The sequence below is a fragment of the Salvelinus namaycush genome, chromosome 2, assembly GCF_016432855.1.
Source record: "Salvelinus namaycush isolate Seneca chromosome 2, SaNama_1.0, whole genome shotgun sequence".
Lineage (NCBI taxonomy): Eukaryota > Metazoa > Chordata > Actinopteri > Salmoniformes > Salmonidae > Salvelinus > Salvelinus namaycush.
Window position 1 is genome coordinate 52,920,369 of NC_052308.1, and position 50,779 is coordinate 52,971,147.

General features: G+C 40.4%; 1 protein-coding gene across 1 annotated transcript; it reads right to left on the reverse strand.

The window, feature by feature from the left end:
* Positions 1-15,868: 15,868 nt before the first annotated feature.
* LOC120026625 (vesicle-associated membrane protein-associated protein B-like) lies at positions 15,869-49,499 on the reverse strand. The gene is made up of 6 exons (XM_038971416.1): positions 49,256-49,499; positions 41,983-42,135; positions 19,567-19,670; positions 18,356-18,436; positions 17,251-17,433; positions 15,869-16,687 (listed from the first exon to the last, which is right to left on the reverse strand). The coding sequence occupies exons 1-6, from the start codon at positions 49,311-49,313 to the stop codon at positions 16,532-16,534; spliced, it is 735 nt and encodes a 244-aa protein (XP_038827344.1). The 5' UTR covers positions 49,314-49,499; the 3' UTR covers positions 15,869-16,531.
* Positions 49,500-50,779: the final 1,280 nt, after the last annotated feature.

Consider the following 50,779-nt stretch of genomic DNA (forward strand, 5'->3'; position numbering starts at 1 on the left):
ACTGCTGCTCTCTCATTTAACTATTGGCTCCGTACGGATTGTGGTTGTTGTGGATGGCTGTTCACAAATCTAAATGTGTATTTGAACCCAATAATGGTTGAATTCAAGAAGTTTAAGCTGCCCATCAATCATTGTTTTTGAAACCAGTGGACAGCCAGTGACAAATGCGCTCTTGCAACAGCTGCACAGTGCGGATCCAAGCCTATGGAATACAAGTGGTGCTTTTTTTCTTCAGTAATGCTCAAAGCATGCCATTCCATAAGCGCTGCATTTATTTTTCAACTCGAATCAATGAGCCCAATCAATCCTCCATGACAACAAAATCATAAACAACAGATTTAGGCTGGCTAATAAATCCTTAGTTTTGGGGTCATGCTCAGGTAAAACAATTTGGCTTATCTAGATTTCCATATTTCCAAGTCCTATTCTTGAAGATTAATTAAGGGTTAGAACACTTATTGGAATGACTGGAATTCTTGTTTTGTAATGTAAAGATTTAATCGTATTATTATATGTAGTAGAAAGCGATAGGTTAGAAGAAACCTACATAACCAACCCATAAAGTAAAATGTAACATCCATATATGGCCAGCTATGTAAACTTTAACATTGATTTATCCTGCAAAAGATGTCGTTCAATTGGTAACATACATTTTTGTCTTCTTCTAATGCCTCTTAAGGGGAAAGTAATCTAAAAGTAACAATGTTTGAGTTTGGGTAATCCAAAAGTTACGTTACTGATTACAAATTTGGATAGATAACTAGTAACAGTAACGGATTACAATTAGAAAGTAACCTACCCAACCCTGGCCATCCCTTTAAATAGGGTATACCTTTTAGTTAGAATTTTGTCAACAGACTCACTAGAACATATTGCGAGAACGGGCTCCGAATATTAGTGATCAATGAGAAAGCCATCTAAATACATGCATATTCGTATCCGTTTCAGCACCAATTGGTAGATTGAAAATATTCTGATTTTGTAGATTATTTAGGTTTAGGAAATAATCTATGAATAATAAAAAAACAGGTTTGGAGAGCTTTTACGCACAAAATACAGTACCAGTCAAAAGTTTGGACACACCTACTCATTCAAGGGTTTTTCTTTATTTTTACTATTTTCTACATTGTAGAATAATAGTGAAGACATCAAAACTATGAAATTACACATATGGAATCACGTAGTAACCAAAAAAGTGTTAAACATTTATTTTATATTTAGCCACCCTTTGAAGCTGTTTGAGAGAATGCCAAGTGTGCAAAGCTGTCATCAAGGCAAAGGGTGGCTACTTTGAAGAATCTAAAATATATTTTGATTTGTTTAACACTTTTTTTGTTACTACATGATTCCTTCCATATGTGTTATTTCCTAGTTTGATGTCTTCACTATTATTCTACAATGTAGAAAATAGTAAAAATAAAGAAAAACCCTTGAGTAGGTGTGTCCAAACTTTTGACTGATACTGTATATTGATTGGTAAAATATAGAATGGGTTGATTCATCCTGAAAGTTGCCACATTCATATCTTCAACCCATGTTAATGTTGGAAGATTAGCGTACATATAATTATAATAGGGAGAATACTGTACAATAGTAGGCTATACCCTCGTATATTGCCTGTATTAACCATGGAATTGTGTGATTACAAGCCATGCATCGGGTTCAAACTGTTACAGCTTGGTCTGTGCTCCGTTCCATAACGATTTAATTAGCCTACCTTTTAAATATTCTCAACTGTTACTAATGATCCGTGACAGAGTTTACAGAGGAAGCAAATGATGGTAAATGAAACAATGTAATTAATTGGAATGATAATGTAGGCTATACCAACTGAAGGGAACTAACAGTAAATTGGCAGTTGAATTTGTGTGGTTATTAGGCTTACTGATGGTCGATGCTGATAGTGGCTAATATTTAACATGAGGAAAATAGGAAACTGAGAAAGTTGGGATAGCCTAAAATAAAGACATTTGAGAGTGTTTATCTCCAACCTGGACTCATGGGTAGACGTAACATTGTAAATGTAAATCCGGAACACTCCAATTAGTATGATACATTTCAGAAAGTATTCATACCCCTCGACTTATTCCACATTTTGTTGTGTTACAGCCTGAATTCAAAATTGATTAAATAGATTTGATTTCTCACCCATCTACACACAGTACCCCATAATGACAAAGTGAAAACATTTATTTAGAAATGTTAGCAAATATAGCGAAAATTAAACACAGAAATATCTCATTTAATTAATTTTTCACTGAGACGATACATGTTAGAATCCACTTTGGTAGCGATTACAGCTGTGAGTCTTTCTGGGTAAGTCACTAAGTGCTTTGCACACCTGGATTGTACAATGTTTGCCCATTATTCTATTCAAAATTCTTCAAGTTGTGTAAAAATTGTTTGTTGATCATTGCTAGACAACCATTTTGAAAATGGTTGCCATAGATTTTCAAGCAGATTTAAGTAAAAACTGTAACTCGGCCACTCAAGAACATTCATGGTCTTCTTAGGAAGCAACTCAAGTGTAGATTTGGCCTTGTGTTTTAGGTTATTGTTCTGCTGAAAGGGGAATTAATCTCCCAGTGCCTGGTGGAAAGGAGACTGAGACAGGGTTTCCTCTATGTAAAAAAAAAAAGTGTCCATTACTAAATACAAATCCTAACACAAAAACATGGTAGTAAAAAATAGGTTTACAAAATATGAAAAGTGGATGCTAGTTAGACATGATGGAGCTAAATCACTTTTAACCATATGGACATAGATGCAAAATTCGGTAATAGTCCAATTCAGCTTCAAAACAGATTCTGCCAAGAGAGATTCTGTTCCAAAAAGCTCCATTCCATAATGTTTTTAATCCTGAAAAATTCCCCAAGCATACTGTATCCATAACATAATCCAGCCACCATTATGCTTGAAAATATGGGCAGTGGTACTCCTTAATGTGTTGTATTGGATTTGCCCCAAACATAACACTTTGTATTCAGGACAAAAAGTGAATTGCTTTGTCTAATTTTTTGCAGTATTACCTTGGTGCCTTGTTGCAAACAGGAGTGGCAGGTAGCCTAGGGGTTAGAGTGTTTGGCCAGTAACCAAAAGATTGCTGGATTGAATCCCTGAGCTGACAAGGTAAAAATCTGTTGTTCTGCCCCTGAACAAGGCAGTTAACCCACTGTTTCCTCAGTAGGCTGTCATTGTAAATAAGAATTTGTTCTTAAACTGACTTGCCTAGTTAAATAAAGGTTAAATAAATAAACAGGATGCATTTAAAAAATATATTTTTATTCTGTACAGGCTTCCTTCTTTTCACTCAATTAGGTTAGTATTGTGGAGTAACTACAATGTTGTTGATCCATCCTCGGTTTTCTCCTATGAGCACGCCTGCAACTTTGTAGTGACTGGATCTATTGATACACCATCCAGAGTGTAATTAATAACTTTACCATGCTCAAAGGGATATTCAATGTCTGTTTTTTTTACCCATCTACCAATAGGAGCCCTTCTTTACGAAGCATTGGAAAACCTCCCTGGTCTTTGGGGTTGAACTTGTATTTGAAATTCACTGTCTTTGACTGAGATACCTTACAGATAATTGTATGGGTGAGGTACAGAGATGAGGTAGTCATTCAAAATGAGGGAGTCCATGCAACTTATTATGTGACTTGTTAAGCAAATGTTTACTCCTGAACGTATTTAGGCTTGCCATAACAAAGGGGTTGAATACTTATTGACTCAAGACATTTCAGCTTTTCATTTTTGTATTAATTTGTAAACATTTTGAAAAACATATTTCCACTTTGACATTATGGGGTATTGTGTCTATGCCAGTGACAAAACATGTCAATTTAATAAATTTTTAAAATTCAGGCTGTAACTCAACAAATTGTGGAAAAAGTCAAGGGGTGTGAATACTTTCTGAAGGCACTGTATTCATTTGTGGATGCCCATCATCCATTTCATATGATCTGTTACGAATTTGCAATATGTATGATATGATACCAATTAAATTAGTTGTGGCTAAAATTAGCTTGATGGCTAAGTGGCTAATGATAAAGTTAGCTAGATGGCTAACATTAGCTAAACGGCTAACGTTAGCTAAGCTAGGGGTTAAGGTTAGGATTAAGGTTAGAGTTAGCTAACATGCTAAGTAAGTGTAAAGTTGCTAATTAGCTAAAAATTGTCCGTGATGAGATTTGAACATGCAACCTTTGGGTTGCTAGACGTTTGCATTATACACCCACCCATCCACCCCACTATAATGCTTGCCTCAAGTAACCTTTTGTCTTGTGTAACCTACCAAACGTAATACATCATTCTAATTTGAGTGTCCAGGATTTACGTTTACTATGTTACGTCTAGTCTATGAGACCAGGATGTCATCCTTGCAAGTTAAAAGGCCATACAATTTAAATTCTGCAAAAGGGCACAGCATTTCATCACTTTTACTGTGGGAAAGTTTATATGCTTCAGATTTCTGCCATATGACTGGTTTCACATTTCTCTCCAGCGATTTTAAGGTTAAATAGATATAAAAGTGACATTTAACATTTAAATGTACCTTATTCAACGGATTACTCATTTACCAAGCTCATTTACCAAGCTCTTATTAAATTGGAAATTACAGTGCATGGAGAATGTTGTTCTTTCAATCAGAAAAAATCTAGTAGATGCTTTTTCCACTTGGAACCAGTAGGTTCGCTAGACCTTATTCATGGTTTCCTCACAGGTAAATGTGGTTGAATTATTAGTCAAGGTCAGAATACAGCGTATCTGTAGACACCTCCGCAACACCTTCATTTATTTGATCTCCACCCCAAACAAATAGCTGGTGAATAGCAAGCTATTCTCATGCTTAACTTTAAGGTCAGAATACAGGTAGAGAGAAAATTGCATAAAAAGGGAAGTACTGTATGTTCCATGTACGCACACTTAACTCGGGTCGGAATTCCACCAATAATGCAGTATATTTTCTAACAAAACAAAGCACAAAAAAACAAGACCAATATTTACCAATACCTTCAAAGCACAAGCAACAGACATTCCAATCGACTTCGGGTTGTGCAAATCAGGAACTGGATATCATGGAGGGAACGCCAACTTGCGTCTTGTCAACAGATGTTGACAAGAAACACATTGATTCTCATTGGTCCTGATCTAACGTGTCCATTTTTGATAGGTGGAAAACCAGACATGACCAGTGCACTAATTGGACCCTAGTTCAGAATGCTATTATACATTTTCCTCACAATGTTGAAGTGCCCACAAGCGTACTGCTGCCCAATATCCTCCAATATAACATTGGTGAACTCATTGTAGAGAGAAGACATACAAACCATATTTATTGTCATTGATTTACTAATTTTGATATTAAAAATAATTATTGAATACTCTTGTCTATGTTTTTATCTGTTATGTACAGTCTGTCCTTGGAGCTTCTTTCTCTTTTTAAATATTTCCACTAGATGTGTTATATTGATTAACTATTGAGCTGCATGAGAAATCAAGTTTCAATCAATCAAGTTTATTTTATATAGCCCTTCGTACATCAGCTAATATCTCGAAGTGCTTTACAGAAACCCAGCCTAAAACCCCAAACACCAAGCAATGCAGGTGTAGAAGCACGGCAGCTAGGAAAAACTCCCTAGAAAGGCCAAAACCTAGGAAGAAACCTAGAGAGGAACCAGGCTATGAGGGGTGGCCAGTCCTCTTCTGGCTGTGCCGGGTGGAGATTATAACAGAACATGGCCAAGATGTTCAAAATGTTCATAAATGACCAGCATGGTCAAATAATAATCAGGAATAAATGTCAGTTGGCTTTTCATAGCCGATCATTAAGAGTTGAAAACAGCAGGTCTGGGACAGGTAGCACGTCCGGTGGACAGGTCAGGGTTCCATAACCGCAGGCAGAACAGTTGAAACTGGAACAGCAGCAAGGCCAGGTGGACTGGGGACAGCAAGGAGTCATCATGCCCGGTAGTCCTGACGCATGGTCCTAGGGCTCAGGTCCTCCGAGAGAGAGAAAGAAAGAGAGAAGGAGAGAATTAGAGAGAGCATACTTAAATTCACACAGGACACTGGATAAGACAGGAGAAGTACTTCAGATATAACCAACTGACCCTAGCCCCCCGACACATAAACTACTGCAGCATAAATACTGGAGGCTGAGACATGAGGGGTCAGGAGACACTGTGGCCCCATCCGATGATACCCCCGGACAGGGCCAAACAGGAAGGATATAACCCCACCCACTTTGCCAAAGCACAGCCCCCGCACCACTAGAGGGATATCTTCAACCACCAACTTACAATCCTGAGACAAGGCCGAGTATAGCCCACAAAGATCTCCACCACAGCACAAACCAAGGGGGGGCGCCAACCCAGACAGGAAGATCACGTCAGTAACTCAACCCACTCAAGTGACGCACCCCTCCTAGGGACGGCATGAAAGAGCACCAGTAAGCCAGTGACTCAGCCCCTGTAATAGGGTTAGAGGCAGAGAATCCCAGTGGAGAGAGGGGAACCGGCCAGGCAGAGACAGCAAGGGCGGTTCGTTGCTCCAGAGCCTTTCCGTTCACCTTCACACTCCTGGGCCAGACTACACTCAATCATATGACCTACTGAAGAGATAAGTCTTCAGTCTTATATCATGATACATTAATGCCAAACTTTCAAAAGAAAAAAAGAGTTGGCTGTGAAATTAATAATTAGTCATAAATAATGATTGTGAAATGAATCATAATCATTATTAATCATGTTTAATGTTCATATCATATTCAATTATTAATCCTTAAGATAAAATAGCCACCTCAGTACTACAGTAAAGGTGGGATTCTTCCATTAAAGAAGCTTTCCAAACAATGGTCCAAGTTTGACTGCCCAGTTACTGGATAGGAGTGCTGCTATTTGAGAACTAACTGTCATATGGCTCACATATTAGGCATTGCTATGCATCTCCAACTTTTGGCGCATAACTCAGAGTAAAACACAGAGCAATATCTATTTTGATGCATTTGATTAGAATGCTCACAGTTAAGCCAGCCTATAACACAATGTACCCTCCTCAGCAGAAGTGGGAAATTGTGTAACTGCAGAGAGAATGAAGGACCATGTTGAGGATGAATTAAGACACTTCCTGTTTCCACAGGAAGCTGAACCTCAATACAGGGCATCCCCATAAGGTCACGATTGGTTGTTTGCAAGGACGGTTAGCTAGCTCAATCGCAGTCAACAGGTTATGTGAGGGCTGTTGGTAATGCTTGTCTATGAAAGAAAAGCCTTGTTCTCTGTGGGACCAAGTTTTCACTGTGAAGAGTCAAATTCACATGGTCAGATGTAGGCTTGCGTTCATTGGGAGGGTCTGTTGAACAATCCCATGGGTGAATTTTGTTTCTAGCCTCAACCTTTCTGCGGTTGTCACTCAAAAGCACATAACAGGCTTCAAGTGAGGTCTACCTTTCACCCATGTAGTGGGGGGAGGGGTACATTTATTAATTGTTAATTGGATTAAGGTTAGAGTTATGTCTAGGGTTGAGGCCCTAATCCTAGCTTCATGTCCACATTCCAGCTCAATGCTAAACCTAGCCTCAACCCTAACCCTAGCTTCATATCAACTCCAAGCTCATTCCTAACTCTAACCACGACCCTAACCTTAACTATAGCTTCAGGTCCACATCCCAGCTCAACCCGAAACCTAGTCTCTAGCTTCATGTCCACTCCCAGCTCAACCCTAACCGTAACTATAGCTTCATGTCCACATCCCAGCTCAACCCGAAACCTAGTCTCTAGCTTCATGTCCACTCCCAGCTCAACCCAAAACCTAGCCCCAACCCTAGTTTCATATCAACTCCTGGCTCAACCCTTACCCTCACTTCATCTCAACATCTTGGCTTAACCCTAACCATAACACTAAATTCTTGTCCTAACTCCAAAATCAGAGCCAACATGTGGAAGGTTCGGGTTATGGCTAGAGTTGAGCTTGGATGTGGACATGAAGCTAGGGTTATTTCTAGGGTTGAGTTTAGAGTTTGTATGTCTGTGAGTTTATATGTTTGTCGGTCTGTGTCTGCCTGCCTGTCTGTCTGTGGATGTCTTTCTGTCTGAGTTCATATGTCTGTCTGTCGAGAGATAGGACAGAGAAAGAGAGAAGAGAGGGAGGGAGGGAGAATAGAGAGAATGTTTGTGATTCCTTTCTCTATTAGCTCCCGAGCGGCGCAGCGGTCTAAGGCACTGCATCTCAGACCTTGAGGCGTCACTACAGACACCCTGGTTCGATTCCACACTGTATCACAACCGGCCGTGATTGGGAGTCCCATAGGGCGCGGCACACAATTGGCCCAGTGTTGTCTGGGTTTGGCCGATATAGATCGCCATTGTAAATAAGAATTTGTTCTTAACTGACTTGCCTACAGTAGTTAAAAAGGTTAAATATATCAAATAGAAAATGCTTCCATATTGTGATGCTAATCTTCCCCCATTGAATGCAATGTATTCACTTAGGCATCAACCCTGTGACACTTACATTTTCCCATTGACTGCAATGTATTGACAACCGTGACATCTTTTCCTATTGACATAAGCAACAACACTGTGATACTCATCTTCCACCCATTGAATGCAATGTACTCACTTAGGCATCAACCCTGTGACACTCATCTTTTCTGAAAATGTACATTGACAGTCAGAGGCCGGGTGCTCTAGAATTATCCTACTCCAACTATTGACAGGGATAATGTGGCATTTCTTATTTGTCAGTATGAATGAATGGATGAAATTAGTGGGTCCAGCCTTGATGAATATATTAGCTATAGTCTTAAATTATTACTTGGAATAAACTGATAGTTAAAGCACTAATTGTCCGGGAATGACATGCTAGCTAGTATCTGCACCGGCTAGCTAGCAGCATATCTACTTGTTGTAACTAGTTTGCTAGTTAGCTATCTAGCTACATTACCAAGGTTTCTGCGTTCGAAATTGGGAGTAAATTTACAGCTTGCATTGATGGTATCATGTTTCTATAACTAGATAGATTACAAAAAAAATCTTTACTTGACAGCATTTTGATCGGACAGAGATCTCTCTCAAGCTGTCACCAGCTGTCTACTAAGTTACCTTAGTTACGGATAACGTGATTAGCAGAGATGGATAGTACATCGGTTTTGATTGGTTCACAGTTTACTACTCTGCGATGTTTGCATGTCCAGCTAGCGAACATAAAAGTCCGTTTTTTTTTTTTTTTTTACCTTTCAAGAATTGACATTGCCAACAAACGGAAATGTGTTCAGAAGAAATACATATACACAATATGCAAAAAACAGCTCCTCCCTCAACAGAGATCAATCATCTTGAAAACTAAAGCAGATAGCTTGCTACCGCCTATTAGACTGCCTGAATGAGAAAGACTATGCACTATAGAGAATGCACTATGTTCCTATTCATTTAACTATGGGTCAGACGAACTCTAAATAATTGTTTGCAAAAGTTCCTCTCCGAACTTAATGACCTGACGTTGAAAGTCTTCAAGACAACAAGTTGAACTGTAAAATGTAGTCTCACTATTCGCCTCTATCCATAGGATTTATAGATACTGTGACGATTATCATTTTGGTTGGTAGTTGACCTGTCCATTTATATTATTGTTAAATCAGCATTGGAATAATAAAATAGGAAGACTGTAGCTGTTCTGTGAAAGAACGGACAAAAGATGGTAGCTGGCTCCGCTGGTGCAGAAAATATGCATATAAGGTATTTCCAAAGGCAACATACTGTTCTGATTAACTCCCGTCAGAATAGTGATGGGGCTGCTAGCCCCATGAGGTAATCTTTCGGGGTTGAGCAAGTGTACTCCAGTCTTGGATTGAGAATCTAACGAAAAACCGAGAGAGGGAGGGATAGAGAAAAGATGACTGGCATTTATCAGAAAACGAATGTGCAGGATCTGTCATTAAATGGACTCTAAAGCCTCCTAAATCCATGTTCCACCACTGGGCCAATAACAACAAATGGATCCACCCTGGTTGTGTACGGGTTTGGCTGGGTGGAGGGTGGTGATGTTTGAGGAAGGGCAGGAGGAGGGGGGAACGAACGCTTTTTCATCAATCTGTTTGCGGTTTCTGTTGCACGTCATAAAGACTGAGCGGCAGGCAAGGGCAAATTACGGGCCAACCTGTTTGCAATCAATCAGTGGCTCGTTAAAGGCATCATTAAACATAAATTATAAAAAAAATATATATATTTTTAACAGATCCCCATTTGGTGAAACAGCGGCGGCCCGAATGCTTCCAGGTACATGTGTCATTGTGTCCAATGTTGGCTGCAGAGTTTGTTGAGCGGCCTGTTCGTTGAGAGGTTGATTTAGGATGAAAGCTTAGCAAAACCAGAACTCCATTGTGATGCCATTGTAACTGTCAAACTGATGCGCAATGCCATCTAAAAATGTGTTCAGACATTCAATTATCTGGAGAGCTTCACCAACTGTGGGAAAGTTTGGATTCTGAAGTGGGGTCTCAGATAAGTCTCATACTTTCTGCATTACTACAGGAAAAGAATGCTCCTTAAAATAAGTGGAAAAAAGACAAGCAAAACAATGCTGAGAGAGGTTTTCTTTCAGCGAAACAGGGTTTCCAAACCTCAACCATTTCAGTGGGTTTGTCTTACTAATGCCCCCGTAAGAGAATACTTCATCCCGTCTTTTGATTGTAGACTACTGAGAAAAATGTGCAACAAGGGCCAACATACTGAAATTGTTTTTGGAGCATCTCACCTCATATTCATTATGGTTGGCAGCCTTTAATCCTCTATATACAGCAGAGCCCGTACATTAACCCTTACAACAAAGCCAAAGTAGTGAAAAGCTTTACGTCACTGTTTGCACCAATGACTTCCATAGGCTTCCTCTCTCACTCTATAGGCTTCCTCTCTCACACTTTCAAGCTCTGTTAAGAAAATCCAATTATTTTTGTGCGTATATGAGCTACAGCTGTCCCATAAAAATAACATCAGCTGTATGTTAGCTTCTCTGGCTCGGAGAATGCATTGCTATTATAAAATGTAAACTCCTTTCCTCTTTGAAACAAATGAAGAAAGTGCAGTGTTCGACCACAGAGCTGCTGCACTTGGCGTACTCTACTCGTCTCATTGGTTGCCAGGAGCAGGGTCCTGTATATCATGACCTAATGTTCATCTGGAAAAATGGAGGAGAAATCCTCAGCAAGTTACTCTCAACAAATCTATTAGGTCCCACTAGTCAACAGCCAGTACTGTTGTCTCCGATTGAGAAACAAGATCAACCTTTGTGGATTGAAGGACCCCCAAAATAGCAATCTATTATGAGGGCTCTGTTGCTGATAATGTTACTGGAAAAAGTTTCAGCACAAAGAACTTAACATGGTCTTTACTTGACCATATTTACAGGTTGAAATGGGTTGTATGTATGCAATCGGTTTCTTTGTCAGGCAAAATATTTCTGCCTTGAGGGCCGTTCAAAATGTTCAGGGTTAAGCTTACAGGTCTGCAAGGAAAACCAAATAAAAGCTGAACATATGCTAGTTTATTTGTTGCTCAAGCTGTTGGAAGGAGGATTATTTTCCCCATGAGCTTGAGCAAAAGTTAAACAATAGTCCGTTCTTTGCCAACACTAATTATGGCATACAGTTAACACCAAGAAACTTATTTGATGGGGATTAAGTGTGCTTGATGCAGAGTTGAATGCAGTGTACTTGGACAGTAATGTTTTATATGTTTTCCAACTTAGAAACACAGCCATACATCCGTTTTATAGCACACACCTCAATGAGTACCAGATTAATTGAAATACAGTGGTGGGAGAGACAGTGAGTCAGTTTACATGCACATGAATCATTCGATATTATACCGATTATGGCAATAGTCATGTAAACACTTTACATGTCCAAACTCAGAATCATATAGGCTTCGCAAAAAAAACATAAGTAGAAAGTTTATTTTAATTGCCAATTTTCAGCTATCATTTCATCAGGTAGCCAGATTTCAGATGTGTCCATATAAAACAGGATTATTAGTGAATTGGTTGTTCTTGCAAAGCATGTAAACATTTTAAACAAACTTATCATAAATCTGACTATCCATGTAATCTTACGCAGTGTTGTTGGAGAAGTCACAACCCTCGAGGGGGAGGATAACCATTAAACTGGAGAACAAGTGGATACAGTCCTGATCTGCAACACACCTCATTGTCTCATCCTACAGAGGATACATTTTCTTGGAGGACAGTTACATCTATATAACCTTAATCTTTCTTGTTTGAATATAAATAAATATAAATTGAGTCAGCTAGCTACCTAGAGTTTTGCTTATGGGTTTCGACATTAGCACAACCTAATTTAGGATTGAGATAATTCAGGCCTTAAAGGGAATTTAGCCATAGACGGGCACTTTCTGGGACCCACTCCGTCAGTCTGCCAGCATTCAAATAGCCATGCTGTACACTGCAACTTACCCAATCAAGGGCCAAAACTCAAACACGGAACATCTGTGGTTTACCTGTGGTTACCGTGGGTAAAAACCGTCTGTAGTGTTTCATCCACCAGACTAGCATAAGGTCTGTGAGGACAATTATTGGAAACCATCCATTTCCTCCTAAATCTCTATGACAAGTATTCTGGTGTAAATTCCTCCTTTAAGTGTATATAAACATTTCAATGGAAAATTGTCACGTCAACCCACAGTGTCAATGCTAAGGGGTATTTCCGATTCCCGCTTTCAGGTGCATCGCATGCGGTCGATTATCATTATCACAGTTGAGAACATTCCTTTGTGATTTTTCTTGGAAATTACACAATTCCCAAGCTGAATCAAAACACTTAAATAATAATTTCCACAACGGTGTCTCCAGATGTACCTAGGCCCCACCAACTTAAACTCCACAGTTGCTACGGACTCCAGGTGCACCTCAGAGGTCGTCCTGAGAGCACACTTCACTGAACTCATGCTTAACTACCGAAACCTCAAGTGCTGACAGAAAGTTTGCAGGGTGTTAAAGATACAATATAATATGAATAAAATGACTTCTTATTCAACACTACACTTTAAAGGCCAAGTGGTCATTAATTATCAGAAGGAAACCTTATTTTCAAAGTAAAAAATAAATGAACCGCAGCCAAATAAAGCAAAAATGAACAAGCTCACTAATGTAGCCATAGATATCATTGGTGATGTATTGGCTGTGAGGGGAATGCTAATTTCAGATGCTGACATTTCCCCCTCTCAAATATTTAAGAAGTTATTTGACTGGGAAAGTGGTGTCTTCCAACTGTCCTCCTTCGGACACAGTGATGAGCTTGACACCAAACACCAGAAACATTTGAACTTTGACAACCTAATGTGTTAGCTAGATGAAACCTGTCAACAGGGCTGTATTGTACTCATCTTTCTCAGTCAGATGGAGTATGGGCCGGAGGGCTCGTTGAACAAAGTGGAAATAATTTCACACAATTTGGTAGAGGGTTTATTCATTGAATTTATTAAGATGCTACATAGTCCAACAAGGTTGGTTTTTATACACCATAGACTACTTGACTAGGAATATGCATTTTTCTTAGATATTTATATACATACAAAACAGTTGCCTGACTGTTTACATCGATCACGGTGATGGTCAGATACTCCAGGACAGGTCAATTGTAGTGTTTCCACAACTCCTGGGATGGTAGCTCAGCTCTAGCCTGGCTAACGCTTGATTCACGTGACTACACAGCGAGCTGTGACTCACGGTCAGGAAGACTTAGCTCAGGCCTGTGCTGCCCTCGCCCTAAGCAGCAAGTTATCCTTCACTCCGCTCACACGTAGACAGATACAGTAGGTTACACTCTCGCTTTCCTCAACTCTATACCTCCATCTGCAAGTTATCCATTCTTTAATCCATAATAGGCAACAGTGAGATGAAATAAATTGAGTGTATGACATGAATCCTGTTAAGGACAAAACATTTAAATAGTAAAGAATGGTCCCTTCAGGATATAGCTTTTGTGTGCTTTCATTTTTTTGTGTGAGTTAAATGCAGTGAGTTGGCTAACTAACAAAACAGTTACATTGATAGATACTGGGAAAAAGCATTCTTGAGAATATAGTGCATTCAAATTAACATGACTTCAGTGTAGTGATGGGTATAACAGTTCAATGAGAAACCAATAAACAAGCATCAAAACCTATTGATGATGACTGTAGTGGGGCTGATGAAGACAATGGCCATGTAGTTGGATAAGTGTTCTTTAAGAGTTAAGTGGACTGTCACAGCACAGTGAACAGACAGCATAAACCATTCAAATGATGACTCACATACATTTGCCTGACAAGATCAACAAATGTATGGCTTGGAGAAGGAAAAAACCTGACAAAACAAAAAAGCAGGAACAGACCTATTTCCCTGACATACGACTCACAGGCCTAAATCTGACAGCAGTATTGCACATTACTTTTGGGTTAGACCTCACCAAAACTCATTCACTTCTACATGCACCGTTTCTCCCGTTTCGTCACTTCCTTCCTGCCATAGAATAACTTACCAATAGCGGTCACAAGGCAAAAGGCTTACATCCAGTAACCCAGTCCCAACCGACCCGGAGTTCATTTAGCTGCGTTATTTTTTTAAATAATGCCTCAATCCCTACAAAAAAAAAAAAAAATTCAAATCATAAAAACACTACAAAAAAAACAATAATAATAATAATCTGAAGATTGAGTTGTGCAAACCTACAGCTGAACAGAAACATCACAATGATAAAAGCAATTCAATTAAATAAAAAATGTCCCAAAAATGTAATACTCTTTTATGGACGCATGCAATCAAGAATCTACTGCCAACCTGGGTATTTGCAATCAAAGGGGAAGGGTAATGTTCTCACTTGAACAAACATAAGGGGGAGGCGGCGGGGGTTTGCTGTATCGATTAAGGGTATTCCCCAATCGCCGGTCTATACAAAGCCTCTGTTTGGAGGAGTCAGTTTGGTTGACAATAGCCCTGTGCGTATTGGTTTACAAGGATCCCCATTAGCTTTTGCCAAAGCAGCAGCTATTCCTCTTTGCCAGAAGCCGAGGGCATACTCAGTGTAAAGAATCGATAGTAACCCTCTAGTAAAGTGATGCAAGGTGCGGAGCACTCTTTTTGGCTCACCTCCTGTAGAAATTGATTGACAGAGATGCTTCAGAAATAGGTGGGGTTACCTACTTTCTGAAGCATCTCTGTCAATCATTTTCTACAGGAGGTGAGCCAAAGAGTGCTGCGCACCTTGCATCACTTTACTAGAGGGTTACTATCGATTCTTTACACAGAGTATGCCCACGGCCTCTTGGAAAAATAAACAATATGTGAAACGACATTCACACAACGCAAACTGACTCAACTGCACCCACCGGTGTTTAGAAAATCATTTGCTTTGAATTACTATCAATAGCTAGGTTTCCATCCAATTGGCGACAGATAATCATGCAAATATTCTAAAATCGGCATTAAAAAAATGATGCACATTTTCCCACCAGAGATGTGTTTCCATCAAATTGACAGATAAAAGGCTGTGCGTGATGACATAGGGCACATAAAAATAACTTTTGCAGTTAAATTCCCCATGTACCGAATATACTGTACATATACATATTTTTTAATAGGTTTCCATCGCAATTTCAAATCTACTGATGGTTTTGTCACAAAAACTGTTGCGTTACATAGCCTAGCGAATGTGCCCACTCTGGTCTTGGCACGTGCAGTCTAGCCAAAATCTTGCAGATACAGTGTGAGTATAGCTTACTACATGATGAGATTATTATGGACAAAAGAGCAAGATTCTTTTTGTCATACGGCAGCCAAGCATCGATGATCATGTCACCAGAATAAGACCCCCTCTATTTATTGGAAAGGAGCATCAAGCTCATCACCGTGCACTTTCACCACCCTGTGAAGTTCATCATAACTTATTTCACCTGTAGCCTAATAAACTGAAAGCTTTCCCGAGTCATAGTCGGAGGACCACATACTAGATCATCGCGTGACTCCAAGTTTACTTCGAAATGATGGTTATTATATCAATATTTGTGCATAAAGGCATTTCCACCACCTTTTCACTGACACAAAAAGATCCCACCTTGTCTAGTGTATTTTGGTTTGTCGACATTTGGAAAGTTTACCGACACATTTGCTGTTTCCATCCGGCTTGTCGTGACATTTATCCAACGTACTTTACTTGCATAAAAAAAGTTGGATGGAAACCTGGTTAATGATCTGCATTTTTCTTCCTCCTTCTCGTCATCTTGTATTGGTGGTGCAAGTATTTGGGAGGAAGGCCAGAATGATTATGTAATGATCAGTTGCTTTTTTAACTCTCGTTGGTTTGTTCATAACATGATGGATTTTTTTTTGTATCTCCTTTTTTTATTAGTACATAAATGAACGATTTCAAAACTACCCCATTGATATGGCATTTCTGAATACCAAAAATCCCAAATCCGTCGTTTGTTTCAATCCCCCGAAAGCATGCGGTTGGCCGTCTCTCGCTTGCCACTCGCTCTTACAAGACCAACTTGCCGATGATGACTCCGACCACGAAGAAGAGCACGATGAGGGCCACCGTGCGCAGGCTCAGCACCTCCTCTTTCACCATGGAGTGGGAGGAGTGCTGGGAGGACATCACGTTGCTCTTCCTCATCCGCAGGCCATCGTCTTCCTGGAAGGGGGGGGGGGGAGAGAGGAGAAAGAGATAGGAAGAGAGTGAGTGGGAGAGAGGGACAGATATGGGGAGGGGGGGTAGAGGTAGATATGGAGAAAGAGAAAAAAATATAGAAAGAGAGAAAGAGGGTGGGGAATGACCATCAGTATTATCCTCATCCTAAATCGTCACCAAAGCCCCTTTGGACTCCGCCAAGCGCCAGCTTTTAACACACTTCATTTCCCAACAGCGGGTGGGGGGGGCTCTGTTAGTTTAATCTGGGCCCTGGGGCGGGAGCTGCCAAGAGCCATTCCGCCTCTGGCACTACTTAAAAGGGGAGGTGGCGGGCGCCGGGAAGTGGGCTGCTTCTGAGTCAGACTCGTCGCCTTTCCTCTTTAAAGAGGCAATCTGGGATTGATTCATACATTTTTTACTCTTAAATTATTGATACATAGCCATTGATTGAGTCATTGCATCCATATCCCTGTCAGTGAATTTGATAGTGGTTACTTATCCAGCCCCATCCCAAATGGCACCCTTTTCCCTACAAAGGGGGGCATTTGGGACGCAGAATAACTTACCCTGATCTGTTTATTCTCTTCCCGTAGCCGCTGCGCCTCCATCTGCAACCTCTTACACTCCTCCATGATCTTCTTCACCTCGCCATCGTCCAGGGTGGAGCTCATGGACTTCATGGACAGTGTGGATGACTCCGACTTGAGCAGGTTGGACGACATCATCTTGTTGGCGTCCAAGTCATGGTGCTGTGGGTGGAGGGGTAGGAGGGTTTAAGTTTATTTGAACATCTCGGTACATATGCAGAAACATACTTAAAATGTGATGTCATACAATTGGGAATCAATATGGAGAAGGTGAATGTTACAAACTGCATTTGGTAACTTCTTCAGCTGCAGGGCCGGCTGGTAGTGATTGCAGTCATGACGTACACACGCACACAGGGAGGCAGGTGCGCACATAGAGGGATCACGCACGGGCGCCCGCCCGCCCACACACACACACACACACCCAATCCTACGCTGTGCAATCCCCCAATCCACCCGGGGAGCTTCCAAAAACAGATACATGGCTGGGAGCAGCAACGTTGTGCCATAGTTTGGAGTGAAAATGGAAACCAGCTTTTGTATCTCGCTGTTCATAATTCACCAACAAAAAAAAACAGCCCAAGCACATTTCCCCCTTCATTTTGTTTATGGGGATTATATTTTCTGCTCATCCCGGGAGGAAATTATCTCCTAAGAGCCGAGTGTGGTTTGCTGAGTAATCAGAACAATAATAAACTGTGTGTGACAAGTGAGAGTGGCCCAGGGAACTATGGCTGGGGCTTGGCAAGGGGAGCTCTGCCTCTTCTCCACGGCACATTGTCCCGATGACAGGCCGACAGGGATTTTCTCCACTCGACTAAATCACCAGTTGTACAGGCGTGTAATGGCTGAGATGGAGAGAAAAATAAGTGTGTGTGAGAGGCGGAAGAGGAAAGAGAGGATGACAGAAGGAGATGAGAACAGAGAGGAGCACTTGAAAGAGGGAAGGAGAAAAGAGGGGGAAGCAATAAAGAGAAAGACCGAGGTAGGGAGATAGGTAGACAAAGAGAGACAAGTACATATAGAAACACTGCAAGAGAGAAGAAGACGGAGAGGGCGAGGTGAGAGAGACTATGGAACCCACCGTTTTCTCGTTCTCCGCTGGAAGCTCAAAGACACACCTCAGCTTGGAGTCCATCAGCTCCTCTGGCTTTGCCTCCTTCCACTGCAGACAGACATGGTGGAGAGAGACAGAGATAAAATGGGGGTTAGAGTAGGGAGAGGTACAGCTGGGCCTGAGGTCGTGCCTGAAAAAGCATCTCCCCGTCTGCACCAACTGCCATATCCACGGGCCACAAAGAAGAGAAACATGGAGGGAAAGAGAGACCACAGCCAAGACTTGTCAGCAACGGCAAGGGAAACCACACTGGACAGTGGTTTACCGGCAGTGAGATGTGTTTCCCATTGTCCTCCTCCACTTGTGTGAAGTGTTTATCTAACCGTTCTGTTCTGTCACAATCAAGAGGGCTTGGCAAAAGCGTCGGCTTGATTTCAGGCTCGGCGGTGTCTAGTTTCTCACCATTCCTATGTGTGTTCCTGTGTGTGTTTCTTAAATCGCAATATGAAACCAAATTCTCAAGAGTCCTGTCACTGCAGAGAAAGCCCACAAGAGATTGATTAGGCCTACTACTGCATGCAAACGAGACTGAAAGACAAACAGACAGATATTGTGTGAGAGAACAAGACCACACACAAAGCGGTGACAGTGGATATTGCATGCACTGTTTGTATGGTTTCTAGCTAGTTCTGGCTAAATTAAACTAGTTCAGACAGGACAAACCGTTTGGTAAGGGAGAGGAATGGTAAAAAAAAAAAAAAAATCTCACTTAAAAGGGAATGTTTCCAGGCTGTGGGCCTAGGGTCACGGATCCGCTATCCCTTCTTTGTCCTTATCTTCCTCAGGGTGTGACCTTAGGGCCTAGGCTGATAACTGGGTTCTATGGGATGCAAAGCATGTGTGCGTGTGTGTGTGTGTGTGTGTCAGGTATGCACAATATATCAGTGATATTGGTATCACCAGATAATTGTCAGGTATGCACGATATATTCTTTATATCGGTATCGGCAGATAATGATCAGGTATGCATGATATATCAGCCATAAGAGCATATGTGGTCAGGTAAATATCTGTTATTATTATCAGCCCAGATTTTCATATTGGTGCATCTCTTCTCTAGTATGTGTATGTGTGTCAGTGTGTGTGTGTGTGTGTGTGTGTGTGTGTGTGTGTGTGTGTGTGTGTGTGTGTGTGTGTGTGTGTGTGTGTGTGTGAGGACGGGTGATGGGACACACTCACCACTCCCTCCATGTCCGTCATTTCGGGGGGAGCCAACATGGACTGCACCATGAACTTGTGTTTGCTTTTCTCGTTGGGATCGTAGTCGAAAGGCTGCAGCATCACTGGAATACAGGGCACAGCAGAAAGAAACAAATACATTAACAGAATTGTGTTCATTAGGTACCAAATGGAAGAAAACAGACAAACAGGGATGGACTGCCTGGACCTATCCATTAAACACATATTTTGTTTAGAATTTTAAAACGTTTTCCTATGGTGTGCCCTAATGAACACAACCTTCTGTAGGTCTATGAGAAATCGGGCAACAGAACGTCACTTTAGCTGACTAATGCGCATGTATGGAGCGATTTCAGTGCCAAAAGAAATTGTATTTCAATTCCATAATTTTCATTTGTATTAGGATATTGAATTTGTAATGCACAAATTGAATTCATAAATGTTGCATTCAGTTTTAAAATTCAATTGAATATATAGAAATTCCATATTTATATATTCACTTTCAATATTGTATTGTCTGTGTATCAAGTTTACAAACGATCATTTTAAAACACTGACAGGCGGTGCCGTTTAAGATGAGGGATTTTTAAAATTATTTCTAATACAGCAAATTGGATGACTATCATTCATATTCAATCCACCCAGCTCAATGTAATGTCGATAGGTTACATGATACTTGATACTCTAATTTGCCCTATACACATCATTAGGTTGCTACAATCTAGCCTAGAAATGAAAGCTTATAAAACAGCTCGAGAGACAAAAATTGGAGTAATCAAGGTGACAGACAATGACACATTCAATACCGCCTTGCACACTATTGCCTGCATCTAGCTGATCTGGGGTGTAATCATTAGTCCAAACAGTTGCAAAAACTAAAACAATTTTTTTTTTCTCCCCCCCTTCTATTCAACAAATTCAGGTAGGTTCCTCAACGTTTGCTTCCGTTGACGAAACGTTTTGCAACAGAATCGGCGGAATGAATACAATTCTGATCACTCGCACACAATTCACTTTCATAAGAGCCACATACAGCATCATCACTTTTGCTCTTTGTATAATTCCTTCCCGCATCTACACGATCTCCTCCTCTCACTTTTTCTCTTCACTTGTGGACTTCAGTGCACAACACAACAGCTGTCTGTGACCAGGAACAAAAACCTCTCCAAGCCAAACTTTCATTCCATAACTGCTACACAGCCTACATTATTTTCACCAGGTTTTTTTGTTCCGTTCCACTGTTCCGACCAGCAAAATAAAGTTCTGAACCGGTTTGAACCCCCAAAAAGTAACAATTTACATCGTTCCTTTCCGTTCCTTTTTAAAACTCTTAAATATACAGTATATATTTTTAATTTAGCTCGACATTCAATTACTTCACCAATCAGTGCAGATCGAGCAGCTTGCTATGGAGCAGGCAAGCTTTTAACATACATTGGACAGACGAGTGTAGAGTGCGACTGAAATTTTGGGGAGAGAGCGAGAGAGGGTGGAGGACACTTGGCTTGAAGTGCAGGGGATGTTGCTGTTATGACAGCATCATCTGAATTAGGCCCACATAATTATACCAACAGAGGAGCGGCTTCTATGAATTAACTTTGAATGTCTGAACTTCAGAAAGTTGGGTTAACGTTGGACCAGCTAGCTAGCTAACAAGCTTGTGTGTGCAGAGCAGCACCAGAATAAAAATAAAAACACGTCTTACCTTTTTGTAGTTAATAAATCCATTGTGAGACGTGATAACTATAGTATCTTTAACTAGCATTGAAAAGGTTAATCCATTATTTTCCAATTAAAAATCTCTCCCTAATTTCTGAATCGTGCTTGTAACGTCAGTAGGCTACTAGACTATGCTTCCGAGGGGGAGAGGCAGGTTGCCTACACACACACAGGCACAGATTTTTAGGCAGTGAGGCAGACACTGGAATACGTTTCTGAGTGACAGAGAGGGCCTTTGCATAGGCACTTTGTTGCATTTTTTTGTGGGACTGGAAAAAACAGTTAATGTTTAAAATAATGGTTCTGATTCTGTTCCTTGAAAATGTTTGTTATTTTCTGTTTTTTGGTTCTGTTCCCTGATCCGGTTCCAACCCCTGGTTGTCACCATATTAACGTTATAGTCAACAAACTAGAACTAACGCGTTAGTGAACCCACAATCCAATCCATGTCCAGCAAGCAGTTTAGCAGTTACACCGGCAGGTCCCGATGGCAATAAATAAATAAAACTGAAAGCTTACAATAACTTGGAAGAGTTGCAGAGTTGGATAGCCTTTGCCAGTATAACAAATAGCATTCTTCTCTGTTTGAGTCAGGTTGTTGAATACTAAATGACCTGCATTAACTACGTGAAAGGTAAAATAAGAAAAAAAATCGAACAAAATACAGCTAGCTCTCTCTCTCTGCTGCTTCCCTTTAATTAGTTAAACTGTTGTCTTTCTCTTCGAGTCAACTACTCACCACACTTTATGCACTGCAGTGCTAGCTAGCTGTAGCTTATGTTTTCAGTACTAGATTCATTCTCTGATCCTTTGATTGGATGGACTACATGTCAGTTCATACTGCAAGAGCTCTGATAGACTTCCGTAGGACGTCATCCAACCTATGGAAGGGGGTGAGAACTGAGCCTCTTAGGTTTTGTATTGAAGTCAATGTACCCAAAGGAGGACAGAAAATAGCTGTCCTGCGGCTACACCATGGTGCTACTCTAGAGAGTGCTGTTGAGGCTACTATAGACCATTGCAAAACAGTGTATTTTAGTCAGTTATTTGGTGATATGAATATACAGTTGAAGTCGGAAGTTTACATACACCTTTGCCAAATGCATTTAACCTGTCTAGGACTACCCCTCGCCAACAGCCAATAAAATTGCAGGGCGCCAAATACAAAACAACAGAAGTCTCATAAATCTAATTTCTCAAACATACAAGTATTAGGCACCATTTTAAAAGATAAAATTCCTGTTAATCCAGCCACAGTGTCTGATTTCAAAAATGCTTTACAGCGAAAGCTCCACAAACGATTATGTTAGGTCACCACCAAGTCACAGATAAACCCAGCCATTTTTCCCGCCAAAGAGAGGAGTCACAAAAAGCACAAATAAAGATAAAATTAATCACTAACCTTTGATGATCTTCATCAGATGACACTCATAGGACTTCATGTTACACAATACATGTATGTTTTGTTCGGTAAAGTTCATATTTATATCCAAAAATCGTATTTTACATTGGCGTGTTAGATTCAGTAGTTCCAAAACATGCAGTGATATTGCAGAGAGCCACATGAATTCACAGAAATACTCATAATAAATGTTGATGAAAATACAGCTATTACACATGAAACTTTAGATACAATTCTCCTTAATGCAACCGCTGTGTCAGATTTCAAAACAACTTTACGGAAAAAGCATAATCTGAGAATGGCGTTCAGAGCCCAAACCAGCCAGAGAAATATCCGCCATGTTGGGTAGTCAAGAGTATTCATATTATTCATATATAAATAGTCACTTACCTTTGATGATCTTCATCAGAATGCACTCCCAGGAATCCTAGTTCCACAATAAATTGTTGTTTTGTTCGATAATGTCATAATTTATATCCAAGTAGCTACTGTTGCTAGCACGTTTAGTACACATGTCCAAACGCTCGCGCAGATCCAGGCGAACTCGGATGAAAACTTCAAAAAGTTATATTACAGGTCGAATAAACTTGTCAAACTAAGTAGAGAATCAATCTTCAGGATGTTGTTATCATATATATCCAATAACGTTCCAACCGGAGCATTCCTTTGTGTCTACAGAAGTACTGGAACGCAAGGCGATATCATTTGGAATGCGCATGACCAAGAACTGGCACTGCCAGACCACTGACTGAAACAGTTCCCATCCGGCCCCACATCACAGTAGAGGCTTCATTCAACGTTCTACAGACTGTTGACATCTAGTGGAAGGCGTAGGAAGTGCAAACAAATCCATATCTTACTGGGATTTGAATAGGCGATGAGTTGAAAATCAACCAGCCTCAGAATTTCCACCTCCTGTTTGGAAGTTTGCCTGCCATATGAGTTCTGTTATACTCACAGACATAATTCAAACAGTTTTAGAAACTTCAGAGTGTTTTCTATCCAATAGTAATAATAATATGCATATATTAGCATCTGGGACAGAGTAGGAGACAGTTCACTCTGGGCACGGTATTCATACAAAGTGAAAATGCTGCCCCCTATCCCTAAAAAGTTAAGCAAGCAACAGGGTATCCAGATGTTCATATCGTCGTTACAGGATTTACAGTATTACCAGCTTAGTACATAAGGGGCCAAAATAAGGGGCCACAAAAACACCTTGCTTTTTCATTGTACACTCAATTAGCCTACCTCTGTGGCTGCCAGCCAAATAGTGTTGCACTTCAGTTGTCATTGGATTAAAATTATGCTATTTTCTGCTGAATGTGCTGCATTAATGTATTTTCTGTGAAGGAAAACTATAGTTGTCCCTGATCACGTCCCTGATCACTCTACTGAAGCAAAAAAACACTTGACTTTAAACATAAAACATGACCCATCAATTCACAAGTTGGACTCACCTGCTCCCGCTTTCTCCAGTTGTGCTATTTACAAACAAACATGTGGACTGACTCAACTGTTCTGGGAAACTATGGTAAGCTTCATAATGTCAAATAACGTGACAGGTGAAATGAAGAATGCAAACTGCTTTATCTTCTAACATATTGCACAAGTTGACTGCAGGTATTTACTTAAAAAAGTAGCTACAAATATTAAAATGTAAAGAAAAACTTAAGAAATAGATGCGACGGTTTTGAAAACCATTTGCAAATACCCCGGTATATGGTTTACTGCCCAAGGCTAGCAAGCAGCGTGTGGTCCTTTACATGAACTTCCTGAATATATCCCTATAGGCTTTAGCTAATATTCTTATGGGGGGGGGGCAAATAGCGTGTTTTGTGTCACTCCCTTCTAACGTGTCCTACGTACGTGTCCTCTATCATTATAGAGGGGAACAGAAGGCACACCCATGTTCCAGAGTCTTAGCTTTTAGGAATAGCTTGTAGGCAAAACGGTTTAAACGCTAGAGCCAAATTCATAGGAAGAACATGCCACATTGGCTTCAGACCACAAAGAGTGTTTGATTCTATCTGTTCTCTTCTACTTTTCCTGGTTGGCAAAGTACCAGGATGTTGTCTCTGGTTTTGAATCTGAATTTAGAGAACTGTATTTTATAACTGAATCTGAACTCATCTGATAAGTTTAATATATGAAACTTATATCAACTTTAAATGATAGTTTGTAAACTTGATACTCAGACTATATCAATGAATTTGAATTTTAAAATGGAAATCTATATTAATTCAATTCAGTTTCAAATCATGATTACATTTGTGCATTACAAATTCAAAAATATTACATTAAAATTCAAATCAAATTTATTGGTCACATACACATGGTTAGCAGATGTTAATGCGAGTGTAGCGAAATGCTTGTATTCGCTTGTAAATTCAATACCCTAATACAAATTCTAAATGATGGAATAAAATAAAAAATGCTTTTGCCACTAAAATCGCTCCATATGCATGTAGGACTTGATATTACTTCATCCCTTTCCAGACCATAGCAAGGTTGTCTATAACTTGGTTGTCTCTGGCCTTCATTAACCTGTAGTTAAGATAACAGCTATTTTTGTTGACTCATGAATAAATAATAATTTTTCTGAATCAGGGCAGGCATGTACACAACTTGATTGGTGGGGGAAAATAAGAAAAAGACCATTCAAAATGTGCATGTTCAAAGTCAATGTATGTTAATGAAATGTTGGCAATTCATGAAATCACTGTTCAGCACATTTCCCTAATTCGGTGTTCCAGTTGAAGTGCTCGGATTAGAAGGAGATTTTAAGTATTAAGTATTTTAAGTATTACATGCCCATATTAGGTCATTTATGGCCATGGGTACGTCCCAAATGGCACCATATTCATTTTATAGTGCACCACTTTTTCCTATAGGGGCTCTGGTCAAAAGTAGTGCAATATAAAAGGGAATAGGGTGCCATTTTGGACACAACATGTTCGTGTTACCATGACTGCAAAACATTGATGGATGTACAGAACACCCCCCCCTGGGAGCAATTTTTCTAACAGGTTAGTTGTTTTTCATTGTAACGTTACATATTGGCCTAACAAAAAACAGGTTTGAGTCTGAATATTCTTTAACCCATCGTCTCGTCACATCCTCCAATGGAGTGTTATTTCATGTCATTCCAATGACCAAAATATATTTTCAAGTTCCTTCAATGATTTACAATGATCGCTTCCTTAGGTCGGCGTCTCAACTGCTCTTGCAGAGAATAAAATGGGTATTGATGGGTAAATCTTTTTCTCCTATTCATTACTCTTTTAAGAGAAGCGTGTTCGGATTCAAAGGGCTGCGCATTTAACATCAATGCAGACTGTGTGCGTGATTTCGGGGGGATAACTTTCATTAAAAACAAATGACCTCTTAATTTCAAAGTCAGTGCTCGCGCTTTCAGATGTGGCTATTAGCACGGGTCTGGTATATATGGCACATGCAATTCTTCCCGAAGTATGAAAAACCTCAAGCGAGTTCAATATCGCAAACCAGAAACAGATAGAGCGTCCTGTTGCAGTCAGCCCCAATTTGCGCCGCCATCCACCTTGGGTTCAAAGGGACAATATTTGAGAACGGAGGGAAGGAAAGCGTGCAAATTCTTTGAGGTGCATTGAATAACCTAAAACAAGTCCCAACTGTCAAATAAGATTTAAAAAACTCACTCTTTGAACTACAGAATTAAACCGGTCCTGACAGAGCTCCTTTTAATCCTGTGCTATATGAATATCTTCATACGGGGGCCAACATTCAGAGAGGTTAATTGTAGCCAACGTACTGTAGTAAAACATTACATTCTCCTTTGCTAGTTTTCCCTGACTGGTTGTTGATTAAATGGAGCCATTAGAAGAGGGAGAGGAAGTTAGAAGTACTTTCCTTCACTCCCTGTAATTAATTGGGTCCCTGGAGACCCCAGTAAACTACAGTAGTAATTATTCATCTCAACCTCAAAATCTCCCAAGCAGTCTGCTAGTGGATCCATTCACAATGGAAAGAGAGAGGATGTCTACTACGGGTGTAACGGTACACATTTTAGTCCTGAACTGTTTGGTATGGTGATCTTGGCCTATAGGCTATGCCTCGAGTAAATCGGAGCTGGGAAAAAAAAACTAACAATTTCAGGCCATTCCGTTAAAACAACTACAGCCTATACGCATGTTGTAATCAAAATTCAAAATCTTAATTGGCGCATTGCAAACTGCTTTTGTGAGGCGCAGCCAGGAACTAGTTCTGTACGATGGCGAGTGGTGGGGTCGACAAACCAGGAGGATTCTCTCCATCATTGTTTAAATCTCCAGTTTAGGCAAATTTTGGCTTCCCAGTAGATTACAACAGTGATGGACAGAGAGAGTATGTCGCCACTGCTCAACGAGAACATCCTATGCAGCTGCCAACAACTCAAACATGTTGACACATTTACGCCGACATCACCCCAGTATTCCTACCACCGGAGCAAGACAGAACTTTGTCTTCCCTCTGCATTCAAGCTTCCTTCGCAGCTGATTCTGACCGGGCCAAAGAAATTACAAGAGCGATAGGTATGTTTATAGCTACGGATATGCGCCCATTCTCAGTGGTCAAGAATAATAGGGATTTTCAGCACCTCATGAATTGCTCGAGCCACGTTACGAACTTCACCATCTCACACCCATTTCAGCAAACAGATAGTACCCTCTCTATATAAGCAAGCTAAAGCTGAAGTTGTCAATGAATTGGCCAATGCACTCTGTGTTGAGCTTATTACATATGGATGGACCTCCAGGTATGGCTAGGCGGAATACCGTATTTTACTATATTCTGGTATTGATGCATGGACCGGTTTGGCTTTTTACTTTACCTTCTATAACGGTATTTCAGAGTTTGGTTTGTTAAATGTGATAGGCAACTCGCCTAAAAGTGTTCCGTACACATTTTGCATAACCACAGTATTCAAACAAGGCTGCAATGAAAACCAATGGGACTCTAGCGACTGTGTAGGCATCAAAATCCAGGTTGTAAGCTACTATTTAGTCTCAAATAAATAATGAAACATTTGGTTCAATTTGCTTTAAACAATGCAAAAACAGTGTTGGAGAAGAAAGTAAAAGTGCAATGTGAGCCATGTAAGAAAGCTAACGTTTAAGTTCCTTGCTCAGAACATGAGAACATATGAAAGCTGGTGGTTCCTCTTAACATGAGTCTTAAATATTCCCAGTTAAGAAGTTTTAGGTTGTAGTTAAAGGAATTATAGGACTATTTCTCTCAATACCATTTTGTATTTCATATACCTTTGAGTATTGGATGTTCTTATAAGCACTATAGTATTGCCAGCCTAATCTCGGGAGTTGATAGGCTTGAAGTCATAAACAGCGCTGTGCTTCAAATATTGCGAAGAGCTGCTGACAAACGCAGGAAAGTGCTGTTTGAATGAATGCTTACGAGCCTGATGCTGCCTACCACCGCTCAGTCAAACTGCTCTATCAAATCATAGACTTAATTATAATATAGTAAACACACAGAAATATGAGCCTTAGGTCATTAATATGGTCAAATCCGGACACCATCATTTCGAAAACAAAACGTTTATTATTTCAGTGAAATACAGAACCGTTCCATATTTTATCGAACGGGTGGCATCCATAAGTCTAACTATTGCTGTTACATTGCACAACCTTCAATGTTATGTCATAATTATGTCAAATTCAAATTAATTATGGTCTTTGTTAGGAAGAAATGGTCTTCACAAAGTTCGCAACGAGCCAGGCGGCCCAAACTGCTGCATATACCCTGACTCTGCTTGCACAGAAAGCAAGAGAAGTGACACAATTTCGCAGTCTACTCGTGGAGTGCAATGTAATCAGCCATAATCGGCGTCCAAAAAATGCCGATTACCGATTATGAAAACTTGAAATCGGCCCTGCCGATTAATCGGTCGACCTCTATTACAAATAAAAACAGATACCTTATTTACATAAGTATCCAGACCCTTTGCTATGAGACTCAAAATTGAGAGGTGCATCCTGTTTCCATTGATCATCCTTGATGTTTCTACAACTTGGAGTCCACCAGAGGTAAATTCAATTGATTGTACATGATTTGGAAAGGCACACACCTGTCTATATAAGGTCCCACAGTTGACAGTGCATGTCAGAGCAAAAACCAAGCCATGAGGTCGAAGGAATTGTCGGTAGAGCTCAAAGACAGGATTTTGTCGAGGCACAGATCTGGGGAAGGGTACCAAAAAACGTCTGAGCAAACTGAGCAATCGGGCCTTGGTCAGGGAAGTGACCAAGAACCCGATGGTCACCCTGACAGAGCTCCAGAGTTCCTCTGTGGAGATGGGAGAACCTTACAGAAGGACAACCATCTCTGCAGCGCATCACCAATCAGGCCTTTATCGTAGAGTGGCCAGACAGAAGCCACTCCTCAGTAAAAGGCACATGACAGCTCGCTTGGAGTTTGCCAAAAAACACCTAAAGACTCTCCGACCATGAGAAACAAGATTCTCATGGTCGGAGATTGAACTCAAGATTGAACTCTTTAGCCTGGAATGCCAGGTGTCACATAAGGAGGAAACCTGGTACCATCTCTACGGTGAAGCATGGTGGTGGCAGCATCATGCTGTGGTGATGTTTTTCAGCAGCATGGACTTGGAGACTAGTCAGGATCGAGGCAAAGATGAACGGAGCAAAGTGCAGAGAGACCCTTGATGAATACCTGCTCTAGAGCGCTCAGGACCTCAGACTGAGGTAAAGGTTCACCATCCAACAGGATAACAACCCTAACCACACAGCCAAGACAAAGCAGGAGTAGCTTCGGGACAAGTCTCGGAATATCCTTGAGTGGCCCAGCCAGAGCCGAACACGATCGAACATCTCTGTAGAGACCTGAAATAGCTGTGCAGCAACACTCCCCATTCAACCTGAAAGAGCTTGGAGAGGATCTGCAGAGAAGAATGGGAGAAACTCCCCAAATACAGGTGTGCCAAGCTTGTAGCGTCACACCCAAGAAGACTCAAGGTCGTAATAGCTCCCAAAGGTGCTTCAACAAAGTACTGAGTCAAGGGTCTGAATACTTATGTAATTGTGATCTCAGTTGTTTTTTACAAATTTGCTAAAATTTTCTAAAAACCGGGTTTTTGCTTTGTCATTTTGGGGTATTGTGTGTAGATTGATGGGGGAAAAAAACAATTTAATCAGTTTTAAAATAAGGCTGTAACCTAATAAAATGTGGAAAAAGTCAAGGGGTCTGAATACTTCCCGAAGGCACTGTATGATGTGTGTAGAATACTTTTTTGAAAGTTGTACTGATTATGATGAGCTTCTGTTCACCTTTTTTCCAGCTATGTGTGGCGCCATCTTTGTTGACATCCTACAATGAGTTGAGGGATGGTTTACTCATCTTTCGCGTAAACTTCCGGAAGTGAATGAAAGAAAGTGCATGATGGTAGACGACACACCCCGTTCAACATGCATACTGCAAACAGACCAAACTCATCTTGTCTCATCTTATCTTTGGTTGAGCCAAAACTACCCATCGTTGGATTATTTTAGATTTTTAGATAACGTTTCAGTCAACGCTGACTGTTGTGTCAATCGAAACTGGACGTTCTAAATAAGCATTCTAATCCATGTTAGTAATTGGGAAAGGGAATGTTGTGTACCACTGTGAGTTGTACAACTAAATGCATTCAACTGAAATGTCTTCCACATTTAACCCAACCCCTCTGAATCAGAGAGGTGCGTGGGGCTGCCATAATTGACATCCACGTCTTCGGCGCCCGGATCACACTGGTTTGAGCGTACGCTGCAGGCACCACTGTTGAATGATCACAACAATGTGTTGGTATGTGTCAAATGGTTAACAAACTTGTATGGCATCTGTAAATACTAATACAATTGTTAAATTACGAGCCTAGTTGGTTTAGCCACAGAAAAAGTCAGCAACCTTCCCGCTAGCCATGATTGGCTGAGATAATGAGTGGGCTGGACATGCCGAGAGATGAGTTTGGATTGATCTGCCATATAGCACGCTTCTGTCTATTTGAGCTGGTCAGTATGTCTAGGTAATCCTGTCTAATGTGGCTTTAAAAAAAAAAAGTATTGCGTAATAGAACTGCATAAGCCTAATGTCAAGTTAAAGTGTACTGTTAGCTGGCTGGCTCGCTAGCTAACGTTAAGTGTATGCTCTCCACTTTCTGGAGGACCAAGTTTTGAAATCAGTGTAATTCGAGTATGATAACTAAGGAGATGGAGAAAACACCCGTCTCCGGATTACATCTCCAAACTAAGGGTAACCATGGCACCCGACAGGAGACGTGTCCATCCATTATGTTTACGGGTAGCTACATTAAGATAGTACACGTTTCAAACGACAGAAAGTGGTTTCATTTCAAGTTAGTGTACTGTTAGCTAGCTAACGTTAGCTGGCTGACACGCTAGCTAACATTACGTGTATGATCTTATTATTCGTATCTCAGAGCCATTTGCTTGACTAGTTATAGCCTAATGTTATCTTGCTGACATTGAACCTGGTTGGTTAGCTACCTGTAGGTTCATGCAGGGTAGTAACATCATGAGTTGAGATTATGGTTAATTGTTTAGCTAGCTAACTATATGTCTTAACAAGACTCCACTATGCAAGTATCCATTTCAATAGAATTCACTCTGGCTATCAACAGTTGTTGCAGTGACATTTACCAGCTAGTACGTCTATTTCAGACCACAGGTAAGATAGTCTAGCTAGCAACATTTTCAGATATTACACGTTTCTAATTTTGCCAAAGTATTTTTATTTCAAGTTAAAGTGTACTGTTAGCTAGCTAATGTTAGCTGGCTGGCTCGCTAGCTAACATTATGTGTATGATCTTATTACTCGTATCTCAGAGCCATTTGCTTGACTAGCTAGCTAACATTGAACCTGGTTGGTTAGTTACCTGCAGATTCATGCAGGGTAGTAACGTCATGAGTTGGGATTATGGTTCATCGTTTACCTAGCTAGCTACATGTCTTAACAAAAGACTCATCTGAGTGTGCCAGAGCACAGAAAACTGTTGAATTTACGAATGCTCAACACCCGTTGAAAAGGGCCGGTGTCAGTCAACATTGGCAAAAAAGCGTAATTAAATTGTTGCCAGATGCACAGTTACAGTCACCAATACTCTGGATAACAGCCTAACCAGCTCTGCTAGGGCGAATAAAATGGTCTGAGTGGGGTGCTCTCATTTGTGTCTGGAAATAGCTAGCAAGCTAGCCAATATTAGCTTGGGTGCTTGACTGCGAAGTCAGAACGTTCGGGTCAACCATACTCAAATTGGCCAGAGCGTCCAGTGTGAGCTCTAAACGCTCTGAATTTACGAACCGACAATCTGACAACACAGTTGCAGTCACCAACGCTCTGGATAACATAAAAGCCTAACCAGCTCTGCTAGGGCAAGTAATGTTCTCTCATTTGTGTCTGGAAGTAGCTAGCAAGCTTGGGTGCTTGACTGGTGTTGTTAGTACAGAATGCTCGGATCAACCCTTAAAACTTATTGTGGGCAGGGGGCAGCATTTTCACTTTCGGATAAATAGCATGCCAAAATTCAACTGCCTGCTACTCATCCCCAGAATATAAGATATGCATATTATTAGTAGATTTGGATAGAAAACACTCTGAAGTTTCTAAAACTGTTTGAATCATGTCTGTGAGAATAACAGAACTTATGTAGCAGGCAAAACCCTGAGGACAAACCATTCAGAATTTTTATTTTTTTGATGTCACTGTCTTTTCAATGAGTTTTCTTAGAGACACCAGATTTCTAATGGACTTGCTTGCAGTTCCTACCGCTTCCACTGGATGTCACCAGTCCTTGGAAATCGGTTGAGGTTATTCCTTTGTGTAATGAAGAAGTAGGGCTATCGTAAATGAGGGTCACATGAAGTAAATTTTTTGAGAGAGGCACGTTACGAAAAAAGTTGCGTCAGATTGTTTTCTTTTTGTATTGAACACAGATCATCCCGTCTTCAAATTGATCGATTATTAACGTTTAAAAATACCTAACGTTATATTACAAAAGTAGTTTGAAATGTTTTGGTAAAGTTTACATGTAACTTTTGATATATTTTGTAGTGACATGGCGAAAGTTGGAAGCTGTGTTTTTCTGGATGAAACGGTCCAAATAAATTGACATTTTGGATATATATCGACGGAATTAATCAAACAAAAGGACCATTTGTGATGTTTATGGGACATATTGGAGTGCCAACAAAATAATTTCGTCAAAGGTAAGACATGATTTATATTTTATTTCTGCGTTTTGTGTTGTGCTTGCAGTGTTGAATTATGCTACTCTCTTTGTTTACTGTTGTGCTATCATCAGATAATAGCATCTTATGCTTTCGCCGAAAAGCCTTTTTGCAATCTGACATGTTGGCTGGATTCACAACGAGTGTAGCTTTAATTTGGTATCTTACATGTGTGATTTAATGAAAATTAGATTTTTATATCATTTTATTTGAATTTGGCGCGCTGTATTTTCCCTGGCTATTGGCCGGTGGGACGATTGCGTCCCACCTGCCCCAGAGAGGTTAAAGAGATGGGTGGAGCTGAAGCTTAAGAGGGTGGGAACGATGCTGAATGGTTGTAGACAAAGGGCTCTCCAGCAGTAGTACCAAAACATTCAAAGGCCAAGTTTTTCAACTTCCAAAGCAAAATTACTTCCCCAAAAATGTATGATATACCATTTTGTAGCTCTGAGTCTCTACTTTTATCGAATGTAAAAAACACAATTTTGTAGCAATTTTTGCTTAACACCGATTTGAGCCGGTTGGTCACATATATGTACCTATTGATTTCCCCCCCATCACTAAAGTACACCTACAAAAAGCTGAGAAAATCCTCTATCCAACTGGATTTTAAAAATGTTATACAATCAGGACACTTTTTTCTACCCAAGCACTTTTTTGGGATGTAAAGACGAGAGAGTGGCTCGCTTGACAAAGTAGGAGGCCTCAGCAAAACGGGTACAGTGTCAGGTAGGCAGACACTTAGAACCGAGACCTCTAGAGGGCGTAGTTCTTCTTGACATTGTGTATTATCTCTAGGTGTCAATGCAATCAGCCCAGCCGTTAATACACTCGTGTCCCCTGGGGACCGGATTGTACATAAAACATCCTCCTATCAGGCTGCAATATAATATAAAATATATATATATAAAAAAATATTCATACAGTCTTAATAAAACAATTTCCCACCACCATGATATGGGGTTAGCTACTTCTGGACATTGTGTACAGCAGGGGTAAACAGACTGGTGGAACGTGATTGGTTGAACGCTGTACACAACACAGCCACCCTAGCATGGTGGTGGAAATTGTGTTTTATTAAGGAAAGCCATTAAAGCTAGGAGGAAACCGATGCCTTTGCAGCCTGAATGGATTATGTTTTATGTACTCGCCGCTCGTTGCGGGGGGTTAGGAGTGTATTGCTGGCTATGCTATTTGCTTTGGGACCAGATGACCAAAGACCAGACAACGTATACTTTACTGAACCTTGGGGCTAGCAGACACTTTCATTACAGGAATCATGAGGATAATGTACTTTACTGTTTGACCGAATCGGCAGGTATCCTAGTGGTTAGAGCGTTGGGCCAGTAACGGAAAGGTTGCTGGATCGAATCCCCGAGCTGACAAGCTAAAAATCTGTCGTTCTGCCCCTGAGCAAGGCAGTTAAACCCACTGTTCCCTGGGCGCCGAAGACGTGGATGTCGATTATGGCAGCCCCCTGCACCTCTGATTCCGAGTGGTTGGGTCAAATGCGTTAGACACATTTCAGTTGAATGCATTCAGTTGTACAACTGACTAGGTATCCCCCCTTTCCCAAATCATGGTTTTAGCCTCCTAAAAAAAAGGACGTTTTGAGGGAGTCGCAAAATGCGACTACATGGTCGCAGTCTGGAGCCCCGAATAAAAAAATAAGTAATATGCGCAACTCTTTAATGCTCCCCAGAGGTTTATTGAGACACGCGTCTCAATAAACTGTGCATCTCAAAAAAACGCTCGGGAGTTGTGGATACATCTTGTTATTTGAAAGAAGAAAGATCATACAAATGGAGTAAGATGATTCATTAAGCAACTTTATCACCCTTGATACGGATATACACCTTGATGAGGAGACCCTTAGAGCATGCTGTCATTATTGGATCTCAAAACAATAATATGGAACAATAACATTAAGGAAAAAGTTATTTATGGACAGCCATAAGGAAAGGAATTGCAATATAAGAATGTTTAAGTAAGCTTACTGTAGAATGCTGGGTTTAAAAGGCCTTTGAGACAATTAAGACCTATGACTTCGGCACAAAGTAGATACATTTGTTGACACAAGGGCCCCTTTCTCTGATTGAGACATCCATGCTACATAGTTTCCCATTCAACGCAGCACAATACAAATCAAGTTGAGCACTTCTGTGGTGTGTGTTTAACAAACGTTTTGTGGGGGTCACACTTCAAAAGCTCCATGTGGATCTCCAACTAAGCCTGTAAATGACACATTAGGGATTTTAGGTATCCTGTGGCAAAGTGTTTCCTTTCAGTCTAGCCAAAGTGGATTTCCACATTGCCTTTTGTGCTGCGCTGTTTACAATTATAGGAAAAGGCCTCTGTCAGGGTACTGTGACTGTCTGAACAGGGGTTGTTTGGCGCCCACTACTGATTCCCTTGCTGACTTGCAGTCCGACCGGTAAAAAATAAGTTGTGGCAGCAAACAGCCGTGTTAATGAAGCCAGGAAGGCCCTGGGTAGAATTGTCTCCCTCAAAGAATGGCACCGGGGTGAGAACACAGCTGTTGGCCCAGGGAGAAATAGAGGGCCATACCGCTAGCCAACAGAAAGCACTGCAATGAGATGTTCTGTCTGCATAAATGTTCTGCAGAACTGCCTGGATTCTCAACTGATTTCAATATTATTATTTTTTACTGAGGATCGCTTGTATTAAAATTGGAATAAATCTTGATTCCAAGTAATGCAGGGATGTCAAACTAATTTTGCCGTGGGGGCCACATTCAGTCTTCACCTAGGTTCAGGGATGGGCAATTATGACGGTGGGGGCCACAAGAAATCTGAACACATCATGAGGGGCCACAGTGGCAAGGGTCAGCATACCCAATAGGGCTGTCCCCGAAAGAAAAGAAAAAACATTGGTAGACCGAGAGTCATCTGTTAAATATGTATTTTTCCCTATATAGACATATGTAGGCTAATGAGCTTGTCTGATGCTTTAAGCACACTGTGATTAAATAATTAAACACATGACTCAAGAGGGAGCCAGAGATCAAGATAGCCTAATCAGGAAGAAAAAACCTGTTCCTCCAAATATTCTGCCGTTAATAAGCTCCTGAAGTTGCCGATAATAGGCTACACCAGGGGTCGGCAACCTTTTCCATTTGGAGGGCCAATTTATCTTACCATATCTACCGATCTGCGTGCCAGTTGTGATTGTCATAACTTTTTGTGGAACAGTTTCATTTAGTTTAAAATAAAGTATTCTTATCTCAAAATGAATATGTGGTTAATCAAAATTCTAAAAATAACTTCTATTGACATTGCCAATTATGCAAAAATATTCTCGCCCCAGTGAGCTCCAGACAGACACAGCTGTAGGCTATTTGCGCAAGGGATAGACCCATTTTATTATGTTTCCACCAGATCAAAGCATGACATTTTTCCCCCTTTCACACTGAATGGTTATCTAAAAAAAGAGCTGTAAAGATTTTTGGATGATGTAAAAAACAACAACTTTTGACTTGCTTATTTTAGTTTTAAGTTGAATTGTACAGTATAAAAAGAAAGAACCATTGAGATCACTTAGAATGTATTTGTTGCCACCCCAGGGTCACGCACTACTCATAAAAGAGCATTTAGAACTTTTATTATTAAAAAACATAAAAATACCGTCATACCGTAGTTTAGGCGACTACATGATACTCGAATTGTCCCTATACTCATCATGAGGTTGGTAGCTTATTAATGAAAGTTTACAACATAGGTCGAGAGAAAATGTAGAAATCAAGGTAACAGTGACACATCCAATACGGCCTTGCACTCTTGCCTGCATCTAGCTGATCTAGGGTGTAATAATTAGTCCAACAGTTGCAAATGAGAGTTTCTATTGGAAAAATTCAGGTATTTTTATCCCCGTTTTGTTCAGTTTGCTTCCGTTTAAGAAACGATTTAACAGAATCAGTGGAATGAATACACCCCTGATCACATGCAAATGCAGTTCACTTTCATAGCAGCCACATACAAACAGCATGATCATTTTTGCTCGTTGTATAATTCCAACTCGCATCCATGCACTCTCCCTCACCTTTTCCCTTCGTGTGTGCACTTCAGTGCACAACACATCTGCTGTCTGTGACCAGGAGATAACACCTTTTCAAGCCACACCATATCATAACCGCTACACACAGCTAATATGGTGATGACAATGTAGGCTAACGTCATAGTCAACATAGCTATTAGAACTAATGCATTAGTAAACACACTACAATCATGCAGTACAGGTGTACAATTAGCAAGAAGTTTAGCAGTTACCAAAAGCTTACATTGACTTGGAAGAGTTCCAGTGTTGGATAGCCGTAGCCAGCTAGCTAACATAGCATCCTTCTCTGTTTGAGCCAGGTGTTTGAGTAGGCTAAATTAGTTAGCTGCATTCGCTAGCTAAGTGAAAAAACTAAATATATATAGCTAGCCCTCTCTCCCACTTCTCCTTCATTTTTAAATAAAAACATTTGTTAAAACTGTTCAACTATTGTCGTTCTCTCTCCGAGTCAACTACTCACCACATTTTATGCACTGCAGTGCTAGCTAGCTGTAGCTTATGCTTTCAGTACTAAATTCATTCTCTAATCCTTTGATTGGGTGGACAACATGTCAATTCATGCTGTAAGAGCTCTGATACGTTGGAGGACGTCCTCCGTAAGTTGTCATAATTACTGTGTAAGTCTATGGAAGGGGGTGAGAACCATGACCCTCCTAGGTTTTGAATTGAAGTCAATGTACACAGAGGAGGACAGAAACAACATGGTGCTACCCTATAGAGTGCTGTTGAAGCTACTGTAGACCTTCATTGCAAACTATGTGTTTTAATCAATTATTTGGTATAATATTATCTGAAAAGGATAGCTTTTTTAATGTTTCACTATTTTCATGAAATTCACTGAAGAGGATGGACCTCCCCTTCGTCCTCTAAGGAGCCTCCACTGATCTAAAGACCTGCATCACTATACTGAGAGCGTTGCAGTTTCTAAAAGGTCTTATTTGGAGCCTTTGTTCATGTTTTTCAGGACCCACATACTGCTCAACAAGGATGAGGAGGAAGTGATTCACTGTTTGGGGTAAGTTTATCAAAAACAACAGAAATCACAAAAAAGGTGCATGGACCCTTCTATAACATGCAATTTACATCAAGAATTTAGATTTGGTCATAAATATAAAATAAAAAGAACTCCTTTAAATATTTCAGTAATTCCTCAAAAACATTGCACTGTTTTTATCAACAGCAGAGGACTGATAGATAACTGAGAACCACAGTGAACATAAGGAGAGGAATTTCTTTCTTATTTGCACCAACAAAGAAAAAGGGAAATAATATTGTCAAAGTAATGGATTACTTAAATTGAAAAACTCAGGGATGCAAACTGGTGAGGGCTTTTTTTTGTTGCACTGAAACATGCAAAAAATCCCTGTTAGGGGGAAATGCAGGTTAACTAATTAAACAACAAAGAATATGATCTACATGATCAGTATCTGTGTGTAAAATAAAAAGTGGTTAATGTGAACCTAACTCAAAGGAAAAAAAATGTAAGTATTGAGAAAAAAACAATACACTAATATTGCAGTTAGCCATGACAGCCTTTATAATAGAACACTTGTTCTATTATAAAGGACGTCTTAAAGTAGAAATAGATTGAAACAAACAGGCATTCTAGTTTTGCTCTATTATAGTGGCCACTATAGTAGATGTCGATCAAGTGCACAGGCTACCTGTGTGCAAAAATAATGTTCACTGAGTAAAAAACTGTATATTCCCCCCTCACTCACACACACGTGTTACTGTCATGTTCAACACAACAAAAGCAATATCTTTGGGCTACACTGCACATTATTACATTGAACACTTTCTGCCTGTGAACATCTGTTCTACAATGTGCCAGCAGAGCCGGATACCCTTTGTTGGCATAATTGATCTCTTTCAGGCAGAGAGTATACCTGGCATACCCCTTTTTATCCACTGTATTGAAAAGTGAGAAAGAGGGAAAGTGGTGGTGTTCCTTTCACCTCTATAGTGGCATCCAACTTAAACCAGGCTCAGCTCCAGCTACACTTGATCCCTGAATCCACTTGTTTAACCTCTCTGGCACCAGTGGGACGCTAGCAAACAACCAGTGAAATTGCACCTGGCCAACAACCAGTGAAATTGCAGAGCGCTAAAATTCTAAATACACCATTCGTAATATTAAACATTCTTGTAAATACATGTGTCTTACATCATTTAAAAGCTTAACTCGTTAACACAAAATTAACTTTTACTTGGTACTCATCCCGGATCCGGGAGCACCCTCATCAGTAAAAAAGCTGACTAGCATAGCCTAGCATAGCGCCACAAGTAAATACTAGCATCTAAATATCATGAAATCACAAGTCCAAGACACCAGATGAAAGATACACATCTTGTGAATCCAGCCATCATTTCTGATTTTTAAAATGTTTTACAGGGAAGACACAATATGTATTTATATTAGCTAACCACGATAGCAAAAGACACAACTTTTTTTTCCCACCATTTTTTTACTGCATAGGTAGCTATCACAAATTCGACCAAATAAAGATATAAATAGTCATTAACCAAGAAACAACTTCATCAGATGACAGTCTGATAACATATTTATTGTATAGCATATGTTTTGTTCGAAAAATGTGCATATTTCAGGTATAAATCATAGTTTTACATTGCAGCCACCATCACAACTCTCACCAAAGCAACTAGAATAACTACAGAGAGCAACGTGAATTACCTAAATACTCATCATAAAACATTTATGAAAAATACACAGTGTACAGCAAATGAAAGACAAAGATCTTGTGAATCCAGCCAATATTTCAGATTTTTTAAGTGTTTTACAGCGAAAACACAATATAGCATTATATTAGCTTACTACAATAGCCAACCACACAACAGCATTGATTCAAGCCAACAGTAGCGATAACGAATAAACCAGCAAAAGATATAAAATTATTCACTAACCTTCTCAAACTTCTTCAGATGACAGTCCTATAACATCAAATTACACAATACATATATGGTTTGTTCGAAAATGTGCATATTTAGCGGCACAAATCGTGGTTATACAATATGAATAGTAGCCAAAATGCAAACAAAATGTCGGGAGAAATCTTGGGAGAGGCACCTAATCTAATCAATAACTAATCATAAACTTGACTAAAAAAATACAGGTTGGACAGCAAATGAAAGATACATTAGTTCTTAATGCAACCGCTGTTAGATTTTTAAAATTAACGTTACTACGACATACAGCGTGCGTTAAAGCGAGACCGCACCGAAATTAATGGCGGAATAATAGTTTAACATTTTTCAACAGAACAACGAATTAACATCATAAATAGTTCTTACTATTTGATGAGCTTCCATCAGAATCTTGTGCAAGTTGTCCTTTGTCCAGAATAATCATTGCTCGGTTGTAGATTGTCGTCTTCAACTTTGGAATTAGCAGCAAACATTAGCCATGTGGCGAAGACGTGTCCAACTCACCATAACGCAGCACAAATAAAATACCGAAAATCGCAATATACTGATATAAACTGATATAACTCGGTTTAAAATAACTACATTATGATGTTTTTAACACCTATATCGAATAAAATCAGAGCCGGATATATCTAACGCCTATAACGAGAGCTTTTCAGAATGCAATCCTGAGGTCTGTCTTGCGTCATGACGAACGTTGAAAAGACTGCACACCCGGTTCCAAGAGCATTTGTACGGCCTCAGATCTACCTAGACACCCCATTCCAATTCTCACTGCTTACTGACATCTAGGGGAAGGCGTATGCAGTGCATGTCGACCCATAGATTACATGCAAATTAATAAACTGACCCTGGAACAGAGTGCCCGATTTCAGATTTCTCACTTCCTGACAGGAAGTTTGCTGCAAAATGAGTTCTGTTTTACTCACAGATATAATTCAAACGGTTTTAGAAACTAGAGAGTGTTTTCTATCCAATAGTAATAATAATATGCATATTGTACGAGCAAGAATTGAGTACGAGGCAGTTTAATTTGGGAACGTTTTTTTACAAAGTCAAAATGGCGCCCCCCTATTGAGAAAAGGTTAACCTTTTCTGAGTACTCTAACATGTTACTTTGTAACCCCTTACTCCAATCACTGGTTACTATTCTGTGCATAGTAGCCTAGGTTATATGCTGCCGTGTGTGCTCACGTGTAACGGAATTGTGATTATTCTACAAAAAATATATATATATTGAAATAGAATTCATCTGCTCAATTTAGAGAGTTGTTTGGCAAATGTAGGTGTTTTAGAAACCTTAGAATCTGCTCTTCCCGAAAACAAAACGTCTGACCTGCATGAACCTCTGTAGGATGATTTTGAAAAAGTTTTGGTAAGCGCTGTTCCCTTCTTTGTCAAATACACACCCTGCGCAGTCTCTTCATTCACAAGACAATTGATAATATTGTCACATTTGACTGCTGTCAATTCATTCTTCTCTTCAGCCTTCATCTTTTATTATGGGCCTGTGTGTGAAATTAGTTTTGATATAGTTTAGGTGTAGTTTTAATGGGCCATTGTCAGATGGCAGTCAACTTTCAGGTGAAAGGACGGGGAGGGAGAAAAAAAAGGAATGTCCTCCTTAAACTCTGATATCAAGATTCTAACAACGATAGTGTGTTGAATAGACCTATTTAGGATAAGTCAAGGACAGGGGGGACATGACTTTAAAAATGGCAGAGTAATTAAAACATGTAATTCTAGTGTTAGACGCCTCACTCGAACACAAGGTAGGTTAGGAAGGACCTGACATACAGTACCTGCTAGTAACATCTAAATAGGGAATACATGGACAATGGTTGTAAACCATAGCACTCATTCAGGCCTACAAACTCCCTGGCCTGGTAGGGTTGCACAATTCCTCCAACCAGGATTTATGAAAAACCTGGGAACTTTGGTTAAGTTTACGTAATTTTGCTACCATACTTCCTGGTGAGATCCACATATACGTACCTGAGACGTTGATTGAGGTGCCGGCGTCGATGACACCGCTGTTTGGCCGGACGCAGTACCGGCGCGGGGCTGTCGTCTTGACTTTGAAGCACACATTCCTGTCTGTGGGGTTGGCGAGCTTTAAGGTTGTGTTGACCACATCCGAGAAGGGACCTGTGATGGGAGAAGGTTTTATCAAATATAAATAAATACTTTACAGAGGTAGGCTTATACACTGACAGAGAAAATATTGGAGACTATCTTTAAAGGTAGATTCAGTAATAGCATTTTACAATTTTAAAACAACACAATAGAAATCTGACAAGACTGCCACAACCGGATTTTACCAATGGGGGCATGCCTCATTCTTTGCTTTGAGACAGTGAGGGGCACAAGGCTATCACATTCTATAACATCTGGATTCATGGGTGGTAACGATGACAGAAAAAGAAGAGTATGAAATTGCCACAAGCAGACAGACTATTGCATGTGAAAGATGCAAACTGTAGAGAAAACATGATGGGCTAATCAAATGAATAGGGTTACTGAATCAGCACATCAAAGGCATAAAAATGTGCTGGATCACCATTGAGGAATGGGGGAGTTTGAAGAGAGAAAGGGAAGTAACAATACAAAAATCATGCTTAAAGCGATTCACATTACGCAATGGTAGAGGAACACATCTTAAGGACAACAAGTCTGAATACTAGGCTTTCAAAACAAAGGAATAGCAGACCTACTTTTGAGCGAAAATGGCCTACGCTTTTCACTGGGGACATCAATGAACTGTGTTAATGACCCACATCCCGACAATGACGGCTTCACTGAAATGGCAGTAGTCCTAATCATCATTAAATTATTATCTGGGGCTAGGCTTCTTCTAATTCTCTCTCTCTTGGAGGACCTGAGCCCTAGGACCATGCCTCAGGACTACCTGGCCTGATGACTCCTTGCTGTCCCCAGTCCACCTGGCCGTGCTGCTGCTCCAGTTTCAACTGTTCTGCCTGCGGCTATGGAACCCTGACCTGTTCACCGGACATGCTACCTGTCCCAGACCTGCTGTTTTCAACTCTCTAGAGACAGCAGGAGCGGTAGAGATACTTTGAATGATCGGCTATGAAAAGCCAACTGACATTTACTCCTGAGGTGCTGACCTGTTGCACCCTCGACAACCACTGTGATTATTATTATGTGACCCTGCGTGTCATCTATGAACATTTGAACATCTTGGCCATGTTCTGTTACAATCTCCACCCGGCACAGCCAGAAGAGGACTGGCCACCCCTCATAGCCTGGTTCTTCTATAAGTTTCTTCCTAAGGTCTGGCCTTTCTAGAGAGTTTTTCCTAGCCACCGTGCTTCTACACCTGCATTGCTTGCTGTTTGGGGTTTTAGGCTGGGTTTCTGTACAGCACTTTGTGACATCAGCTGATGTAAGGGCTTTATAAATAAATGTGATTGATTCACATGTTTGAGGTGTATGGATCTTGACACATTAGGCCAGAAGCGAACACCAAATTGCAACCCCAGCCTTTTGTCATTGCCTGAATAATAATACAGTAACCTCACTCTACCAACCTCACTAATATCAGTCAATAACAACCATTCTTGCTACTGTCAAAAACCTTCAAAGAGAAAGCACAGATTGTGTCACGTCAAAGACATCTCCCCTCAATTTTAATAAGTAGAGCAGCTGATGCTATTAAGGCCATGACTAGCCTAATTAAAAAGCATTTTTCATGCCAACCACATCCTTGGGTCCTTCGTCTAGTTCCATTAATTCCTCGGCGGTAGCGAACAATGAACAATCAATATCCAAGTCCTCTTAAAAAAAAAAAAAAATCAACAAGAGTAATACAAGAGCAGCTTTTTAACTTCAAGAAAGGATTAGCTATCAGTGGTATCGTGACTAATGGCTCTCGTGCTACAGAACAATAAAACATGGACTTTTAACCGATAGCCTAGATTAAACAAATAGCCTAGGCCTACTAGGTTCACCTCACAAAAACAGTGGCATCTAAGAGAATGCCTAGGATCTTGTAGAAAAATAACATCAGTGGCATCTTGAAAGAAGGGACTGGTCCCACAGCGACAGAAATGTGGCCTTTTTAATTTATTAGGCCCATCAAATAGAAAAGTTGCTTAAACCGTATAGTCTAAAACATGTAGCCTGGGCCCCTATCTTAAGAAAAGTCGGCTATGGAGGAGAATTAGGAAGGACGTAGCTGGTTGTAACGGTAACCCAACCAGATGCAGTGAAAATAGATCAAATTAATTTGGTATATTTTAACAGCTTCATTTCACTTGGTCAAAACTATGTGAAATACTTTGAGTCGCTGAGGAATCCAACTACCTTCAATTTGTTTCTAATAATCTCTAATAGCCTGGACAAGGTAGGCTAATGGCTGTCCTTGAAGAACAAGAGGACATTTGAGGCACCAGGGGCGTAGGAAGGAACACTACTAGCCTCAAGCCACTACATCCAACCAGATCCTTTCTTTACTTAGCCATCTCTGTCAAATCCCTCTGCACAGACAGACTTCAAGTTCACACCCAACTTGATCATGTACCTCACAAAGAACGCTAGCCTACAGGAATGCCAACACTAAGTCAAATCTGATTGTTTCACTGAAAAGTGACCTTCCATTGAAATTCCACGTGTCTGTTGTGGAATTGCTCAATATCAAACCACTTTTGTTTTTACAACTCTGAATCATGATGGTTGCATTAAGTTGGTGAACTCACAAGCCAGACCACAAAATGATATCCTCAACAGAATGACTCAGGTCAGCTACACTTCTGTTTCTGTGAAACCAGTTTGATAGGAAGCAAAAGCCTTCGGAAAGCACTTGGCCACTTGACATTGAGCAGCATACAGCTGTACAGGATTTAACTCCTCAACTGGATTTACAAACTAGCCTTAAAACATTCCGCAGGACCTCAGAGTACACTTTGCACTAAAAGGAAGAACATGGGAGATTCGAGGGATGATAAATTAATATCTGAGTCTGAAAGACTCCATTTCAGGCTACCAAAATAAAACACACCTGCATTCTAGCTGGTATAGAGGAGGAAGGCCTTGCATTTGAGGGAGAGATGGATGCATTGTGAATGGAAATGTGGAAGTGAGCTGCCTTAGTCGGAATTAGCACATGCACTAAGATTCTAGATAAAGTTTCACCCCACAAATGTCCACAGCAACTGACACTTCCCATTGCACACTGAGCCAAGAGAGGTGAAATTCAGACCCTCACAATTGGTGGAACATCGGTTTCAATTAAACAACTCACTCAGCTAACTCCTGTGTAGTTGATCTACAACTTCCTGAAAGTGCCTTGGGATACTTTCCAACTGGCAGAAAAAGTACAGCGACAAAAATAGAGTTCTGAAGGACATATATTTGATGCTGTCATGTCGTCTGAAGGGTGTGTTTTAAGGGAGAGCAAGACTGTTTGGTACCTTGAATGTGTAGTTCCAAATTTACATTTTTACAGATTTAAGGAGATTTACACTACCAGGCAAATAATTTAGAACACCTACTCATTCAAGGGTTTTTCTTTATTTTTACTATTTTCTACATTGTAGAATAATAGTGAAGACGTCAAAACTATGAAATAACATATATGGAATCATGTAGTAACCAAAAAAAGTGTGAAATCAAAATATATTTTATATTTGACATTTTTCAAACAGCCACCCTTTGCCTTGATGACAGCTTTGCACACTCTTGGCATTCTCTCAACCAACTTCACCTGGAATGCTTTTCCAACAGTCTTGAAGGAGTTCCCACATATGCGGAGAACTTGTTGGCTGCTTTTCCTTCACTCTGCGGTCTGACTCATCCCAAACCATCTCAATTTGGTTGAGGTCTGGTTATTGTGGAGACCAGGCCATCTGATGCAGCACTCCATCACTCTCCTTGGTCAAATAGCCCTTACACAGCCTGGAGGTGTGTTGGGTCACTGTCCTGTTGAAAAACAAATGATAGTCCCACTAAGCGCAAACCAGATGGGATGGAGTATCGCTGCAGAATGCTGTGGTAGCCATGCTGGTTAAGTGTGCCTTGAATTCTAAATAAATCACAGACATTGTCACCAGAAGAGCACCCCCACACCATAACACCTCCATGCTTTACGGTGGGAAATACACATGCAGAGATCATTCGTTCACCCACACCGCGTCTCACAAAGACATGGCGGTTGGAACAAAAAATCTCAAATTTGGACTCCAGACCAAAGGACACATTTCCACTGGTCTATTGTCCATCGCTCGTGTTTCTTGGCCCAAGCAAGTCTCTTCTTATTATTGGTGTCCTTTAGTGGTATCTTTGCAGCAATTCGATCATGAAGGCCTGATTCACACAGTCTCCTCTGAACAGTTGATGTTGAGATGTGTCTGTAACTTGAACTTCGTGGAGCATTAATTTGGGCTGCAATTTCTGAGGCTGGTAACTCTAATGAACTCTGGTAACTCTAATGAATATCCTCTGCAGCAGAGGTAACTCTGGGTCTTCCATTCCTGTGGCGGTCCTCATGAGAGCCAGTTTCATCATAGCGCTTGATGGTTTTTGCGACTGCACTTGAAGAAACGTTCAAAGTTCTTGACATTTTCCGTATTAACTGACCTTCATGTCTTAAAGTAATGATGGACTGTTGTTTATCTTTGCTTATTCGAGCTGTTCTTGAAATAATATGGACTTGGTCTTTTACCCAATAGGGATATTGTCTGTATACCACCCCTACCTTGTCACAACACAACTGATTGGCTCAAACACATTAAGAAGGAAAGAAATTCCACAAATTAACTTTTAACAAGGCACACCTGTTAATTGAAATGCATTCCAGGTGACTACCTTATGAATGCCAAGAGTGTGCAAAGCTGTCATCAAGGCAAGGGGTTGCTATTTAAATAATCTCAAATATAAAATATATTTTGATTTGCTTAACACTTTTTTGGTTGCTACATGATTCCATATGTGTTATTTCATTGTTTTGATGTCTTCACTATTATTCTACAGTAAAAAAGAAAAACCCTTGAATGAGTAGGTGTTCTAAAACTTTTGACCAGTAGTGTTTAAAGATGCTCTAGCTCATTGGTGAACACTTGAGCCCAAAAGGACCACAGCAGAATTTGTTGTCACCAAAGGCCTACCTTTCAATTGGCAATTTTAGCCTACGATGCTAGGTGATTTGATTCTCTGTCCAGTCAGACTTTAATGAATCACAATCAATTAAGTGTTACAGCGCAATGGAAACTGACATGCTTATCAATATGCCATGTGTGGAGCATTTCATAAAAATAAACTGTGTGTAGGCCTAATATAGTTTACCTTAATAAAGATCTATCACAAATAAATTGTAAATTCCCCCTTCCATCTGCTCCCTCTAATGCCCCGCTCCAGTTACAGCCATGGCCACTGCGCTATCTCTACTTTACCAATGTACTGTACATCAGTGAATGATGAAGTCTTCAAGACTGGAATTGAGCTCATCCGACTCTGGGTAAGTAGAACGGCTGCCTTCACTGCCAAAATCTTGTAATGTGGTTGTTATCAGCTGTGTGTGCAGGGCAGGAAACTGTCTCGTGAGTGCTGAGCAGCAGCCAAACAGAGCAGTTTCTATGGGTAACATTACTCACATGCAGAGCGGGGGACAGACAGACGAGCAGCTAATGGAGGAAGTTATTCCTGATTTCTGCACGTAAAAATGAGCAAGGGACGGGAGTGATTTTTATCAGGATGGGACAGGAAAGTTTCAGGACTATAGAACTGTTGCGGGATCAGGATAGTACGGGAAAATTTGACAAGACGGGACAGGAATGGATTTTCACTCCCATGTCAACCTCCATCTCAGACTACTCACCCCACTAGGCTATAAATAGAAAATCACTACTAGTAGGCCTAATCAAAAATGCATAAATGAAAAGCTTAGTTCAGGTGTGTTGTAATGTTCTCGAAACATGGCCATAATTTAAAGGAAACATATTGAAAATCATTTCTTAGACCCTGGGTTCCCAAACTTTTTCATGTAGAGGACCCCTAAATAACAAAAAGAACATCAGGCTTATAGGAGAGGCCTATGATTGTGAATTGCCTGACAGAAGTCATGACTTTCTTGTGAATGAAATATTGGTATGAGTAAAACTAAAATTGTGTCAATTTGCCAAAGACCCTGAAACCCCCTTGCAGACCTCCAGGGGCACCTGGACCCAAGTTTGGAATACTCCTGAACTGGCCCGTGTGGCTTGGTGTGTTTCCTTGAGGTTAGGCTAGCCTACTTCTTGTCATTAGCAATTATCTTTGTTGGCTCAACTTGCAATGAGCCAAGACAAATAAAGAGCCTACCCTCACAACAAGCAGAGCAGTTTTAGCAATGGATTATATTGGCTTGACATGTCTACCAAGGCCGTGGGGCATCTCAAAATGTCTGTAGAAAGACACTAATTCAACAGGCACAGATGAATGGCTATTTATTATTTTGGATCTCAAAGATGACCTAGAATTAATTTGTGATAATGCTTCAGGAAACATACAGAAGCTCCTGGAACTCAATGGGTCAATAAATTCAAATTTACCTGGACACATTGTAATTCTTAGGATGCTCAGTTCAAACTGTCCATATGGCACCCTGAGCCATATTGTGCTCCTTAACACACCTGGTCAAGAACACCTGGTCACCGATGAGAAAAACCTCCAGATAAAAATGGTATTTCATGCCTAGTTCCATCTGAAAGCTGGCAAGCCATTAGAATGACAGCTAGCGAATTAACAAGTTAGCTACTCGCTAGCTAGGAAACGAACTACTGTTAGCGTGCTATCATTATGCTTGAAAGTATAGGCAATCAGCTGGCATTCATTGATAGCTTGCTAGCTCAAAGGGCTACTACCTACACTGACAATGTTGTCAGTCAAGCACGATAATAAAACGACTAACTTGCCTATTGGAAAGTTATTGCACAATGCACGTGAAACAGAATGCACCAACGTTAGCTAAGTAGTTAAAATACTAGGTTAACTAGACATTATTAATAGCGCCAAAGACCTGTCAGGGCGCTGCAGTTGGAACGTAAGATAGCTTTTTTCCCAGCAGGCCTGCCTGGTCAAGGTAACGTAAACTGGCTAAAACGTTAGCTAGCTAGCGAACGCAAGTCAATGTTCATTCGAAATGATTATCCTCCTTAACTCCATATTAAGATTTTACAAATGAAGGGTATGATGTGCCCCCCCCCCTCATTACGCTGGGCCTGTTACTACCTCCCCCTCCCTTCAGAATTGGGCCCTCCCCTCAGTCTCTTACCTCGGAATTTCAGTTCGTGCTGTGGCTCCAAGAGCAGGACCTGATCTTGCCTGGCCATGTCCTAGCGGTATCAAGGGGATAGCTCAATGTAAATGGTTTCCGTAGATTACTCTGTTGTGGTGATGTTAACTAGTGTTATGTTTAGAGTTAGTATTATGCTAATTAGTTATGACTATCCAGTCCCCCGGTCACCGCAATTAGACAGGGTGCTACTAGCGGCTGTTGTGATGATGATGATGATGATGATGATGCAGCAGGAAGAGAGTGAGAGAGGCTTCGTGCGACGTCACTGACCCTGCATAGCCACTGAATTGTAATGGCGTCTTTTTGTAGGCACTAACTCCTTCATGGTTCGTTTGTCAAAGCCTATAGGAAAATGAATGGGTTATTTGGAGGGTTTTGGGATAAACGCCAAAAATATGGTATGTGGTAAACACAAGCTTAAGAGATCTAATAGGTTTTGTTCTATGAGATAAACTTAATCAACTAATGTCACTTTTTGTGAATTTTGAAGCATTTGTATAATCAAAATTCTATATAGCTCGCAAGCTTGTAGTCCTAAAAACGGAAATGAGGTAAGGCTACCTCTGGTTCGTTCAGCCATTCCGATGGGGAAAGAATAGGGTTTCGCAGGCTTAGGAGATCTTATATGTTTTGTTCTACGAGATAATATAAGTCAGTTAACATGACCTTTATGAATTATGAAGCCTTTATGTGCTTCTTTTGATTACATGAATGCTTAAACATTCACAAAAAGTGATGTTAGCTGATGAAGATTATCTCATAGAACAAAACCTATAAGATTTCCTAAACCTGTGTTTACCACAGACCTTATTTTCTTAGTTAATCCAAAAACTCCATTAATTTCCACATAGGCTTAGTCCAACGGCAGAGTTAGTGCAAACAAAAATACACCATTACTATTGCTCTCTATGAGGAGTGAAGTGGGGATGCGAGGAGTACAGGGGCAACGACAATACAGTAGGTAAGTACAGACAGTACAAGTTTAGAAACTCTGGTACAAGCGAGAGGGAGTATTCTTCTCCTTCTTTAAATTTATTGGCGGATCGCATCCAACTAAGAGGTGCATACTCCGCCACCTACTGTATTTATACATCTATACAAAAAGGGGAGGGAAAAAGGATGGGGATAAGGGAAGAAAAATATTCCTATCGAATAACCCTACTCCCATTAAAACGTCACCACTTTTCCACTACTTGGCCCTATCTGATCCTACACCAGGCCGGCAGCCTGGGAGGATGGGATACTATCGTTCAACACACTCTTCTGCAGTAAAATCTCGTACACCCAAGAACTTCTCTGCAGCTGCCACCACAAAATCTATTTTCTGTGATTTACATTCCATTTCTGTGGTACAGTTGATAATCATGGCTATGAACGCTAAGAACACAGCCTTACTGAAACACGTTATTCCTATCACTGTCTATTGGCCTCGGCCTACTCACAGGGAGCTTCTTATGATCCCTTGCCCTGGACCCATCTTCCTCTACTACTCTCTTCACT

Bases quoted from the DNA above. Each gene is read 5' to 3' on its own strand.
- LOC120026625 (XM_038971416.1), bottom strand. From the start codon at position 49,313: ATGGCCAGGCAAGATCAGGTCCTGCTCTTGGAGCCACAGCACGAACTG. The intron at 18,437-19,566 runs GTGAGTGTGTCC...GTCTGTCTGCAG, and splicing joins TGACGGACATGGAGGGAGTG to TGGAAGGAGGCAAAGCCAGA. The intron at 17,434-18,355 runs GTGGGTTCCATA...CTCCACCCACAG, and splicing joins CAGCGGAGAACGAGAAAACG to CACCATGACTTGGACGCCAA.